Consider the following 72,089-nt stretch of genomic DNA (forward strand, 5'->3'; position numbering starts at 1 on the left):
GCAAATCTTGTCGGTCGGTTTACTTCACATGCATCCCTAACTATACCTTCTTCCACTATTGAAGGTAAGGGGACTCATACTTTATTTCCTAGCCCAGTGTTGAGATTGAAATAGGAGTCTTCTATAAAGAACCTCCTTTCCTAAATTAAAAGACAAAGCCCACTTAGTGTCCAGATCTTGGTTTCTAATGCCATTCCAGTAAAAGAGAAAAGGGCTCCCAGGAGAAATGGCTTATTCTAGGATTGGAGTACAAAGAATACAAGATGGGCATGAAGAACCTTGTGCCAAAAAGTAGGGAAGTGCTCAAAACAACAATGGGGGTGTATCAAAGGGACACAGGAGTGAACTGAAGAAGCTCCCAGCAGCCAAAGCTAAAACAATTTAGGCAAAAAAAAAAAAAAAAAAAAAATGCACAAGGTAACATTGGATTATAACCCAAGGCATAAGAGAAATGTCAATAAGTGTATATGAACATAAACAAAAGGTTGGTTAAATAAATGAATGGGAGAGGAGAGGCAAATCTCTGGTGCAGAAACTAAATAATGCCATTGTGCCTTCAGCGGTAGGCTTTCATTCCGTAAGTATTTATGTATTATTATTCATGACAATAATTGTGCAATGTGAAGATTGATTGGTCCCTGTCTCAGCCCAGTTCTTACGTTGAATCTGCTTGTGCCCACCAAGCACAGTTGCAGACATTATTTCTTTCTATACATCCACCATCCATCAATGACCAGGGCTCACCCTTTCTCATGCATGAAGGAGAACTCAAGGACAGTGAGGGTAATTGTTCAGTCAAGAACCAAGCAAAGGGTAAGGCAGACATGGGTATCTGTCCATAGGCAGTCCTGGACGTGCTTTGGACACTAATGACAGCATCATGAGTGTAGCCCCTCAGGTGGACAGAACAGTGCTCACTCAAGAGAAACTGAGCCTTCCCTAAATTCTTTTCTTTTTTTATGTTTGTTTTTGAGAGAGAGAGAGAGACAGAGTGTGAGCAGGTGAGGGGCAGAGAGAGAGGGAGACACAGAATCGAAGCAGGCTCTAGGCTCCGAGCTGTCAGCACAGAGCCCGATGTGGGGCTCGAACCCACAAACTGTGAGATCATGACCTGAGCTGGAGTCGGACACCCAACCGACTGAGCCACCCACGCGCCCGAGCCTTCCCTAAATTCTGAGTCTACTCCTCCTATACAGTCCTTCCAGTTCTGAGGCCCTCATCTGGGGCCACACATTCCGTCCCCCTTTGCACATTGTGCACCCTTCCCTTTGACAAAGCCTGGAGAAATTATTTTCTCATGTCACAGATGTAAGCCTTGCTCCTCTCTTCATATATTCCAGAGTTACTGTGCCCACCTTGAGTAGTTTCTACCGATCACATTTTAGGATTTTGAATCTCAAAACCGTCTTTCTGCTGCCACATCCTTTATTCAAGGCACTCAATGAACGGCCTAGTTTAAAGAGAACCAAATGATGACAGAGCTGGAAACAAAATTAGCTATTTCAAAAGCATTCCACTTCAATCTGTCTTTCCTCCTTCTCTCCCTCCAGTTCTTGAAACATCCACATATTCCCATGATCATAGTGCAAAGCAGGAAGTCTCCAGAGCCTTACCGCAGGCACAGATGAAATGCGGATGCAGACGAAGGAGAGAACACTGTCAGCTTCCGAAGAAACCTTGAATGATTGGGAGTTGGACACGACCCAGGAAAGGGCACTCCTGGTGGAAAGAGCAGCTTGGAGCCAGGCAGGGAGCAGAGAAGCACACATCCACAGCAACTATAGCTATATGTGGTCAGTGTGTTTGGGCACAGGTCAGAAATTTAGATTTTTCTGACAGTGTGACGAATGAGGACCTGCTGAAGGTGTCAGACAGGGGTGTGGGGGGGCAGTGATAGAATGGTACTTGCAGAAATGAACTACTATGTATCTGAAGGACAGACAGATGAGAAATGAACATGGAAACAGCAAGACTGGTCCAAAAACTGTGCCACCACATGAGAGGTGACAAAGGGCCTAAACCAGGGCTGTCGCCCTGGAAATGGAGAATAGTGTGGTCAACCTGAGGCTACGTAACAGTTGGAACCCCTTACCTGCTCACTCTGTGCCAGATACGGTCTTCCAATTTTACCTGGATTATTTTGTTTAATCCTCATTAGAAGCCAACGGGAGTTACATTATTATTACCGTATTCTACAGATAAGGAGATTGAGGTTGGATGACAATCACTGGAAAAACCCTGGGCTCTCTCTCTTTTCCTAGCGTAGTCATGGAGATAGCTTCTCTCCAAGAGGGCCACCCACTGTCATTCATTTCCCCCGACCCTAATTGTCATTTCCCCATCAAAAGGTAGAGTCTCTTCAGCCCTTTCACTCCAGGCTGTGCTACGACTCCTTCGGTCACAGAATGTTGTGTGTACCATACTGCCTTTGCAGTCATCCTCAGCCAAAAAACAGGAAAGCCTACCAGTGAGAACCACCTTGCCAAGCTCGCTCAACACGAGAATCATGAGAGATGGTGACTATGCCTGCTGTAAGCCACTGGGTTTTAAGGTTGTCTCTGCAGTAACTGATAACAAAAACATTAATGAGACTTCTTTTGTCTCTCAGAAGTGTTCTGCTGTGGACAAGGCATTGCATGGTTAACCTGCGTTTAGGAAGTATAAACAACCGGGACAACCCGAACTCAAACCCAGGTGTATCTGTGCTCTGAACCGTAAGTTCACTATGTAAGAGAGTAAATGGTGTGTGCATTTAAATTCCCTGGGGAAAATGAGATGTTTTATTAATCTCTTCACACATCAGATTACCAGGCACTCTGTAAGTACTGAATTAAAAAGTGTTTGTTAAGTGAATAATTAAATACATGGATGGGTTAAAGAACGGATGAGAATCTGTGGCCCTTAGTTGGTAAAACAGTTGGGGAGACCATGCACTTTTTTTTTTGCAGAAAAATAAGCCAGTGGATACATTTATCAGCTCACCACATGCTCCCACCTCCCATTCTTCAGCCTAAGCTTTAACCATTGTGGAGATGAAAGGGTGCAAAAAAAATCTAGAATAAAACCTAATATGAGGTTTCAGTAAACTCTAGGGTAGACCTTTTTTAAAAGAATGATCTGATTTTTTTTTTCTAAAACAGAAATTATGCCTAGCTTTTATAATGGCTCAGGCCTTCCTCAAGCACTTTTCTCATAAATTTTAACATTAGCATCCTTGGTGCTGCTTAACTGCAGGTAATGTGTTTTTTCAGCCATATTCTTCTCCTAGAGCTCATTAAAAGCTCTCACTCCCGTAATGATTTCTGGGCCTCCAGTCAGACTTATTAGTGCAAAAGGAGCGATAGATGCCTAAATGTCAGGTCTATTTACCGGCTGAAAGGGCTGTTACTGGAGAGGCATTTGTCTTCTGTGGGGACATGCTGACTGTGGCTAGTTAATTCCAGTCTTCCTGATGGGAAACGGTCCTCCTGAATCCAAAACTATTTAGTCCAACCAGGCTCCAGCTTGGCGCACGGCAGTCCGGGTCATGCAACTTCCCAGTGTGTTTTCAACAGAAGGAGTGATTACTGAAGTGGCCTCAGAAACTGCCCGGCAGGCCAGAAATGCCTCCTGGGCAGTCACTAAACGTGCATTTAGCATTTATCCCCCAAACATAAATAAGTGTGGAAAAAGACAAAATAAGGCACAAGAGGTCTGAACGTAGCACCAAGAAGCAACGTGGTTCTTTGTGAGACTGGGGTCACGCAGCAGATGCCGCTGCAAAACAAAAGCCTAACGAACCATTTCAGACGTAGGGAAAGGTGCAGAAAAACAGAACAAAAATCTGTGCACCCAGCACCCACTTTTAGAAGTAAATAATTACATACACCTAAAATAGATGTTTTTAAGGTTCAAAAGAGTCTATGCATTCGAAACGTTGCCTGGCTGTTAAAAATCTAATTAAAAAGCACAGCACAAGGCTTAGCACGATGAATGTCTACTCCTTCTCTTCCCCTCCTTGCAAAATGTGTAAATAAGCTCTCTGGCAGTGAGACTTCCAGACCAAAAGATACGTGTTTGCGGGTAAGTTTGGGACGGTGGAATTGTTATAAGCGAATAAAGCAATTATTACTGTTGTACTTTCCAAATGAAGTAATGTATTCTTACAGGAGATTTATTTTCTCTTTTTTAAGTAAAGATTTTGTACTGAAATGCTTTGGAAAGCTCCCAGGGATAATTCCACTATTCAAGTACAGTCTCACAGATTCTGAGGGTGGAGAATGAATGATAATTAACTCCACTCATTGTGGAGGTTTTTGTAATCTCCTGTTTTAGTTCGAGCATGGGGGGGGGGGGCGGAATATGTCCTTGCGAATCTGTAGAGAAATTAGCCAAGTATGTAAAATCAACTGAATCAGACAAGGTAAATAACAAGAACGTAAAAGGGCATAACAATAATGAGCCACGTTCACTGACCAGCTTTGAGGTGAGAGTCATTGTGCTAAGTACTTCATGGGTATCGATTTGGTTAGCCTTTGTAAGGACTTGGGGGTGTTAGGTACTGCGATCCTTTTTTTTTTTCTTTCAGCCAAGGAAATCCATCATAAGACAGGTTGATATGTCTGGTGTCAGAGACGTGGGAAGTGGTAGTGCTGGGTTCAAATCCATGTTTTTAACCACTGTGCCATACCTTGTACCACTCGGAGGATATTGGCAAAGATGGGGATCCCTAGTCACCTAGGAGCAGCTAAGAGATTGCACTAGTCCAACCTCTTCATTTCACAGGTGAGCAAACAGGCTAAATGGGGTAGCACCTCTGCAAGATTACAGGGCTGAGGCTTCGGTTCGGATCCCTGAATCGGACTCATTTCTTCTTTTTCATATGTCCGAAATAGAGTGGATCGTTTTTCTTCTGAAACCTATTTATCTCACCATATTCCAGACCCATGAGATCCCAGTGTTCTCAACCCTGGCTGCCCTGTGGAGTCATCTGGAGAAGATTTAAAACAAAACACAACGAAAGCTCAACCAGATCAAGAGATTTTTACCGAATTTACAGGTTCACAGCGGCTCTCATTTCTATCTCCTCGACCTTGGATCCAAACCTTCGGCATCTCAGTAAATGGCACAACCAAATTGCTCAGGCCAGAAACTGACCAGTTTGAATACTCAGGCCAGTATTTATCCTCGATTCCTCTTTTCCTTCCATCTACAACCAAACCACCGACTTGTGTCAGGCACTGGGTAAATGTTTGTTCAATGAAATCAGACATTTATGGTGTGGGTCTTCATTTGGAAGGGCATAATTTTTTAGGTTATATATGTTTGTGTTGTGTACACACACACCCTGTCTGGACTCCTTCTTCTATCCCTACATGTCTCCTCTCTGAGAGGATCAAATTCAGACTCTAAAGAGAGACCCGGTACTCCGAGTGACATCCTGACCCCATGACGAGAGGGCTTGGGTCGCTTTTGAGCTCTTACATTTCTGTTTTATTCTTCCCACCCATCACTCCTGCCTTTTACATCATTGGCATATCCACAGGTAATTTGTGTGGCCCTGAGAATTCTCTGCTCTGCAAAGAACTGATAGAGAAATGTCCTTTAAAGCAATAATCCCAGCCGTGTTTTAGTCAAGCAAGCAATAAAGGGCTGCCAAGATTGATTAAACAGAGAAGCCAAGCCGCGGCCTCTCCTCAGTCATGAGAGCTGTCTGTCTAGATGACACTGCCCCAGACAAACAGACCCCTCTGACCTTCTACTCCATAGCTTCTGTTTGGTGTTGGGAATAGACCTCGCCGACCCCGGGCTGTGACCACCCACATTAGGGAGAGTCAATGACGGCTAACAACTTAAAAAGTCAGAGAGCCGGAGAAGGACATTTTTCTCTTTTGATGTTCATGAGGTCACATGGCAGGTACGGTTTTTCAAAGTTCATGCTTTGTATTTTTGCCTAAGGAATAAAAAGATCCCAGGGCAGTGCTGTCAACTACAAGCAAATAAGAGCAATATATGGAATTTTAATTTTTCTGGCAACCGTATTAAAAATAGTAAGGAAGGTGAGATTAGTTTTAATCATAAATTTTATTTGGCCTAATATGTTAAAAAGTATCGTTTTCTCAGGGGATAAATATAAAGATTATTAATGCAATATTTTACATTCTTTCCTTATACTAAATCCTCTTTCCACATGTCCAAAACATAATGGATCTTTTTTGCTTCTTTTTTTTTTTTTAATTTTTTTTTCAACGTTTATTTATTTTTGGGACAGAGAGAGACAGAGCATGAATGGGCGAGGGGCAGAGAGAGAGGGAGACACAGAATCGGAAACAGGTTCCAGGCTCTGAGCCATCAGCCCAGAGCCCGACGCGGGGCTCGAACTCACGGACCGCGAGATCGTGACCTGGCTGAAGTCGGACGCTTAACCGACTGCGCCACCCAGGCGCCCCTCTTTTTTGCTTCTAAAATCTGTTTGTCTAGCCATATTCCAGGTTCAATGTGTATCTTATGCTTATTGCACATATCAACTTGGATGCTAAATTTTCAAGATGTTAAGTGAAATGCAGTCACACTGAAACAATGGTTATATTTAATGGAAAAATATTTTAATTGTTAAAATTATATAAAATTGGAAATTTAGTTCCTTGGTTATACTATCCACAGTTCAAGTGCTTAAAGCCACAGGTAACTTATAGCCATTGTCCTAGACATCACATCTCTGGAGACTAGAATGTGGTTTGTACTCTTTTATGGTATTCTCAGGACCTTTTAAAGTACTCAGACTTATTGAATGGCATTGACTAGCTATTAACTAAAAAAGATAAGACAAATCACTGAAAGAAAGAAGGAAAGAAAGAAAGAAAGAAAGAAGAAAGAAGAGATGGAGGGTGGGAGGGAAAAGAGGAAGGAAGGAAGGAAGGGAAGGAAGGAGGGGAAGGAAGGAAGGGAGAGAGGGAGGGAGGAGGTGAAGGAAGGAAGGAGGAAGGAAGGGAGGGAGGGAGGGAGAAAGAAAACAGAATAAGAAAGAAGAGCAAGTTTGTTTTACATCTCATAAACTCATTTTCCTCATCTGTGAAATAAGTGCCTTGGCAGCTTCCACGCTTCATCTGTGGACAAATGATTCTGGAGCAAGCAAGGTGGGGAAATGCTGCATAGCACATACTAACCCATCTCACTGGAGATCCACAAAGCAGAACAGCATTATCATTTTCCTTCATGGATCAGAGATATACAGAACAATCCCTGTTTCACACTATGCTTACACCTTTGGTCTACAACTATTTCTCTTTGCTTTCTCTTTTTGTAGCAATATAATAAGCACATATGAGTCTACTACCCAGTCACAAGTCCAAAACTTTTATCATAGTTTACATCCCTCATCTAAGACAGTCATCATCCCAAACTCTGTGCTCATCATTCCCTTCCTTTCACTTGATATAGTTTTACAACACATATTATGTATTACTAGAGATGTCATATATAATTTATTACATATACATATAGTCATGGTATAGTGAGTTGTCATGCTATATAAAATCTTGACACTTGCCTAACACTGAGTCAGATTTAAAAATCCATAAGCCATCTCCTCATTCAATCTCTCTTCGAGCCCTTGTCATCTCCGGTGGACAACTGCCTTATTTTTCTAAATACACTGTGCCTAACTTCTGTCTTTCCTCTCTTCATCTTCCACACGGCTTTCAGAGTCATCTCTCTAAAACACAAACTGATCATATAATTCTCTGTTACTAGTATATTTTAGAGATGCTGCAAGCAATAAAGTCCAAAATCCTTGTAAGGACTGCAGAAATTGTTTAACGTCCCTAACCCTTCCTATCTCAGTAAGACAAAGATATGTTGCAGAGCGGCTTTCCCTTTGCCCGCCGTCTGGTTGTGGAATCTGTTTCTCCATCCTCTTGAATCTAGACCAGTATAACTTGCTTTGGCCAATGGAAAATGGCGGAAATGACATAATGCAACTTCCGGGGTTGAGCTTTAAAAGGCTTTGCATCTTCTGCTTCGGTTCTCTCGGAAAACTTCCCTTAGCCAGGGAAGGCAGCTGAACTAGCCTACTGGCAGATGAGAGGTCATATGGAGAAAAAACTGAAGAATCTCAGCCAAAGGCCAGAACCAAGGGTCAAACGTGTGAGGTCATTTTGCACCTTCCAGTCCAGCCAAATCTCTAGCTGAAACAACACATGTGTGAGGGCAGGCAGAATCGGCTTGGGAATCTCCAGGCTGACCCACAAAACGATCAGACATATTAAAAATCATGATTGTGTTAATTCACTAGGTTTTGGTATGGTTTGTTGTATAGCAGTAACTGTAACACCTTTGTTAAGATCTTTAAATACTGAAAGTGGTGCTCTCAGGAAGACAAAAGCCCTGGCCCTCTGCATTCACTTAGGCAGTCAGAATTAGAAGATCTGACTCAAAAATAATTATGGACGCAGTTTCGTGGCATAGAGTGAACTTCTCAACTTCGTAAAAACCCACAGAATTAAGAGAATCGTATTAGTGAAAATGCTGGCACTGTGAATCACAAGGGACAAAGGTAGTTCAAACTGGGCTCCCAACTTCCTGTATTCAGGAAACAGGCTACTGAACATCTGCAAACACGGGCCATTTGTCTTCTTGTGTCTTAACAGCTCTCTTGAGACATAATTCACATACCATAAAATTCACTCATTTAAAAGGTACAATTATTTTTATTTACAGATTTGAAGCCATCCTTACAATCAATTTTAGAATATTTTTGTCATCTCAATTTAAGAAAAGAACATCGGATTTAGCTATCCCTTCCCCACCCACCATCCTTTCCAGCCCTAAGCAACCATTATCTTATTTTCTATCTTTTTACATTTTCTTATTCTGGACATTTCATATAAACGGATAATGCAATATGCGGTCTTTTGTCACTGGCATCTTTTACTTAGTTTAATGTGCTCAAGATTTGTCCGTGTTATAGCATATGTCAGTCATTCTTTCCTTTTCATGGCCAAATAATATTTCATTGTATGGATGTATCATATTTTGTTTATCCAAATATCCACTTGGACACTGGGTTGATTCTACCTTTTGGCTATTATGAATATTGTTGCTGTAAACATTTGTGTACAACTTTTTGTGTAGACATAGGTTTTTTTTTTTCCCTTTGGCCGTATCTCTAGGAGTGTAATGTCTGGATCATAGGGTAAATCATTTGAAGAAACTGTCAGATTGTTTTCTGTAGTAGTGACATTGCCTTTCCACCAGCAATCTAGAGGGGTTTCAGTTTCTCCACATCCTTGCCAACACTTATTATTGACCTACCTTTTGATTCTAGGCTAGTGGGCTTGAAGTAATATCTCATTGTGGTTTTGATCTGCACTTACTTGATGACTAATGATCTATGGCATATTTTCATATGCTTATCAGCCATTTGTATGTCATCTTTGGAGAAATGTCCATTCAAATCCTTTGACTTTTTAAACTAGGTTATTTGTCATTTTTATTACTGAATTTTAAGAATTCTTTATATATTCTAGATACAGGTTCCTTATCAGATATACAATTTTCAAATATAGCTATAGTCCTTAGGTTGTCCTTTCACTTTCTTGATAGTATCTTTTGAAGCACAAAAGTTTTAATATATTTTTATTTTTTAATGTTTTTTATTCTTTTTTGAGAGACAGAGTGTGAGCAGGGGAGGGGCAGAGACAGGTGGAGAAGAATCTGAAGCAGGCTCCAGGCTCTAAGCTATCAGCACAGAGCCCGCCATGGCGCTCCAACCCACGAAATGTGAGATCATGACCTCAGCTGAAATCTGATCCTTAACCAACTGAGCCATCAGGCATCCCACAAATTTTTCAATTTTAATGAAGCTCAATTTATCTGTTTTTTTGTCTTGTTGCTTGTGTTTGGAGTCATATCTCAAATTCCACTGCCACATCTGATGTCATGAACATTTACCTCTATGTTTTCTTCTAAGAATCTCACAGTTTTAGCTCATAGACTTGGATTTTTGATTCACTTTGAGTTATTTTTTATATAGTGGTGAGGTAAAGATCCAACTTCATTCTCCTGTGTGTGACTGTATCCAGTTGTCCCAGAATCATTTGTTGAAAGCACTATGCTTTTGCCTTTGAATGGTGCTGGCATCTTTGCCAAAAATCAGTTTTCCATAGACACCTTGACACACAACTCTTATTGGAGTCACGAGAAAAAATGGATGAGGAGTCTTCCATAAATGGTATGCAGAAGGGTGGTGGCTCTTTTCAGTAAGAAACTGAACACAAAAGATGGGGGATTTATTAACCATCAATGTTTTCCAGGAATACAGAGCTCAGATAAATACAGAGCTGACACTGTCAAACCCTCCTTTTGTTCAATAAGAATGAATATAACAAACTAACCTAAACAAGTAAAAGACCAGCATAAACCTCCTGAGTGAGACAAAGCAGGATCCGTCTAGGACTTTTGTTGGTGTTGTTCCTGTAAAATAAGCTGAACCATCTGTTGAGAGGTTATAGCAAAGGTCAATTGTTTTAGAATCTTGAAGTCCAGACATCTTAAACAGGGTTATCTGAAATGAAAAATAAAAAAATATCAATATAAAAGATGGAATTGGAGCACCTGGATAGCTCAGTTGGTTAAGTGTCTGACTCTTGATTTTGGCTCAGGTCATGATCTCTTGGTTTGTGAGTTTGAGCCCCAACTCAGGCTCTATGTTGCCAGTGCGGAGCCTGCTTAGGATTCTCTCTCTCCCTCTCTCTCTTCCCCTCCTCCCCTCCCCCTATCTCTCAAAATAAATAAACATTTTTAAAAAATGGGGTGGCTCAGTCGGTCTGACTCTCAATTTTGGCCCAGGTCATGATCTCACAGTTCATGAGTTCAAGCCCTGCATCAGGCTCCACACTTATGCTGTGGAAACTGCTAGTGATTCTCTCTTTGCCCCTTCAGCACATGCTCTCTCTCTCTCTCAAAATAAATAAATCAACTTTTTTTTGTAAAGATGGAATTAAAGCAAAGAACTAGGAGTCAACCTTGTGAGTCACAGGTTTAGTGGATTCCAAAAGGCTGGTGGAAGAAAATCTTTTGGTTAAGCAGTACTTCTGTGGAAATAAATGAAGGCCACCCAAATGAGAACAGGCAAAGACTATTCAGAACTTGCGACCGTACGGAAGTCAGCCACCATCACTTATACTTGGCAGAGACTCAAGGCACAACTTAGTGGACCAGCTGTATAGTGAAATAAAAGGGAAGAAAGACTAGGTACGCCCTGATAGGATGCTGTTGGCATGAAGAAATTAGAATGAGACTAACTCGAGTTAGGGCATGCTATTAGTTCCCCTAACTAATTAGGGGAACATTTTTTACTTTTTTTGGAAATGAGGGACAAAACTTGGGGAATCAGGCGGTTATTAACCAAGACCTGACCGTTTGGGGCAGTTGCTGCAGAAACGGTGAGTTGGCCTGCCAGGCTGATTGCTACTGAGGCTGTGGATCAGAATTCTGTTTTTATAGTCTGAGAGTCTGGCCATTGCCTGTATGTATAGTCAGTCTCCCAGTTCCTCATTTCAATCATTAACTCACTTGCAAGAAGTTGGCCAATTCAGAGAAAGCTAGTGATCCAAATCTGCGCTGCTCAGAGATTGTTAGTCACCTCCATAGTCAACTGTATGCGAGATCTTCCTGACCTTTCAGTTGTTTTGTCATCATTGGGATCATCTGATGAGAGAACAGCTGTGTGAGAACATTTAAGACTCTGGATAGAATACAACAGTTCAGCATAATGATCGCATGACCAAAACCAAAAACAATTAATAGTCCCTATAAAATGCTTCAAAACAAATCCCAGTGGCCCAACCCAAGCCAAGAGAACAAATATCATAGGCCATGAGGACTAACTTTAGATAGCCAAATAGCATTCTCCTTAAGCAATGTATGGCCTGTTCCACCCTATTTTGTTAATCCAAGTACAGTAAGAACTATTAGCAATAGCACAAGTGCCACTATGACTAGCTTAAAAGAAATTTACAGCAATGCAATTGGCCACCAATGAGTAGACATGTCACTCATGCCAATGAGTTGAAAGCGATCTGTATTCCGTCTAAGCGAGAGATGGTATCATTAGTAAGTTATGCAAATTAGCGAGGTTTCTTACACTTTTTTCTACTTGTATGATTCCCACTGATGGGAATAGTATCATGAACAATGAATCAGTAATTCCTACAGGTAGTGTCCTGAATGATCAAGAGTGGCTTTATTTTTGAACCTATGCCTGAGTTGGAATTTCTAGCCATGGTGATTTATAGAATTAAGGTTTCGGTTCACAGACAAGCATTGGATTACTATTCTTAAAGGTGTTAGTCTGAAACAAACAGAATCAGGAATCCTGGTTACAAAGAAAGTAGTACTTGGTAGGGACACGTGAGATCTAGGAAATAATGAGTTATATGTATCATGAGGTCAAAACTAACGCCTTCTATCAGTTGGGGTACATATTTGGGTTCCTGTTAATTTCTTCCAGATGGCAAGCATTTGGTCCATTGCCCTTAGAAAGTTGTGGGAAATAAAGTTTAAAATTATATAGGGTCTGGCTGATTGTAATAATTGGTTCTTTTGCATACATGGACACTGATAAAGTCACAGGCTTATTTGTTTAAGGTCATTTTTCCATGTAAGTGCAAATGGAAACATCATTCCTTATAGTCTCATTAGACCATTCCTTATAGTCTCATTTGGTGAGAGGTTTTATAATGGGATACAGTGATAGATGGCATATCCAGCTGTCAGTAAGACCAAAGGCAGTAGCTACTGTTTGAGATAGTCTAATGATGGCATTAGAATGAGTATGTTCTGGCCTAACAATTATATAAGGATGGAAAAAGGAGAGAAAGAGCCTTTATGTGTGAATAGCAACCAAGGATCTATAGAAAATAAGGATAATTATTAGTAGTAGATAGATAAAACAGGAATCAGACAGAGGTCTTGGTCCAACACCCTGGGTAGAAGCTATTCATTGTCTGAAGCCATCTGCTTGTTCCAAAGAGATTAGGTGAGCTGTTTCCTTCCAAAGATTATTTGTGTCTACAAGATCTCAGAGTATCCTCAATTTAAATTCCCCTATTAAAGTAGCCTTGTAATTGTGCAGAATTCTGAATTGCTTCCTTAATTGTTAAGCATGAAACCAAGCATTGGCTCCCTGGCATTTCACTGTTGTATTTGTTGCTAACAGTACCTGATAAAGTTCCTTCCATTGAGATCAAAGGCAGCAGATTTCCTCTGTTGTTTCTTCCAACAGACAAAATATCCTAGCGGAAGATCATGAAGAGGTGATTCAGAAAAATGTTTTGGGGAGGTACCCTTAACCACTGGTGATAGAACTGGGTGTAATACAAGAGCCCCCTTGTAAATTTTTTGCCATGTCACCATGCAGTAGGGTGGAGTCTAATATCAGAGATGAAATTCCCAAATGCATGGATCTTGCAGTTACCAATTCACAGGGGGACAACTGATGTGTCCCAGAGGGAGTGAACTGTAGAGCTATAAGACCTAGTGAGAGTGTCTTTGACGAAGAGAACTCAAGGATTTCTGAAAGTTTGGTTAATTTAAATTCAAGGATTTCCATCAGTCTTTTCAACCTTTTCAGAAGATTGTGGGTGATAAGAACAGTATAGTTTATAAGTAAGGGTAACATCTTACAGAATTTTCTCACAAGAGTGTCTGGTAAATGCACATCCTGATCACTTGATATAAAAGTTGAGATGCCTCAGGCTGAAAACACAAAATCAAGCAGCTTTTTAGTGACCATAAGACCTGTAGCTTTTCAGCAAAGAAATGCTGCAGCCCATCCTGAATATAGATGTACAGTAACTAAAAATATTCAAATATCATAGAAGTTGATGCCAGTTAAAATCCATCTCAAGGTGTTTGAAGTCCCACTGAGGTCCTGGCTGTGTCTCCCCTTTACAGATTTTCCAGGATTAGGTTGTTGACAGGTGACACATGACCTGAAAATAACCTCAGCTATCGTTTTAAAATTTTCTCACCTATGTTAAGATGATCGATTTGTCTGTAATGAGTAGTTTCATGAAGAAATGTAGTTAATATCCACTTGAATTTATCTGGTTTAACCACGCTGCCATCTTGAGCACTCCAGAGATTATCTGAGTGAAAGATACAACCAGATCCTTCCTTTTCAAAATCGGACGCCATATGTTGATATTTTTAATGGCCTCTTTGAATCCTTCCAGAGATATATCCTTTGAGGGTTTCGGTAGGCTTATAACTTTGGTTAAGGAGAGTTTTTAGCATAATGATCTCCTACAGCATTTTCTTTAGCTTCTGTATTATCTCTTTTTACATGGGCCTCAATCTTTATAGTAGCCATCCCTCTATGAAGTAGGAGTACATCTAAAAATTCCATAACTTGTTGTCCATTTTTAGGAGGATACCAGCAGAACTGAGAACCCCCTTTGTTATGAAGAAGGCATCCCACAGTCTTGTACTACTCCAAAAGCAGATCTGCTATTCATATATATACACATATGTATTCTCTGATCATTAGCTAGTTGAAAAGCTCTAGGAAGGGCAGTTAAGTTTTGCCATCTGGGCTGATTTTACTTCAGGTAGAGGACTATATTCTAAAGAAGCATCTTCTTAAATTACTGATAGCATTTCCTGCTTGATAATCTCCAGTTTCAGTTGAGGTACGCTCCCTCAGCAAATAATATTAGGTCAGATTTCTCAGTGGGATCTTTAATACATTGTGCATCTGTGAGGTACAGATAGCTCCCTAACTGAAGTAAGACAATCAAGCTGTTGCAATTCTTTTAGGAGCAGGAGAGTGGCAGGATTCAGGTTGTTTCAAGGGTGAAGAGTAAAGAGGAGAGAGTTAACAGAATCTCTTCAGAGGTTAATCAGTTGGCTGAAAAGTGTTGTGTGTTCTCAGTCAATAGTAATGTCTGTGTCGCATGAGGAACCATGAGAGTAAGTGGAGAGCCTAGAACTAGTTCAGCAGAAGCACTGGTGACTTTTGTGATGGCACTGATTACCTTAAGTCAAGAGGGAAAAAGCCTTTACAATAGGGTCAAGGGTGAGACAATAGTAAGCAACTGGCTTTTGATGATTCCCATGAAATTGAATTGAAACCCGAAGGGCTTCTTCAAATTGTTCATGCACAATTTAATGAAATGGCTTTCTAGTTAGGAATACCTGAAGAAGGAGGCTATTGAAGGGCCTTCTTTAGGTACACAAGGCCTCTTTATATCTGGGCTCCCAGATCTGAGTCTCTTACCAAAGACTTAGACAATTCATAAAGAAGTGTTGCAATCACAGAAAAATTTGGTACCCATTGCCTGCAATTTCCAATTAAACCTAGAAATCCTCCCAGTTGTCAGCTTGAAAGAGGTCTAGGATAAATTTGGATAGTCTTTAATCTATCAGGAGAATATTTCCCTTTCTTACATAGGTCATTTCCTAAATAATGGACTGTATTGCGGAACATTTGTAATTTATCTTTTGAAGCATCATGTTCCTTTTCTGCTAAGGCTGAGAGTAAGTAAATGATTCTTTTCACAAGCTTCCTTGTCCTCTGAACAAAGTAAGAGATTATTATGTTTATTATATTATATCAGAACTAAATCACAAGGGAAATTTGGATCTTATAAATCTTGATTAAAGACCTGGGGAAAAGTGGTAGATGGCTTCAGTGCACCCCTGAGGCATGACTGCCCAGGGATATTGTGGTCCTCCTCAGTGGAAGGCATGGTCTAGAGGCATGCTGAAAAAGGCAAAGCAAAGATCCTTTCAAATGAACAATGAAGCCAGAGGCGGTAGGCAGATCAGATGGTATTTGAATTGCATACTACACGGAAACAAAAGATAACAATTTTGTTGATGGTCTTGAAGTCTTGAACAATTTATATCTTCATCCATTTGGTTTCTTTCTCGGCAGGATGAGAGTGTAGCAAGGGCTACTGCAGACTATGAAAAGATCTTTGAGAATAAGGTTTTTAAAGCTAGGTTTGAGCTCTTCCTTTGTGTGTCTGGCCTCAAAGGATATTGGGAAAGTTAGGGTAATGGTTTGGTATGATCTATCTGAATTTTAATAGATTCACCTCCAATTCCATTCCAATTCTGATGTTGGCATTTTTAGTCCATAAGGTGTCAGTTATGATGTCAAGATTTTTATCAGAGGTATGTATTAAATATTACGGAGAAGGCAAAGGTATATCCAGAGCAGATGCAATTTGATTATGAATAGAGGAGTCCTCTGGAATTTCAATATATAGCTCCTCTCGTGCGCATTTGCCAAGTAAATATCCCCTTATTAACTTTGCAAGGGTGGCATCACAGAACAAAAAAGAATGTTTTTCAGTTAAGGACACAGGGTTACAGCTAATGGCTGCAGATTATTTGAGATACCTGCTCCTGTGTGTGCTATGTTTTCTCTGAGGAATGTGTTGAGCAAGAGGTAGGATTTAACATAAAGCAGTACCCATATCTACCAAGAATTAATGAGGTTGACCATCTATATTTATAATTCACTTTGTTTAAAAGTAGTCCAGACTATTGAACGCATTTTCCTTCCTTATTAATCTGAGTTGAGGGATTTTTTTCATTTTGGTTTTTCTTTTGTTAAGATGAGACATTTTTTTTTCCAGTGCCCCTCCTTTTTTTCTACAATATCTACAAATGTCCTTATCAATAGGTAGTGGTCTACTTAGCTGTTTGATCTTCAGGGCCCAAGGTTATTTTAAGTCTTGTCTTATTCTTATTTTAAAGCCATTTCAAAATGTTAGGTCAGGTGTTTTAGTTCAGATAAAGGGGCTATTTCCCATTCTAATTTCTTTCTTTGAATTAGGTGCCCAATCTCAGGTTCAGCAACATTGACAAAATGAGATGAAAGGGCTGCTGTTCAATCAGCATCTCTCACTCCCACACATTTTTGGAAGATATTTTCTAGTCTATCCTAAAAAATATCCCATTGTTTCGTCTTTACTTTTATCACATGGAATTATGGTCCAATGACCGTTTATTAAAAATGTTTTATGTATGGTGTTCAGGAGACTTTACCTAGCTTGCTTTTTGAGCTCCTTTTTGAGCCTCAAGCTTAATGTGAAAAGGGGGTTCTTATAGGTCCCTTATTGGGTAGGTCCAATCAGCATTTGCCATACGGAAGTAAGCATCTGAGTTTCCAACCAACATGTGTACAAGTTGAATTCTAAAAAATTTTTATGTGGGTGATGGGTATTGAGTAGGGCACCTTTTGGGATGAGCACTGGGTGTTGAATGGAAACCAATTTGTCAATAAATTTCATATATAAAAAAAATAAATAAATAAAAATAAAAATAAAAAATTTTTATGGGTATTTGCTGGTCTTATCTAAGTTTAGAGAAATCTTTAGAATTCTAAGAATTAGAGCTTGAGTGCAAGGTTTAGATTCTATAGTTCCCTGCATACCTAGCACATGAGAAGGATGGATTTTTAGAGGCAACTGGTTTTGGTAGTTTTAAGAGTTGGAGAAAGGGTCTGGACAAGCAGATGGAGGTGTCGACAGAAGAAAGAGATTGCAATGATAAGAGGGAAAAAGGAGAGTAGGATATAGGGAAGCAGCTGAAGGACAAGAAAGAGGATTTACTAGAGAAAGTACTTTGTTGTTACTTAAGTTTGTCAAATTCCTCATAGCCTTGGCCAAAGAAACTTTTGGTGAAGTAATTTTTTATTTAAACTTTGTTTGGAGGTCTCTGTGTACCAATCAAAAAATGCTGCCCATACGTACTGAGAAATCGTATTCCTTTCTTTTCTAAGGAACCTTTCAAATGAACAATGTTTTGAAGTCAAATGCCCCCAAGTGCCCACTAAAGGCTTAATTCATACTTGGGAAAATTACAACATTTGGAAAGATAAGTACAAGGACTGTCATGAGAGTGGATATGTGAAACAAGAGTTTTCCCAGAAGAGGAGATGATTTAGATTTAAATGATCCCATGAGAGCTGCCAATGCTGGTAGAAATGAAATGTGTGTGCAACGCATATCTCAAAACCCAAACTCATGATTGGTCACCTTCAAACACAGACTCGACAATGTGTGCCCTCTGGCATGTGGAATATCAGAGAGACTGCTCTCTCTGAATCAAAAAGGGGGGAAAAAGCCCGAAGGACAAAATCTTGAGATGGAAAGAACCTCATCCAGTTTTATTGGGTGACTTACAACAAAGTTTGTCCAAATGGGCAGTTCTTGTAAGAATGGCAAACTCATTGGGGGCGCCTGGGTGGCGCAGTCGGTTAAGCGTCCGACTTCAGCCAGGTCACGATCTTGCGGTCCGTGAGTTCGAGCCCCGCGTCAGGCTCTGGGCTGATGGCTCAGAGCCTGGAGCCTGTTTCCGATTCTGTGTCTCCCTCTTTCTCTGCCCCTCCCCCGTTCATGCTCTGTCTCTCTCTGTCCCAAAAATAAATAAACGTTGAAAAAAAAAAATTTTAAAAGGACGGCAAACTCATTGGTGTGTGAGGCTGCCATGAAAAATATGCTCAGAAGGCATATGCCTGTGTTCTACCATATGATTCTCCTTGTGACCTATAGCACTTTTAGACAGCAACCCACGGAGCAGTAACACAAATGCAAACAAAAAGGGATGAAAAGAATGGCTTGATTCCACCAATGATACAAACAAATGGGCACCAATAACAAAACCTGGCTACAAAAACTCAGAAGAAAGACCAAGGCACTCAACACGAAGTGTAGAGTTCAGGCCTGTGCTGACTTACCACATCGTTGTGGACTTGACGAGCAGTGAGCAGTGAGGCACAACAGGTTCTGGGTGCCTGGTCTAAGACTGGAGGCCACGGTGATGGTCAGTGCCAACTGTATTTTGGTGGAACTTCCCAGAAAACTATGGTAAGAAATGAAGATCACTCAAATGAAAACAAACAAATGCGGTTCATTCAGAACTTGCTATAGCAAGAGAATTACCACCATCACCTGAGATGGGCAGAAACTCAAATGCAGGTAGAGTTGTGGAAACTCTGGAGTGGAAAACAGGACGACTTTAGGTGAATGCTAATTAGAGGCAGTCGGCTTTCAGAAGCTAGAGAACTAACTAGAAGTGGACCATCTTATATGATTGATTAGAATATATTTTTTAGATATATAAGTTAGAAGTGAGGGCAAAAATTAGGGAAGATGGCAATTATTGACCAGGTCCTGATTTGGGACTGATATTGAATAGGTTATATTTGGCTTCTTAGACTAATTGCTCTAGAAGCTGTGGGTCAGAGCTCTATTTCTGTACCTGGTCTGGTGATTGTTTGTATATTCAGTCTCTTACCACTCACTGAGTTTTTTGAAGCTGAGATGTCAATTGTATTGGTGGTGATGTCCACAGCACTGGTTCTTCTCCAATAAGGATGGATGGCTCGAGTATTTCGCCACACTTGCTTGGTAGTGCAAGCAGTGGCCTATGCATGGAAAGAGCTGGACCATGAATGATCAGGTGGGATGATGAGTCCTTCCAATCTTATAAAAATTCCTTAGGCTTCAGCTTGCAGTGACTCTTCAGATTTTGGAGGCAAAGACCAGCAAAGGCAATTTCAGAGTCCCAATAAAAACCTGGCAATCGGTTTGTAGTTCTCATGACTTCAAGTCAAGAAGGAGGCAGAAAAATTGGAAAGTTTATTTTGAGGCTAAGATTAGTTTATAGCCAAATATTGAAGGAAACTGTAAGAACTGAAAATCTGGTTAAGGGTTGACAAGTTGTGCAAGGTGAGAAAACACAGTGCAATTTAGAAGTAAACATCAAACTGGTTTTTGCACAAGGAAACAGAAAGCTTAGCTACCAGACAAAACAAAGTTTCCAGATAGATCTGCAATTTACAGAGGTGCAAAATAGCTCAAAGGCAATGAATAGGGTCAGAATCCGGTAATCCAAAAGAGCATGCTATAGTTTCCCATTGAAACACCAAAGGCTCTCTACAGTCCCTTTCCCCTCTTGATCAAAGACAATCTCAAAGAAAGATTACTCTTGGTCACAAAATAAGGCTGGTCTCACTGGAGGTGGCCTGGTTATTTACATAGATGCAGCAAGAACGACGTGGTACCACGTAGGTCTTATACTGGCTTCTCTGGACGCTTTCAGAAAGAATCTCAGATTGGACTTTTCAGAGCCTCTCGAGGCTAGGAAGCCAAGCCAAAACTTCACCATCATTTTCCACCTGCAGTACCTAGTGATTTGGTGGGCATTCCTCTCTTCCTGAGGTCCTCAAAATAGCCTAGGATTCCTGAGCCTGCCAGGAAGTGACCTTCCTTGCTCACCTATAAGGCTGGGAACCCTATCAAGCCGGTTGCCAGGCCAGTTTTCCCAAGAGGGACTTTGTAAGCATTGGCCCATCATGTCAACCTTAATTGCTGAAAAGGGTCTGGTCACATCTGATGAAACGAGCATCGTTCTCAACTGTGACATTATAGGCAGAGCCAGCCTTGATTAACCAATGCTTCCAATTATGTCCTATTAACAAGGTGGACAGGCTCTTACTGAATCTATGCAAATAACTACAGTGCCACGAAAACAGGAATACTCCACGAGACTTCCCAGAATTTGGAAGGGTGAGGCAGGGCAGAGAAGAGGAATGTTTCCTTTCTGTTTCACAAGGGCACAGTCTACTAAATTGTTGTGAGTGCTAGATAGCTTGAGAGAAGAGAGAAAGTGCATCCTTACATCCAGAAAATAGAACATGAGAGCATCAGCACTGTTCCAAACAAAGCCCATAATCGTGAATGATCAGTTCATTCAGTCCTATGTGATAATTCTTGTTCCACTTGATCCAGGGTTAGTAGTCTCAGGAACACATCTACTTCTTGATTGGATGTCTGGAACTCCTGACTCAGTCCACTGGTATGATCTCATAGTTAAACAATGCCATCAGAAGCCTGCACCCAAGAGTATCTGGCAGAGTCTCCAGGCTCTTAAGACAATCCTTTGTTAAAAATGGAACACTCTGCCTTCCAGCTGATTCCAGGTATTTTCATGGAAGCATCAGGAGTAAAACAAAGCATACAAACTGTCTGTAGATGACAAAAGACTAGAAGGTCTATTATTTACTTCCTACTGATATTTTCAAAAGAGAATGATCTGAAGAGAGTTCATTACAATAATCATGCAATCGACAAGCATATCTGGTTGTGTCCATGGCACAGAGAACAAAATAAAGTCAATCCAAAAAAGTTTTTGACAAAGCATGTTTAAACACAAAGATTCATGCCTATTTTCAAAGAAGAGATTGCATTTAATTTATGAAAACACATAAACATAATCTTCACAGAGAAAACATTTTCAGGTATAACATAAAAATCCTGAAATGTTAGGTATAAACCTAGTACAAAGTTAGAATATATCAAGAATATGTCAAGACTATCAAGTAAATAGATTTAATACATCTAAAGTAGGCTTTTAAACATCAGTAGTAGATTAATAAAACTTTATAGATAAATGATGTGAATCCCCAGTAGAAAACTAGCCAGGAAATACACTGAATTCACATTAAAGATGTAAAGTTGCAACCAACTTAATGTTTTTAAAAATAACAAAAATTATGACTGCTAATATAATACTGCTTTTGTTTTACAGGCAAAGCAACACTAAAACTCTGATACACAGAAACGTATCATGGTCAGCAAAAACACTGATCATTGTCTAGAACCTTCCCATACAGGATACAATTGTTTAAATATTTACACTAATAATGTTTTACCCAAACAAATTTAACTTAGGGAGGTCTAAGCATTTCTTCTGATTTGAGAGTATTTCCCACGTAACACATCATTAGTAACCTATCAATAACCCTAATTATTCCCAACATTTCTTTTTTTACAAGGTGAAAAAACAAATCTTAGTGGGAACCCTTTGCAAAATCTCAAAAACAATTTTAAGTGCTGACGAGGTTAATCAAACTTTGAGCTTGACACAACTTCGGGACCACAAAGCCCTCAATCCCATGTAAATTTTCTGCACTTGAATTTGTTTGCTCCTCTTAAGAGCAACCCCTGCCCCATGTGCTTAACCACAAACCAACACTTCCTGCCTTAACTTCCCTGTTAGTACAATATTTGATGAAGGTTAAGTTTCAAGAACCCCCTCCCCTACCAGTTTTCAGCTCCCCACCTCCTACCCTCCACAGCCACCTATCCCAGGCGTCTCTGCATTTAAAAGCTCCGCCCACCCATCCCTCCCCAGATACATTTCTGACTTAGAGCGTCTTCCTATTATGATACTCCTCTCCTCCTATTGCAATAACCCCCTTCATATGAACACAGTAAAATCCTTCATAGTAACATCCATCGCATTTTTTTCTTTCACAGGGATGACGCTGTAACTCTGACAGAATGTCAGATGCCCCCAGGACCTTGCTTTCTTCACCCAGGCGTCAATGCCATCTGATCAGATGCTGGCTCCTTTCCTGGCCGGGGAAGTTGGGATCCACAGTGGTGAGTCTAAATCCTGGTCCAGTGCTTCACACATGTGTCTACTGTAGCATGGTAAAGACTTGGCTTTATTCTTCATTTTTGTCTTTTTTCCTTCTATTTCTCTGCCTTCTTCCAGCTTTTCTGAGTATAGTTAAAGCCCCTGACTCTTGGATTACATTGACTTATTCTGAGCAGGGCTCTTGAATCGCATGACTCCCAGATTTCATCCAAACGGTGCACTGCTTTTATTGTTTGGTACAAAGAAACAGAACAAAGTCTCTTCCACAAACATTTTCAGAGACCACTGCTTCCTTCCAAGGCCATTTCTCTTCCTCGGTGTTTTCTAAGACCTATCCCTTCCCATCATCCTCCTCTAACTCTGCCTCCCTTTTTCCACCTTCAGCTTTCCCTTCAGCTCCCTAGAATCCTTCGTTCTCCCCCCTTCAACACCTCTACCTCCTCTGTCATCCACCCTGCTAGGCCTTTCCTTTCTCACTCAGGCTCCTCGTCCTGTAGATACCTGATATTTAAGCCCCTTACCACTGTCGGGGCTGTGAGGAGGCCAGCGACTCCAGGAGCAAAAGCCTGCAGCTGAAAAAGCTAATTAGAAATAAGCTTCAAGTTTTCTTTACTCAGATGGGCTTTGGAGACACCGATGGCCACTTGGTCTCTCCTCTGTCACTCTCCCAAAATGTAGCTACAGCCTCCATTGGATATATATCGGGGCCAAGTACATCTTGAGGGTCTCCTCCACAAATACTGGGGAGACTGCTTCAGCTCTTACATTGAGCAGGTTACTTCAATTTGCCCCATCTGCCAGAAACACAATCCTTGTAAAAAGGTAAAAGTGAGGCAGGGATTAGAGTCAGCTCTTTTACATGAACCAGTGAGTTTTGAGTCTTTGCGTTTATATCTGAACCAGCTCTAACATTTTTTAATTAAAATTTAAAGCTACAAGCTCTTTATTTGTGTCCATCTGTATGTGCGTATATGTATGTTGTATTATACACGTGTACTATTTTCCTACCTCCAAATGGTATGACCACATTAAATTCTGAAGTCCCTTAAAGGAGCTCCTTCTGGATTGGATAAGAGATAAATAGGAGTTTATAGAATTTTAAATATTTCCGAAATTCCCAGAAACCGAGACAATTAAATCTCCAATATGTTTAATGTGGGGGAAAAAAGTATTCTTATAAAAGTTTACCAATGTGTTTTTAAAATTCAGGCTCACGAGGTAAATCTTTGGCAAACGAGGCTAGTTTAAATGTTGTTGGTTTAATAAATACAGTTATGCCTTTTGAGTTATCAGCCTTGTAAGAATACATTTTTATTTTACTCAAGTATGTTCTTCCTAAACTCATTCAGGTTAAGTTTACTTATTGCTTGATTATCTGGATATACCATTGCTATATTTTAACAATATGCTTGATATATGTTCATGGTATATCATGTCTCAGAACCATGATATCGTATCTGTCATGTTTTCCTCTAAAAATTATACTCATCCATTTTCATAAACGACATATAATATCCAGTCTTCTTTGAAAACAGGATTAATGATGCTAATTAAACATTAGCATGTTTTGCCTAAAACTGATAGAACTGACTTTTTCAGTGTCCCATAAAAATCAAATTTCTTTATCAATTGTATTATTTTTATAGTGAACTCTGCTCAGATCTTTCACCTTTGAAAATTATCAAAAATGAACTAACCATGGCTATTTTAAGTTTTCTGTCCTTCACAGGTGGTTTTATGTTCCTCTGATGCTTCCCAAAGAGCCCTTGCAAATCAGCTACCGACTGAGTGCTCTGCCTTCAACAAAAAAGGATTATCTTAGAGACCCGTGGAAGCAGACTATGCCAGCCAGGTACTCTTGGGTAAGGCTTCTGATGGCACTGCTTAAATAACTTTGGGACCACCCTGGTAGACTAAGTCAGGATTTCTAGAACTCTAGGGGAGAATATAGATTTATGGACGGTTAATCCAAGATCAAATGGAACAAGAATTATTACATAGGACTGAATGAACTGGTAATTCATGATTATGGGCTTTGTTTGGAACAGTGCTGATGCTCTCATGTTCTATTTTCTGGATGTAAGGATGCACTTTCTCTCTTCTCTCAAGCTATCTAGCACTCACAACAATTTAGTAGACTGTGCCCTTGTGAAACAGAAAGGAAACATTCCTCTTCTCTGCCCTGCCTCACCCTTCCAAATTCTGGGAAGTCTCGTGGAGTATTCCTGTTTTCGTGGCACTGTAGTTATTTGCATAGATTCAGTAAGAGCCTGTCCACCTTGTTAATAGGACATAATTGGAAGCATTGGTTAATCAAGGCTGGCTCTGCCTATAATGTCACAGTTGAGAACGATGCTCGTTTCATCAGATGTGACCAGACCCTTTTCAGCAATTAAGGTTGACATGATGGGCCAATGCTTACAAAGTCCCTCTTGGGAAAACTGGCCTGGCAACCGGCTTGATAGGGTTCCCAGCCTTATAGGTGAGCAAGGAAGGTCACTTCCTGGCAGGCTCAGGAATCCTAGGCTATTTTGAGGACCTCAGGAAGAGAGGAATGCCCACCAAATCACTAGGTACTGCAGGTGGAAAATGATGGTGAAGTTTTGGCTTGGCTTCCTAGCCTCGAGAGGCTCTGAAAAGTCCAATCTGAGATTCTTTCTGAAAGCGTCCAGAGAAGCCAGTATAAGACCTACGTGGTACCACGTCGTTCTTGCTGCATCTATGTAAATAACCAGGCCACCTCCAGTGAGACCAGCCTTATTTTGTGACCAAGAGTAATCTTTCTTTGAGATTGTCTTTGATCAAGAGGGGAAAGGGACTGTAGAGAGCCTTTGGTGTTTCAATGGGAAACTATAGCATGCTCTTTTGGATTACCGGATTCTGACCCTATTCATTGTCTTTGAGCTATTTTGCACCTCTGTAAACTGCAGGTAGCTGATTGATATGCAAACTCTATCTCATCTTATAGACACTTAGCTTCTTTTCCCACTGTAGATAAACTAGTGGTGATACCTACTTATAAATCAGATTTGAATCTTTTACTTTAGAGAGATTGTCAGCCCTTACCAAATTTTCAATTCTTGCAGATTCCTTCAATACCTGGCTATAACTTTTCAAACTAACCTGTACAACTTTTCTCCCTTTTTCCTGACTTCAAGTCACTGAGAACCAAAACACGATTTCCCATATCCTTATTCGGACTCTAGGTTGCTTTGTCACTGGCCTTTTCCCCCAGGATCTGAATAAATACTGCAGCAGTCCATGCGTGAACCTGGTTGCCCTCTGGCCAAGCTGCTGTCTGGGTCACTAAGAAAGTCTGGTGAAATGCTCAGGTCATGTATCCCCTGATAAGGGAGATAACCCGAGCTCTGAGTAACATAATTAAGATCACGATACGACTCAGGGAGCAGTGCTGCACAATGAAACGATTTCATCCACTGACCTCCTGAATTTCACTAGATTGGATACTCTTAGGGTTTGACTTCTGGCTCTTTAATACATTCCTTTATGCTAACATTTATCTTTTTTTTAATTTTAGGCATCCCATTTAAGAACACTGAAACAACTGACCTCTGCCTGCACTCCAAACAGATGATTCAATTGGTCTTCTAGGGTCATCACTGAGAATATGGTGGCCCTGAGGTCTATCTCACTCAGCCATCTGCTGTTTGAGTTATTCCTTATCCTTGAATTGTCCATGAAGAGTGTCTCTGAGCCCACCTTGAACAAAGAGAGGGACTGACAAGGCTGAGGCAACTTTATGCTTCATATAAGTTTAGGCTGCTTTGCTGAGAACCACTAGGTCCCAACTCTGCAAACTTTCTGCATTTTTGTTTGTTTACTTCAACTGAGACCAGAATCCCAAGTCGTTGTGCCTGAGGACACAACTTTCCTGCCTCAACTTTTCTACTAGTACAACACTGGATGCAGTTCATTATGTTTCAAGGCACCTTCCGCACACCAGCTGTTAGCATGGCATCCTTCTGCTTTGCACAGGCACCTATCCCCGGGTCTCTGCTTACAGAAACTTTGCTTGTCCCCCCGCTCCCCCCCCCCCCCCCACCTGCCTGACACTGCTCTGGCTCAGGCTTCGAGCACCTCTCTGCAATAGTCTCATTCAATAATACCTTTCCTTACTCGGGTCCAGACTTAACTTTTTTTTTTTTTTCTTGACAATTTCTTCAGCAAAAGATAACATTTAGGATTTGATTTTTGGAAATTAAAATACAAAAAGTAGTCAGGAAATTTGAACACTTGATTAAATAGGATCGTGGATTACTGAGAAATAATAGTTGGTTACCTAATTAGCCAAAATGAAGATATAAATTTAAAAGTAGGCATAGAAGGGACGTGACTATAAAGAACTCCAGTTCTTTTTAAGTGAAAAGACTTTGTTCTCTCGAGTAATTAAAGATATGATAAAGTCAACCCAAAGTATAGGAAATGAGTCTAATAGATCCCGAATAGTTGTTTTCTAGGCAGATTATAAAGGTAAAGAAAAATATTTTTTACAAGCACTTATTAAGAAAACACCAGTAATCCAAGAAAAAAAATGTCATTTTAATAGAAAGAAAACCAAATGCTAGTTTTGAAACAGCATATTTGGTACTAACACTCTTATTAAAAATCTTCTATTTAAATTAAAAAAAGAAATGGAAAAAAGATTCATAAAAACAATCTTATAAATAAGCCCATCAGCCTTAGCCAGCTGTGACTCTAAGAAATACAATTCCTTTTCCATGCACCATCTACAACTTTCTCTATCCAGACAAGTTTGTCATACACTTGTCTCTCATTTTAGACAAGTTATTTAGTTATTTTACTTTGGAACAAACCTACTCTTGTTTTTCTTAACAAAATACCCCCTGCACGCTTCATGTGCAAAGTTGCTCCTCTCTGCTACTATCACTCCTGTTAGAGTCTCATTCACATATACTGATTCTAAGTTTTCACTACAGCCACTTCTACTGCATATAGAAAACCAGGAGACAGTGTAAGAGTTATTCCCAGGGAATGTGTTAAAGCTGCGAGGCAGATCTTATTAGAACTACTGCAGTAGAGGAGAGAGACTTTGGTATTCCATTCCCATGCAGCACAGACAGCTGGAGATCTCAGCCAAGGAGCCAGTGAGGGGGTGAGTGTATAGGAAATTACTGAGAGGAACTTGGTTAGATACCAAAGTAGGGGGACTCTTGCTAAACTGGCTTCACAGGATTCTTACTAAAAGCAGGTGCCAAGGACTTAGATATCCAGGGCAGGGTATGAGGAGCTTGATCAGATATCAAGGATGATCCCATATGAAGGGGGGCAAGTGTCAATTAACTAGCTTAGGATTCATTGCTAAAGTGGGGGCTCAGCAGGCCAAGGTCGAGCCTAGTCTAGAAGAAGGCTCGCCGGAGCCTAACTAAAGTTTGGTCAAGGAAGGAGTATCTGATAGTAAATAACTGTAAACTGTCTTTCATATACTAGTATTTTCTAGCAGACTAGCAAAGTTTATAAATATACATCTCAACATCTCATAATTTTTATAATCATAAGCGTTCCTTATAGGTACAGCTTCTCAATGTGGCAAAAATGAACATGTGCATTAACAGACCCAAATAGATAGCCTCTCTGTATTATAGAAAAGTAAAAGTCCAAAAGTATATAAAATGAAATTGTATTCAGCAATTAATGCTTCAATTTTTTCTCTTACTTAGATAGGATTTAGGTGTCTAATGAATATTCACAAATTAAGTCAATTTAGCATCAGTCCAAGGTTTTAAGCTACCAATTCATTTTGGACACTGTCTTTAAGCTGACATACTGCAAAATATAATTACTTTGAAATAAAGTTTGTCCAAATAATGACTTAATTTGACTAATACAAATGTACATTTTTATAATCTTAAAATATAGGAACTGAAATGATAGTATATTAAATCAGCCAAACTTTATAAATTGAGGAAAAACATGCTTGCATAAAATAAAAATATATGTTTCTATTACATTTAATGCTGACAACTCAGAAGATATAGCTGTTTTTATTAAACCAATAATATTAAATTAGTCTCATTTGCTAGAGTTACCTAAATTATGTAAACTTGAATTCTTAGAACATTTGAATTACTGCCTATAAGAATGTATTTTGAGCACATTGAAAGTATTAGAAATCTAATTTTTTCAATATCTGGGAATTTTTAGGAATAGTCCTTTATTTGTATATGCCTTTAGCTAACTCTAAGTCAATTAGAATAAAACTCTTTAAAAATTTTCTTATAATCTAATTTAGTAATACCATCTGGAAGTAGGAAAATATTACATATCTATAGACACATAAGCATACATAAAAACCTAGAAAACTTATAGCTTCTATTCCAAAATTTTAGCCCATACATCAGGGATAAACCCAAAAATACAAAACTCATTTTTCATATAAAAAGAGCTCTTCTCTAATGGGTACAAATTCTTAGTTGATTTGAGTTCAAAATTGGGGAAAAATGAACAAACAAACAGAAAAGAGTAACAAACATGATTTTCTGTCATCTTTCATTCAAAAGAGAAAAATATCTATAAACCATTTAATTCACTTACAGAGAGAGCCAAATTATCTAACTACAAAACCAAAAAAAAAAAAAAAAAAAAAAATCCATCACCAGAAATCAACTAAAGACTCAAAAAAAAAAAAAAAATCAAAATCAAATTCTTACCATGCTTCCAACAGACAAGAGTCTGGACATAGGACCAGGATCAAGACTCACCTTTGGACCCCTGGGTTGCCAGCCAGGAATGGAGCACGAAAGGCTCCAGATGGCCTTATTACCTGGCTGGAGCAGATGGGCATCTGGAGGCAAGGTGCCATCCTGAGGCAAACTGTCGAAGACAAAAACCAGACAAGTTAGGAGACCAAAATGAGGGAGACTATCACAATAGCAGTATCAACCCCAGTCTAAGTATCTTCGGAGCACCTCTACTCTTATAGACGTTTGCAAATGAGGTGGTTTTACACCCTGGCTTTGCAAGCTGCAGAAATAAGCCTTATTTATCAAAACAGGAAATGGTTTTTCCCAAATATGGCTAGCTTGCTACCTTCGGAGAGCAGAGAGTTTTAATCTCCGTTAATCAACCATGAGCTAAAGAACAGGATGTGAAAGTGTCTTGTTTTGCCTTGTCAGCACATTCAGACCAAAGGGGAAAATGCGTGGGGTTTTGTCACACGTGATCAAAGATCTTGGAGCCAAGAGCTTCGAGCGGAAGTAACAGCACGTGATCAAAGATCTTAGAGCCAAGAGCTTCAAGCGGAAATAAAACACAGGAAATGAGACTTCTAGCCCCCCCCCCCGAAGCGAGGCTAAATCCTTCCTCAGCCCAGTGGGCTCTTCTACATGGAATACACTTACTTTCCATGCCCCCCACCCCGCCACGCACACGCACCTCCTTACATGTAGCCTCTCTTCCCCTCTTAACACTTCTATCCACATCTCTCCATTTCCAGATGCCAGCCCGCTCTATCACCCGATCCCTTCAAGGCTACTGCAATACCACCTAAATGGTTTCCTGCCTTCCTGACTTTTCTCCCACAATTCTGTTTCCAAGAAGCAGTCAAAGCGAAACGAGGTGAAAACTGATTTTTTACTACCCTGTTCAAAAGTTTTCAGTCTCTCCCTGTTACCTTTCCAAAATGGTCTACACTGCATAGCAGAATGTGCAAGCCTTTCACATTCTGGCTCACCTCTTCTTTTGCCAGCCCTGAGCAGACTCTACTCTCCAGCTCTGTTGAACACTTGCAGTTCCCAAACAGCCCATGCTCTTCTCCACGTCTAGACCCTTGTTTGTGTTTTCCTTTCTGCCTCCAATGCCCTCTCTCCACCCGGCTACGTCCTTAAGGACATGCGGGCTAAGTCCTGCATGTATACATGAGGTTTAGATGACACATACTCCGGGCTCGCCCCTGGCCCCACCTGTTCTCTCAGCCTTCCCAAATCTGAATGGGCTGCAACTTCTCCATTCCATACTCTCTTCTTTCATAGTACTTACTGTACCATTTGGAAAAGTGCTCTTTGCCTGTCTCTGCAAATAAATGAGAAACTCCCTGAAAGTCAAGACTATGTGTTCTTTATTGATTTTTCATGGCAAGAGCAATGGGGCGGGGGGGCGGGGGGAAGGGTTGCGGTAGTGAGTGGGCATCATTCCCAGAAGTCAGTGCCTGATGTATCACAAACATGCAACGAACCCTTGTGATATTATTAAGTGGGTGAACTTACCGTGCGCCGTGACAATTGGACGAGATGGTGGGATGATACAACATATCGCACAACCGTGTTGGGGAAACAAAACAAGCTTCTGTGAAGCAATTAGAAAAAGCTGAGGACTACATGGGGTAGAATATGAGATTGATTTATTTTTTTAAAAAATGTGTCACATTTTCACAAGACCTAATGAACGTGTGCACGCACCAACCAGCCGCCTTAGGGGTCTGGATGTGCGCTTATTTGGGAGTCGCCTCTCTTCACTCAAAAATGGGAAGGAATTCCTCTCTAGATCCTGGTTCCAGAAACAGTATCTGAGCAAGCTGCATTCTGAAATCCATTTCGCTCCTTTTTAGCTAAGCACCACGAATATCCTCCCGGCTTTCATGACTAGGGAATGCACTCCCCAGAATCAAATTTACAATTACAACGATCCTGGCACCACACAGTGCCCTGTGCATACACAAGACTTGATAACTTCTTGCTGAATCAGTGACCTGCAGAAGAGTTTCCCGACCACCTCGGGAATGATTGTGATTTTCTTAATTTCCCTGATTTTCTTCTGCTGAAACATTCCGCTTGCAATACCGCTCATGATTATTCAGACCATAGTCAAAAGGAAAAAAAAAATCTTTACCCTGAGTAACCATATTCATAAACATGAGTTACGGAGTCTGAAACATTTTCCAAAGGAGCGTGCTCTGAACCTGCAGAGCGGCACCACAGGTAAACTGCCTTTTAAAGAAACTGCATCTCAGCAGAAGATATTCATGAGAATACGGAAGTCCTGAGGTTGAACCTGTCTTAATTTGGGCTCCCCCAGAAGCAGATCCTGACACAGGGTTTATTGCGAATAGACGTGGAATAAGATCCCAGGAAATATCAGTAAGGGGATGGAGAATGGGGACAGGCAAGAAGCAGCCGCCGAGAGAATATCCTTGTGGGAGACCGGGTCTCAGCCTCCAGGAGGCACGGTGGCACACTTCTCAGAGATCGTGGGAGGACTGAGAAATCTGGGATATGTCACGCACTAATTCCCATTGGACGAGAACGGCTCTGGGGATATTAATGCCGCAGCATCTCCAGCCCGTCTGACATCAGGCCAAGCATGCTAGCTTACCAGAGGAAGCCCTTAGAACACCACCGGTCCTTGTAGCCTGAGGCAGTTTCCCCAACCACCGAGTCCTCAGGAGACATGGGCCAGGAACACGGGCAGTGTCCGTAACCTACACTTTGTATAGTCAGGTTCTGAACCGCAAGATGCATTCGCAGAACTTAGACTCAGTCGCACGTCAGTTGAACGCAGCCAACTGCACCTGTAATGGGCTGTCTCAGCTCATACCCAGCAAAAAAGAATTAGGAATTTCTTTAGCTTCGTTACATTTCTGCAAGGTGCCATGCAGTAACTGGAATTCTAAACTCTTCTCCAAATTTTTCTGCCCTCCTTTTGTGCCTAAGGGAGTCTAGTTCCCTCAAGCAAATTAAGCATGCTTATCCTCTCCCTGGAACCTTGATCCAACCCACCCTTTCAGAAGCGGATCCTATAGTGAGCAGTCCAGTGCGGGGGAATGTGTTAAGGAAGTACTCCCACAAGAAACCAGGAGGGGAGGAAAGGAAGCAGAGGACGGAAGAGGAGGAATCCAAATCAGGCTGTGATTTCCATAAAGCCCCAGTCTGTAGCCTGATCTCGCAGAGAGCTCTGGAGTGTAAGCTGCACTCCGGTGGTGGTCGTGTCTTAAGACGACAGAGGAGGGCCCTTGCATTCCTACAGTCACCCAGGATTAGCAACAGCCTGCCCTGAAGGAGTGTGAGGCCCCAGTGCCCAGGCACAGTCCTCTCCAGCAAACAGGAAGAGGCTAAGAGCCAGTAAAAGGGATCTGAGGGCACAGTAAGTTCACTCCTCTGTCAGAGTCTTGCATTTTCTGGACAGTCACAATTTCTGGGGGAAAGAGAGTGGAATAAGCTAATCTCCTGTGGCTGCTTTGGTCCTAAGACCACAGGTGGTACCGACCCTCTCCTTTCTCAATCCCTCTTGTAGATTGCCCTTAAGCTTTGGTGTATACTTCTCACATTCATCTCTGAGGAGCCTGGGCCCCCAGTTGCCATGTTTTATGAGACCATAGCACAGGAGTACCAAGAGATGCCCCAGTGGGCTTCCTGAGTGCCAAACGCTCACTGCCTGATCCCCTTATACAGCAGCAACCCCTGCTTATGCCCCAGTAACTTCCCTCTTTCACCCTCTCCTGATGCTACAGTCCTGCTGAGTTTCAGCCCAAGATCCCACCTCTTCCATGAAGCCTTCCAGATGCTTGCAGACCTCAGAGCTTTCTTCTTCCCATGACTCGCAGAACTTACCTTAGGGCTCTCGTTTGGCCTGAATCACATTTCACACCGTGATTCCTCATTACAGGGTCTTTATTGACTTGGGACAGTATCATTTGGTCGACTTCTGAGGGTAGGTCTTGTCTTTCCAGTGGGAACCTGAACAGTATTTACCGGCTACCTCCAGGGCCCAGCACGGACTGTGTGCATCCCGGGGCTTAGTGAGCACATGCTGAGTTCGCAGCTGAACAGCTCACAGTATAGCACCTCAGCACCCTCGGACTGGACCCTGATTTTCTCATCAGCAGTCTTGCTTCCCAGAGTCCCCTGATTTATGGCTTTCAATGACACTCTCACTCAGTCCACACTCATCTTTCAAACAAGAACAAAGAAAGACAGTTTTGATAAATGTAACTCTTTCACATTTTGAGGCATATATTTTTAGATATTTTATTACAAATGACTCACAGATCGAGCCATAAATTCCCCCCTCGCGCCCCCCCCTCCCCGAGAGAAATCTTCTCTTTTGTGGTACTGTTTCGACCTTGGTGTTGACAAACGTAGTTTGTTTGAGGATAGTGAGTATCTGTGAAGAAGGCGTAGAAGACATTTTCAATAATCACATAAAAAAATCCATTTAACTTACACTCAACACCTCTTTGGTGCCAGGAATTGCCCTAGGTATTTCATACAGACTGGATTGTCTAGAAATCTTTATTTTTTTTCCCCCTTCTTTCTGTTGCAGTGTTTTGAAGCGTGGCATAGCCTCTTGTGGAAGCTTAAAGAGAGAGGGAAAACACAAGTCACATCGTTTTGCAATTAATTGCTTCTTCTGGGAAGGCTCTTCCTTGTAAATTGTGGTATTTATCTCTCTGTATTTATTATTCCTGATTGTTTCTGTCTTGTATACTGTACGCAGAAACAGAAAATGTATACAAAAATAGAACTAATCTTGACTATGTGACTCCAAGTATGTCACCTACTCCCCACAAGCAGTACTGGAATGAAATCAAGTATTTATATGGCTAGTAATAAAAGGTAAGGTACATCTGCTTGCTGTGGGCCAGGCACTCTGTACAGTACTTTATACACATCATCTCAGTCAATACTCATAGCAAGTTCCAGAGACAGGTGCTATTAGCTCTGTTTTATGGATACAGATATTAAGGCTCAGAGAGGCTGAGTCACTTCCCAAAGCTCACACAGCTAGTAAGTATAGGGGCTGAAATAACACTGCAGAGGGCAAAGAGCCCTGGTTCTCTACTTGGAGAGGACTTACTGAGGCGTATTCTCAGCCCTGGTCTTGCCAGCCAAGGGACCAAAAGTAAATCACAAACACTTTAGGCTTCCGTTTCTTCACTTGCCGACTATAACCCCGGACTGTTATTCACACCTGTCCACCCATCCATTTGTCTGTCTTCAAATGTTTAACTTTCACTGCTTTTTATTTTGTTTATGAGTCACTGGAAGCTCTCCAAGAGCAGGAAGTAAGTCATGCTCATATTCATGCATATAGCTCCTAGGCCACTGTTTCATATACTTAAATTGACTCGTTTAATCCTTAAAATACCATAATGAAGGTTTTATTTTTATCTGCACTTATTTCACACTTAAGAAGGTTACTAGACCCCAAAGACGATTATATTAAAGATGTCAGATGAGGGGCGCCTGGGTGGCTCGGTCGGTTAAGCGTCCGACTTCGGCTCAGGTCATGATCTCACGGTCTGTGAGTTCGAGCCCCGCGTCGGGCTCTGTGCTGACAGCTCCGAGCCTGGAGCCTGTTTCAGATTCTATGTCTCCCTCTCTCTCTGCCCCTCCCCTGTTCTTGCTCTGTCTCTCTCTGTCTCAAAAATAAATAAACGTTAAAAAAATTAAAAAAAAAAAGATGTCAGATGAAATGATGTCAGATGAATCATCTGGCTTAGAATCCACGTTCTTAAAATTACTATGGCATACAAGAAAGTAGTTTACTTCTTTTTAAATCCACGTCTAGTTCAGAGTAGGTTTTTAAATGGCTTTCGTCTCCCCTTTCATTGGACTCTTTTGTTTCTACTCTGTGATCTGTTTTTAGTTTTGTGTAATCCGAGATGTGATTTTCATTGCACTCGATTTGAAAAATCCCAGATGTTGGGGCACCTGGGTGGCTCATTGGTTAAACGCCCAACTCCCGGTTTCGGCTCAGGTCCTAATCTCATGTTTTGTGGGTTCAAGCCCCACACCGGGCTCCACGCTGATGGTGTGGATGGAACCTGTCTGGGATTCTCTCTCTCTGCCCCTCTCCTGCCCACGCTCTCTGTCTCTGTCTCTCTTTCTCTCTCTCTCAAAATAGATAAACTTAAAATTTTTTTTAATTAAAAAAATAAAAATCACAGATATTAAATCTCATATATATATTAATACTAATTTCTCGTTGATCTTTTTCTTAGGAGCAACATTGAAAGAAAAATGGCTTCCTCTAATTTTCAAGCTTTAAAGTCTTAACTGTGAAGGGTTAACATTTGGCCACCCCAAAATATGCCACTTCAGCATATGGATTATTTCAGACTGAAGGCAATTAAGAAGGACCAGACCTCCCTCCCCCGAAAAGAAGAAGAAAAAAAGCTCTCTGCTTGCCTCCTATTTGCCTAAAAGCAAGACATAAAATTATAAAAGTGTCTCCTTTACCCTCTGTACCAGAAAGGACAAAAGTTAATCACCATAGACCATTTTAGTCCCTTCTCAGCCTGGAGGTGGCATGAGAGAAAACCACATGCCAGACTGTGGTGACTAGCCTTTTTCTGCCATTAGTTTCCCTTAGAGTTGTTCTCACACAATTTGCTGGCCTGGAGACCCACAGTCCTTTTCCTTTATCTCGTCTCTTCCCTAAAAATACCTTTCCTTGCTAAGACCAGGTTCTAACCAAAACTATGAGTCACTCATCTCCAGTTTCTCCTACGTATACATAACATAAACACGTTAATAAAACTTCTCTTTGTTTCTCTCCTGTTGATCTGCCTTTTGTTACAGAGCCCTGGTGTGGGGTGGAGAGCCACCAGTCAAGAAAGAATTCTTGAGCCATTTTTGTTGCAAAAAGGCCCCGTGAGCAGAAAGAGCGCACTGGGAGTGTGAGGAATAACTGATTAGGTACTTTTTAGTTAGTGGGGGGTAGGAATAGCGTTAAGTCTCTAAGGAATTTGGAAGCAAGGTTTCCAGGACCCTGAGGGGCTAGCTGCTGTTAAGATAAGGTTATTTACTCCTATCTAGTAAAACATTAGTCATGAGACCCTTCCAATGTGTATCAGTGGGCCGTATGTTTGAAGGACGATTGCTAACATGTATGGGGTGGAGGGGATATATACGGTAATCAGAGGGAAGGAACTCTGACCAGAGCAAAGCTCTGGTGGTGAAACATTAAAGGAAGTCCTCGAGGTAGCTGTAGGAGTGTTACAACCTGTGTGCTTCAAGAATCCTGCCTGGAGACTATGAGCCGCAGTGAAGTCCAGCCTTTTTCCCTTTTTCTCCCATCAAGCCCTCGCTGAAAACCTAGAAGGGTGAAAACATAAATATGTGTTTCCTCCCCTACAAATGCAAGGTCATAATCTCACACAGGTCCAGGATGAATGTAAGTAACAGATACAAGAATCTGAATGACTATAGATCTTGCCTCTTAGACTATGAGAAATCCAGGGTTTAGATGAAAATTAACGCACATCTGAGAGACACAAAACAAACACCATGAGCATTAGGTCCCAGATATGCTAATTTGGCCCTAGCAGGACACAGAAAACATAAAATACATAGGGACTGAAAAAGATTGCTAATTCCCTAAAAAGAAAAGCAAGAAATGGTTCAAGAATAAACCTAAGTGAAGTACCATTTTAAAAAATAAGCTCTCTTAATTTTTTTTTTAAAGGAAGCAGTAAAGTATCTGAAGAAAACTAGCCAAGTAGGCATCTCATTGTGAAAATCTGAAGGTATAATCAAAGAATCTCCAAAACAATTTCTGACAATCAAGACACCCACCCCAAAGATTTAGATCAAGAAACAAATGAGTCCAAACCTAACATAGAAACAGATTCACTTTTTAAGGTGACTTTTATCATTTACTTAAAAATCTGCATCAGGAAATATAAAATGGATATTCACCAGTCGCCAAATGACTACTTCCCCACAAGTTCTGAACCCACTGCAGCTCATTGTTACAGTCATTACCAAAACCATATACACATACCTTCTTCCCAGCCTTCCAGCCATTGTTTTGGGATTCACTAGGAAGATATGCCCTTGTGGCCACAAGTTAAACAAATTCAGAAGGGAATGGAATGGAGTGAATGCAGTGCAGAATAGAATAGAATAGAATAGGACACAACAGAACCGAATGGAATGGAATGGAATGGAATGGAATGGAATGGAATGGAATGGAATAGAAATGAAACAAAATTCAAGCATACAATTTGAAACTATTGGAATAATATGCAAGGTAAAGATAGATGGTAGATAGACAATTGATAGATGATAAATAGGTAGATAGATGATAGATAGATAGATAGATAGATAGATAGATAAAGAAATACAGAGGGGCACCTGGGTGGCTCAGTCAGTTAAGCTTCCGACTTCGGCTCAGGTCATGATCTCACGGTTCGTGGGTTCAAGCCCTGCGTCGGGCTCTGTGCTGACAGTTCTGAGCCTGGAGCCTGTTTTGGATTCTGTGTCTCCCTCTGTCTGCCCCTTCCTTCTCCACTTACACTCTGCCTCTCTCTCTCAAAAACAAACATTAAAAATTTTAAAACAATAAATAGATGTGGAGAGATTTCAATAAATTTATGTTTAAAAAGGTTGGTCACGGTATTCTCTCAGAATGCTTAACTTTGGAAATTGATACTCCTAGGCTGTCCACAAACCAGAGCAAGTCTGCAAACTGTCCATCACCCCCCTCTGAGGAGTACTGATATTGAGAGTAAGTCTTCAGAAACTTACAACAGTCTAGCAGAGAAAGCTCATGGCTGTTGAATCTAATTATGCCTTTTAATTTTTGCAGTGATTCATTTTTACGGTTTTTTATAAAAGAACCAGACTGTGATGGATTAGAAATGTAAACAATAAGACTGCCCCTTTTCCACAGGTAGCCTGAGATGTGTGTAATAAAGTTAGATTTGGTCAGGGGATGCCATGGATGCCTCGCCTCTCTGTGGCTGTACAAATCCCTGCTTTCACGTTTCCAGGAACTGTAATTGTTCCCTCGCACTGTAAGAGAGGTGAGAGGAGCTGAGTAGGCTGTGGGAAAAGGGAAAGTGGCCTTCCTGCCTAGCAGCTACCAGCTAGAACTGTAAACGAGGTGAACCCTCAGAATTCTGCAGGGGGCACGAGGCCCCCAGCTTGCCCATTGATACCAATTGTCCTAAAGTTATTGTTCTTGCCTCTGCACACGGTTCTTCAAAATTTTGTCCTAGACTTCATTCAGTCACCCACAGACACCACAAGATAACCTCTCCTTTGAACTCCTAGGCTAATGGGCAGTGGATACACGGGCCCCTTTCTGGCTTTGGGGAGTTAAGACAGAACCCACGATTCGCTCCCTTGTTTTGGTGGCATTTATTATATGGATGTGGTTTGCGGTCTGTGTAGGGCTGAGCGGATTCCCAGTGGCCTCTGCGTGCACTGGAAGAGCTCAAAAGTGTACAGAGCTAAGATCTTTCTGCAAAAACAGAAGCTGTAAGCCTCAAGGTTACACCCCCCCATACAGGCTGCTTAACTCCAAACCACAAAAAAGTGCAAAAGGTACTTTTTCAGATTTGTTTACTTTTATGTCAGATTTTTTGAGAAGAGCTGAGGGTTAACTCCCCAGATTCACTTCTCGGAAAATTAATAACAATTCATTGGCCTTCGAGAGCATCTGCCTGGCACCCCCCGTCCCATATTCCTACTGCTTGGTCCACTTGTCTCAGGGCCCATAAGACCTATAACACATCAAATCTCTGCTAATTGCCAGATGGCACAGCCATTTCCCTTCTAGATTGACTCTCCTCCTGGCAGCAAATAAAGCCTCTTCTTTTCTCACCTCTACATCCTTCAACAAGAGATTTGTGTCAGAATACAGTCCCTCGTGTTGCCAGCCAGTGTTTTCTGCAGAATTCCTTTGTGTCCATGCTGTTTGTGAGCTGGGATGTACGCCCTAATATTGAGTTCAGTGCTGCAGATGATGCTGATGTCGAAAAGGACCTCGGGATAGAAGTCAGAGTGTGTCCCCCAGGTGTTAGAACAACTAGAAGAGTTTAAAAGCTCACTGGCTGAGCCCCACCTTCCAGTGATCTGTAGCCCCCGCGTCCATCCCATCCCGACAGTTGGAAGTCCCCAAGGACACCTGTAGCTAGTTGTGTTAAAATTGACACTGTTGACTAACAGAGGTTTAGGCCAGAAGGCTGCCTCAGAGAGTAGAGGAGTAGTCTGATTTAAAGATGGAAAAAAATATGAGGGAAAACAGAGTTCTAAAAACTCGCGTTAATATTTTAAAATAGAAGGAAAATTAGGTGAGCGCCAGTTATCTTCCAAATGAGTTTCAAAGAGAAAGCGTTTCTTTTTTTTGAATGTTTATTTATTTTTGAGAGAGAGAGAGAGAGAGAGAGAGAGAGAGCGAGTGTGAGCGCACGGGGGAGGGGCAGAGAGAGGGAGACACAGAATCCGAAGCAGGCTCCAGGCTCTGAGCTGTCAGCACAGAGCCCAACGTGGGGCTCGAACTCACAAACCGTGAGATCATGACCTGAGCCAAACTCGGATGCTCAACCAACGGAGCCACCCAGGAGCCCTGAGAAAGAAAGAATTTAAATGCATAAGTTGCACATAATATAAATACATGAAAAGAAAACTCTGGGAACAGGAACAGTCAACCTGTAGGGTAAAAGAGGAAATCCAAAATGTGTCCAATGTACCTTTTAAGGTGAACAACCTGGCAGTTTCTATTAAAAAGAGCCTCTTCTAAATTTCAAAATAAAATACACTTAATTATAGCCTTTGTAGAGAAGAAAAATTCCTTCCTCTGTCCTTCAAGGTCTTCCAGCCGGACTAAAAATTAAATTGACATGAGACAGATTAACAGGAGAAAAAAACCCCAACATTTTATTATGTGCCCATGGAGACCCATTACTGAAATTGAGACCTAAAGAAATAACCAGAGAGGGCAGTTTTCATACTTTTTAGGAAAACAGGCAAGAAATCTGTAAGGAATTGACGGGACAAAGAAAACAACTTTGTGAGCTTCAGTTAGTGAGGAATTGTAAACAGCAGGTGGGCTGGGGTAGTAACTTAATAAAAAGTAACAAAAGTTGTTCATACAGCCTTCTCTGCTCTAAATGCCCCATCTCTGGTGACAAGGGTGTCCCTTTACCTCCTGGTACAGGAGGACAGCTTTCACAAGGGAGATATATCTCCTGCTTTTGGGGGGAACAGCATGGGGGGCAGAGTATCCTTCCTGCACAGGCTGTCTCTTAAGTAACTTTTATGTAAAATAATCAATATTCCAAAATGGCACATTTTGGGGTGGACTGCCCTTGGCTCCTACACCTACAAAGATGTGTTTAATATAACAAAATGAAAACATGCATTCAAAGTATAGGAAATAGTGCCAAAGAGTAATTAACCGGCAAGAATCTGGTAAGTCATGTTATTACTATCACTAACTAGCACAAAACCTACCCTCAAATATGTATTAAACAAATAAATATTTAAAAGCCATAAAAAGGGAGAAGGAATATGACAACACAAAATCATGAATAAAACAATGAAAAGATAAAATAAGATTTGTATGAGACTATGATAGCAATATTAATAATGCTTTGGGAAAAAATCAGAGTGTATATGTTGGAATTTAACCACTGTTTAAAAAACTGGAAAGTATAACAATTAATAAAATTTGGAATAAGAAATGAGAAATCTAGTCATTTACCTGTACCTATATAATATCTATTATTTTATTGTGTCTACAGTGATTCAGTTCAGTGTCTGACTCCCTAATAGGTTGAGACTTTCATGGGGATACTTGGTGGGTTGTGCTCAGACTCTGGTTTCCCACATAACAAATGCCTGGTAAATGCTTCTAAATGAATAAAAATGGGGGAAAAAAGAGATTTTGAAGACACAGGACAAGATCAAGAGATTTAAATCAACATAAAAGGTTAATAGTAACTTTAAAAGCGCTTGAGTCTGACAAATTTACTGGACAATGTTTCCACACATCTGAAAAAAAGAAAAAGAAAAAAGAAGGATAAGAATGAACAAGCGATTATTCTGGAGGAGATAATATATGCCAGGCACCAGGCTCAGACTTTACATTTTTAAAAAGGGAGGTGTGAGAATCAAAACAGAAGACACTGAAATATCAATGTTTGTGGGTGATACGATTGCATAACTAGAAAACAAGAGAAAAGTAAACCCAAAAGACAAATTAAGCTCTTTTTGCTGTAGGATGGAAGGAAACACCAAGCATTGCAATTAAATTCTTAGACACTAGTGGTAGCTAGAATATGAAATAAATGAAACCCATTCCTGGCAGCAAAAAACTGAGTACTTAGGAAGAAATGCATTAAGAAACAGATGTTCATCCAACACACACACACACACACACACACACACACACACACACACACACCACCCTAAATGCACAAGAACACACACATCGATGAAGAGATAAAGTCTCCACAACATTGAAAAGACTTTAAAATATCTGTATTATTCTAAGTGCCGGTCCATTTCAGTGATATCATTTCTGAGTCCTACCATCCCTACACTCCATCCTAACTTTCACCACCAGATCCATGATCCTAAAATAGAAATTTATGATGCACCCACTGGGCCAAAACTTCCTCATCCACCAGACCCCGATCCTGCCATAGCACAGAAAAAGGTCAAAATCCAAAGTCGTGAACAGGTATCCCCACTTACTTCTTTCAATTTATAATTGGTTTTTGAGATTTTTTAAACGGTAGAACGCTCAGAATGAGATTTACCCTTTTAACAAATTTTTAAGTGTATGATTCAGTAGGGTTAACGGCAGGCACAATGTTGTAACAGCAAATGTCTATCTAGAACTCAACTCATCTCGTGTAATGGAAACTCGATGCCGGTTAAATAGCAAATCCCCATTCTGCCCCTTCCCCCAGCCTCTGGCAGCCACCATTTTCTAGGAGTTTGACTATTTTAGATTCCTCCTGTAAGTGGAATCACACGCGATTTGTCCTTTTGTGACTGGCTTATTCCACTTAGAATAATGTCCTCCAGGTTCACCCATGCTGTCACACTTAGTTTCTACATTCATTTTCTGACTTCTCCATAGTTGCCTATTAACTGACCTCCAATGACCACACCACATGCTCCCCACCCACACATTTTTCCATTTGTTTCTTCTCACGAAGCTTTCCCAGATTTTTCCAACTTGCGCGACCTATCCTTTCATCATACAATATGCCACTTACTGAAATCTTACACTTCCTTGTGACATTTCTTGTGGGCTTTACCGGCACTGCAGTATATCAGTCTGTGTGTTTCTGTCTGTATTTCCAATTAGGCTAAACACGTATCCCATACAACATTTATATCCTTCATAGTATTTAGTACAGTGTCTTTACACATAGTAATTATGCAGTAAATATTGTTTAATCGATTGGATGGTTGGAAACCCCTCAAGGGAACACTTAACTTACCTTAATGTCCCCAAGGCCTAGGAAGTACTTGACATATAGTAAATGCTCAATAACTATCGTATTGTGTATGGGGAGAAACAGAGAGACTGAGATCATTTGCTGAGACCACACACAGAGGTCAATTCTCAGTTCTCTCCTTATTTGACTTAGCAGAGGCATTGACCCAGCTTCTGGCTCCTTCCTACTGAAAACATCTCCTTCACCAGACTTTAGGACATCCACTTTCTCAGCTTTCTTCCTTTGTCACGAGCTGCTCCTTCTCAGTCTTGCTTTCTGTCCCTTTGTCTTCTCCCAGCCTCTTCCACCTTGCAATGGCTCAGGACTCAGTTCCTGGTCCCTTCTTTCTTCCCCGCTCCTCTCCTCTCCTCCCCTCCTCTTTTCTCCTCTCTTCTCTTCCTTTTTCTAACACTCACTCCATAGGTGACCTCATTCATTCATGCCTTCAAAACACCCATATTCTGAGAACTGCTGTATTTAAAACTCCAGCCCTGACACCTTCACTAACTCCAAACCTATAACATCCTGATCCCTACCTGATATTCCCACCTGGACGTCTAACCATGTTCCAGATGGAACACATCCTGAGCTGAGCCCTCAGTCTCCCTCCTTGCACCTGGTCCTCCAGCAGCATTCCTCATCTCAGTTCAGAATGGGAACATCGTTCTCCCAGGACCACAGGCATTCTTGACTACCTCATTCTCTCACATCTCAATCCATCAGGAAACACTTCGGGGCTCTACCACCAAAACGCATACAGATGCCAACAACTTCTCACCTCCCGTCCGTCCATCAGTGTGATCTGAGCTGCTATCATCGCTCACCGGGGTTGTTACAACAGTGGCTGCATTTGATTCCCCACACAGCAGCCAGGGAGACCCTTTCAGAATGTAACTCAGATCGTGTCACTGTGCTTTTGTGACCCTGTACCGGCCCTCCACTTCACTCAGGGCAAAACTCGAAAGTTTTTAGGAGGCAATACCCAACTGGACTTCCCATGTACTTTTCCGACTTCATGTCCCTGGAGACTAATTTCCCCGTGGCCCGCTCCCCTCGCCCCACAGTTTCCTCCTTGCTATTTATCCCAGTCATCTCTTCGTTCATAACAAACTTCCCCCAAATTAAGTGGCCTAATACACTTTGTTATCCCTTGGTGGCTCTGTAGGTTGGTTGACTTTGGCTGGGCATTCTTGCTTAAGGTTTCTTGTGGGGTTGTAGACCACTGTCAGCCAGATCTGCAATCACCTGCTGGCTCAGAAAGGCGGGCGTCCAAGATGACTCATTCCCATGACTCACGGTCGATGCTTGGGTCTGAGCTGAGGCTGCAGGCCAGAGCGCCTCCATGTGGCCTCTCTACGCGCCTGGGCTTCTCACAGAGGGGAGTCGGTGTTCGAAGACACTGTCCCAAGAACAACTGCTCCAGGAACCGGGAAGCCAAAGTTTTCTGCCAGGTAAGTAAGGGCCACACGTACAACCGGCACGGCAACACTTCTGCCATGTGCTATGGGTGCCGGCAGTCCCAGAGCCTGGCAGGGCTTAAGGACTTGGAGAAACAAAGTCTCCCTGTCCATGGGAAGGTGGCAAGATGGCATTGCAAGAAATGCATGTGGGATGGGAGATATTACCGAGGCAATCTTCAGAAAACAGAATTTGCCACACACAACAGCGACACTCCCACCGCAACGCCTCATGCTAGCCTTCCCTCTAGCCGCGATGCTTCTCTCTCAGTATCAGCTTTTTGTTCTCCTGTTGCTCTGAAGTCTTTGCTTATTCACTTACTTCAGCTCTGACAATATGCCAGTGAGCCCCCCCCCCTTGACCACTGCATTTAACGTTGTACATAAATGCTCCTCCCTAGGACCAAGTGCGCGCAATCTCTCTCGACATACGCATTAAATGCTGCTTGACCAAACTTTAGGCAGGCTCCTCTCCTCCACATGGGCCCCTAAATATTGGCTTGTCCTCAAGTTTAGACAAGCACTAAACCACTAGGGTGCAAAACATCCGCCCCTAACACACCTCATTCTGAGAATCTGCTAACCATAAAGAAAAACATTTCACTGCAAAAACACCCCAAAGATGCCACCTGCCCACCCCACCCACTTGCCCTCCTCCCCCACAGACTTCCTGCTAGCTCTTCCCACCCCACCCTGTAAAAGAAAAGCCCTTTATTTCTTTTTTGATGGATTTTTTAAGTTTTTATTTATTTGAAGTGAGAGAAAGAGAAAGAGAGGATGAGTGGGGGAGGGGCAGAGAGGGGGATGGGGAGAGAGGATCCAAAGCAGGCACCACACTGACAGCAGAGGGCTTGAGACAAGGCTCGAATTCAGGAACCATGACCTTAGCCGAAGTCGGACACCTAACAAATTGAGCCACCCAGGCCCCCCAAAAGCCTTTTATTTCTGTTTAATTTTGAGATATTTGCAGATTTCTAGGATCAGAGGATTCTGCCTATCGAAACAGTCTTTTAAATGAAGTCTCTCTTTATCTAAGTCCGTATTTAATTTGACTTGACACTTAGCACTCCCAATCCTTTTTACCCTGAACCACTTTTTCTTACCACTTATTCCCTTCGCACACACTATGTATTTATCTATTTATTATGTTTATGTCCTCTCCTCCTCCATTAGAACACAAACCGGATGACAGCAGTTTGTTTTTCTATTTTGGCCACTCAATTTCCATCAGCCAGGACAAACGTTGCAGGTGCTCAAAAAGTATTTGTCAATTTAGGGGATAAAGTCTCACATGTGATGTGATGAACGCATATCCATCTAACGCACAAAGATACAGGATAAAGAAACATTCGCTACTGATCTTCTAGGATCTTATTTTCTACCCCAGATAATTGCATCTCTGACATGTTGCTTGAGCTAGCTTCTCGTCTCCATCATGTGGTTTCTGTAAAACTCTTGTTAGCGCAGTCCTATTTTTCTTAGTCTTTCCTGACTTCTTTCCCTCTCTGTTCTTGAACTTAGCTCAGAAACTGGAGCCTGGTTACTGGTGAACAGTTTTCTCTGGTGCTGCTAGCCACTGGACTTCCAATCATTTTCTCGTAGCATACCCCTGTCCTGCTACCTTACGTTACCATGTTCTATGACACGTTCGCAGATACTGTATTGTTATTTGATTTGATCTTGGTGTTTCCTCTTGTCCAGCTGATCTGGCCACCCGAGCTTGTCTGGCCTCCCCGGGCAGGCACGTGGCTGTTTCTGACACCTCCTAGTCTTCCACATCCTACCCGGGTGACTTAAGTCCCTCACAGACACATCCCGAGGCAAAAGAAAAAGAAACATCTCTCCCTCGTGATCATGCATAGGTAACATTAATGGAGTGAGCTTTTGTCAAAAAGATCTCTGGACACAACGATTTCACGTTCCCAGTTATTCCTCCACTCCTAGGTTCTAGACAGAGAGAGAAAGAGGGAGAAAAAAAATGATCCTCCGATCATAAGGAGTTTCAGCTCGCGAGCACATCAGTCATCTTGTTATTACACACCGCTCCTCCTTTCAATAAAGTACCAGAGCCCGATTACAATGAATGAGATATCAATGCCTCAGAATTTCATCCAAGCGTTGCTAAGGAGTTGGTTTGCCTTATCTAATATATAAAACACATTATTGGGCCGAAACAGTAATTCCCAACCGTGGGCAATTTTGGCTCCCAGAGGATATTTGTTAATGTCTTTGAGCCAGTTTTCTTTGCTGCAGTTGAGTTGGGGTGGGGACACGGAGAGCTACTGGCGTCAGGTAGGGCAAAGCCTAGGGTGCTGCTGAACATCCCACAGTGCACAGGACCTCACTCCACGACAGAGTCATCTGGCCCAATAGGCCAATAGTGCTGAGGTTAAGAAATTGAACTTAAAGTATCCAAACCGTTGTGCAGGTATGAGGAATAATGGACAGATAATGGGAGAGACTGGAAAGTCCATGTACAGCCTTGACTCTACCTAAAAGCATTACATATAATAAAAACGTCTCTCTCATCTGGTCAAGTATTCAATAAATGTGAGTGGACCATCTGACTAATGGATTGCAAGGGATCCATTTGTATTTTATACAAAAAAAGATTCAATTTTTTATAAACAGAAGTAAAAGAAAAAACATAAGGTGAATAGTTATTTAACATTAAGATAGACAAGATATTTCTTTTGTTTAATGTTTATTTTTGAGAGAGAGAGAGAGACAGAGCACGAGCAGGGGAAAGACAGAGAGAGAGAGAGAGGGAGACACAGAATCCGAAGCAGGCTCCAGGCTCTGAGATGTCAGCACAGAGCCCGACACGGGACTCGAACTCGAGAACCATGAGATCATGACCCCGTGAGATCATGACCTGAGCCAAAATTGGACGCTTAACCGACTGAGCCACCCAGGTGCCCCGACAAGCTCTTTCTGAAAGTAACATTAATTCTATCCACCGTTCAGGGTCCAGTTCAAGTTCTTGAACCACGTTCCTGGGAAGTGGCAAGAAGAATGGAATAAATTTCTATCGCCCAACAAACAGAGTAAGTTGCAGCTCTAGGGAGGCTGGCTTATGCCTGCAGATAAGCAAAAGGCCTGATTAAATAGGATTTTGTCAAAGGAGCTTAAGTTTCACTTCTAAGTCCATGCTTTCAAACAAGGATAAAGAGTGTTCCCAAAGAGATATGGATGCTGAAGAATCAAGTCCCAGCTCCAGTGTTCAGCTTCTGTCTAGAGAACACGGCCAGCCAGCGATGCACATGCATCTTTCCCTACTTGTGGTTACATCATTACATTTTAGTCCTTGTGCCTGGTTTATTCACCCCCTTGCAAACCACATGGGTTGGCTCACCTTGATTGATGAAAACAAAATCAATTGCTACAGTGTCATTTTCGAAGAGAAAGGGGGATATATTATATATAAGACACCAAAATGATGCAATTTAGAACCGATACCTACAGCCACAGACAAGAACATCTTTTCTTCAATATGGCTACAAGTCTTCGTCCGATGTTTTTTTCTTTAAATTCTCCATATAACTGTCCCTGCAGGCTTGGGGGGTGGGGGGAAAGATGCTCTGGTCTCGTCTCAAGCCAGCAACATGCACAACTGTATCTGTAGCTGTTCTCTTCCAAGAGTCCATGTATAACCCAACGGCAGTTCTGGGTGTGTTTGGAGATGCTCTTCCCAGTCCCTTGCTCCTCGTTCACTTCCAGGCTGGGCAGAGAAGTCCATACTGGCCTATAACCTTGTTCAGAATCAGAACGGGGAGCCAGTCCCATTACCGCTGGCATCCCAAGTGAGGAGGCAAGAACGCAAGTGGAGGACCAGGGTTCCAGAAAGCAGATGAGGCTCTTTACAGAGAAAAAGAGAGCAGAGCACAAGGAAGGTGAGTTACATTTTAAGTAAGGAGACTGAGCATCAAATTAGACAGCACAGCCTATTGTACTTCAAAGAACAAAATACTTTCTAAACCTCTGCATATAGGGGCACCTCGGTGGCTCAGTCGGTTAAGCATCCAACTTTGGCTCAGGTCACGATCTCACAGTCTGTGAGTTCAAGCCCCGCATGAGGCTCTGTGCCGACAGCCTAGAGCCTGCTTTGGATTCTGTCTCCCTCTTTCTCTGCCCCACTCTTGCTTGCATTCTGCCTCTCTATCTCTCGAAAATGAACAAGCGTTAAAAAAACTTAATAAATAAATAAACCTCTGCAGACAAACATGCGGCTTAAGTGTGGAGATTTTCTTAGGCTACAGTAACTGGACATTGGACAAACTTTCCTTAACTATACCACACTCCTGGAAAAGATTTCTCAGTCCATTCCGGTCCTCGGTTTGTCCATATTACCTGCCCAATCATTTGTTTTTCATACAACTTCCTGTATTTTTTGCATTTCCAAAATCTTGATTTGTCACTTAATTTTGCATGTAACTGTACCTGGGCTTTCCATCTATGCTTGGAGTAACTTGAGGACGGGGAGTTTGCTTATTTTGTGTTCTCCAGAGTAGAAAGCATAATTCTTTTCCCCAAACTAGTGGTATTTGTGATTTTAAACTGTAACTGCTTAATGAATCCACACAAATGAGTGGAGGACAGAATAATATCTCATCTACCCAGAACTCACTGCCCCAGTAGTCTTATCTTTTTGAAGCATGTGAAAGAGTCATAAGAAAAAGAAAAGCTTTCAAACATCCAAAATGGGTGTTATTAAGTTCATTTGTACCATCCTAAATGAGCGTGAAATAACTAAAGGGAAAATCCTGAGATTGTTAAAGCTAGGAATTATTTTAACAATGTGATACAGGAATTAGAATAGGGTAAATAAGTTTTGACGCAGATATTTCTTCAGATGGCATGACATTGGAGTTTTTGTTTTCTTTTCATCAAAAGCCAAGCAGGCTAAATCTCTCTCCTTGCTATACAGAGGAGACACTGTTCCTGGATGACAAGGAGTTTTAGCACCGCAATTTTGCCAAATGTACTTGGGACGAAAAAACCCAACAAAACAAAACCCCAAACCTTATTTTTCATCATTTTCATGGATATGTGCAATAGGCAACAGGAACAAGAATGGCTAAAAGAAATGCAATAAATGATGATTCTGTTCATAATGGGTTACTACAGGGAATTACAGATAAAGCATTTAAATTCTCTGGAGCTAGACTTTCTTTATTTTTAACTTTGTTAATTTTTTTTAACATTTATTTACTATCGAGAGACAGAGAGAGACAGAGCATGAGCATCAGAGGGGCAGAGGGAGAGGGAGACACAGAATCTGAAGGAGGCTCCGGGCTCTGAGCTGTCAGCACAGAGCCCGACGAGGGGCTCGAACTCACAAACCGCGAGATCATGACCTGAGCCAAAAAGTCAGACGTTTAACCATCTGAGCCACGCAGGCGCCCCTGGAGCTAGACTTTCAATCCAGGTACAAAGTAATGATTTTTATGAAACAGAATAATTTGGCAAATCTGGCATAGACAAGTATGAAACGCAGAAGAGAATCAGCAAAACAGACAGAATCCGACATGAATCAGTATGAGCACCCAGGCCGGAGCATGAGAGCAGTGCGGCTTAACGTGTGACTAAAGGACTCGCCATCACCTGAGGCAGGGGACTGTGGTGTCAGCCAGTTATGTTATCACTGGATCAGGATTGTCTCTGTGCTCTGTGACCGTAACACTGTGCTTAAGTGAACCGCCGCTGATCTTACGTATTAAAGTAGTCACTCCTGATTCGCTCTTTGTGTTACCTTTAAAAAGCATCAAGTAAAAAGCACTGTTTAGGTATTGTTAGAAACCGGTTTCATGCAACAGTTACAGGTTCCATTTAGTTACTCAAAGTGACGGAACCTTGGAGATCGAGAAGAAAACGACTCAATAATTTTTCTCTTCGAAGCTCATAAACAGAAATTGCTATTAGAAATAAAACAAAGATTAAGTTAAAACTGCTGATAAAAATAAGTACATTGTTGGGGCGCCTGGGTGGCGCAGTCGGTTGAGCGTCCGACTTCAGCCAGGTCACAATCTCGTGGTCCGGGAGTTCGAGCCCCACATCAGGCTCTGGGCTGATGGCTCAGAGCCTGGAGCCTGCTTCCGATTCTGTGTCTCCCTCTCTCTCTGCCCCTCCCCCGTTCATGCTCTGTCTCTCTCTGTCCCAAAAATAAATAAACGTTGAAAAAAAAATTAAAAAAAAAAAAATAAGTACATTGTTGGGGCGCCTGGGTGGCTCAGTCGGTTAAGCGTCCGACTTTGGCTCAGGTCACGATTTTGCGGTCCGTGAGTTCAAGCCCCGCGTCAGGCTCTGGGCTGACGGCTCAGAGCCTGGAGCCTGTTTCGGATTCTGTGTCTCTCTCTCTCTCTCTGTCCCTCCCCTGCTCATGCTCTGTCTCTCTCTGTCTCAAAAATAAATAAATGTTAAAAAAAAATTAAAAAAAAATAAGTACATTGTGGGGGCACCTGTGAGGCTCAGTCGGTTAAGCATCCGACTCTCATTCTTGGCTCAGGTGATGATCTCACGGTTCATGAGATTGAGCCCTGTGTTGGGCTCTGCACTGACAGCATGGAGCCTGCTTGGGATTTTCTCTCTCTCTCTCTCTCTCTCAAAATAAATTTTAAAAAATTAAAAATAATAAGTAAATTGTGTTAAATTTTAAAAGCATGCATTTTAGAACCTAAATTTCCAAAGCCACTTTCTTCTGTTTACTGTGAGTAACTTAGATAAGATTCAATTAAAAAGGAGTACTGTGGGTGTGGCCATGACAGACTACGGGTTCTAGACCGCTCCCATCCCCACTACTGTAAACAACTATAAAAGTGGACAAAATAAGCGAAGCATTTCTGATGAAGAAATGGGAGAGGAAAGGGGTGATGTCAGCACACAGCTTCGTGCTAGCAAAAAACCAGACACATGTGGCAAGCTCAGTATTTTCTCAACTTTCTGCTTTGGGGACCTTCAAGGTTCCCATATGTAACCAGGAAAAGAGCCCAAGGAGAGAACGGCACTCTTGCTAAGCTGATGAGGCAGCAATCAGAGTCAAGGACTTCTAGAGCCACTGGAATTTGCAGGACCGTGACCTAAAGAAAAGAGCACTGCGCAGACAGGAGGTTCCAGAATGCTGCGTGGGGAAACAGATTCCTGGCCAGGGCTGGATAGTACATATGTAGGGAGAGCTTCTTCTAGAGCAAGAGGAAATACCGCAGTGCTTCTAGACTCTGCTTCTGAGTACAAAGGAAATAAATCAGCGATTCAATAAACTAAAACACAAAAGAAAAATATGCAAACATTTGGAAGTTGCACAACACCCTTCTCAATGCTACAGTCAAAAAAGAAGTCACAAAGGACATGGATAACTATTTCAAGCAATCATAATGGAAAGGCACCGTGTCAATAATTTTAGGAAGCATCGAAGGCTGTGCTAGAGGAAAACTTCCAACTCTGAATATTTATATGCAGACCGAGAAAAAAAAGAGCTAAAAACGAGTGATTCATGTTTCCACTATAAAAGGATAGAAGAACAGCAAAATAAACCCAAAGCAAATAGAGGGATGGAGTTAGTAAATATGAAATCTAAATCAATGAAATAGTAAACAAACATCACAGAGAGTAAGAAAGCTGAAAGGTGGATCTTTAGAAAGAGAACCAAAAATTGCCAGAGTGAATGTTACGTGCCACCCCAGATGCTCTATGTTAATTAAAACAACGCGGTCCATCGCGTTCCGGCTCCTGAGTTCACCATTTTTGAGGTTTCCTAGATGGATCTGATGGACGGTTCAGCCATAAAACATCTAAAAGTTCATCTAGTCCAGCAGGGTCTGAAATGCCAGAAGACCTCAATAAATATTTATTGAATAGATGATTGAAGTGTTTCCTTTATCAGAGGAGGAGGCCGAGAGGCAGGAAGGGACTTGCCTAAGGTCACCAAAGCCGTAAGTGGTAGAACCTGGGTTCAAGTCATATCTCTGGACTCTGGGGTTTGTCCTCCCCACAGACCATGTTTTCTGCCTTAGCCAGATCAGATTTTAGAGTTTCAACTCTCTAGAACTCTGGTGAACCTTAATAACTAGTTCTGTATAGAGGAAAATTTTAAAAACATTGTCATAATCAACCAGGCTCAGGCAATGGCCAGAATTTAGCAACTCTAGTCAGAAGGGAGGAAGAGGTAGGAAAGAAGTGATTAGAGGGGCTGGCATCTGAGGAGGCATAACATGATCTACCTCCTCCTAAACACATAAAACAACAGCAAACAGATACATAGCATGTACTTTAAGTCAGGTGCTTCCCTAAAAACTTCACAAAACTAACGTGAAAGTACTCAGTCCTCACGACAACCCCACAACATAAGAACTATTATCATCCCCATTTTACAGGCGGCAAAACTGAGTCAAAGGCAGGTTAAGTACCTCACTTAAATTCATGGAGCTAATATGTGGTGGAGTCAGGCTTTAGATGCAGGCAGTCTGGTTCCAAAGTCTATGTCACCCACATTATACAAAGAATCGCTTTTACTATGGACCCTAGCTCCTAGTTAGATAGGCAGACCAGACCTCAAATTCTCCTCCAGAGGTTGAAACCCCATAAAATAATGACAGGTCCCCACTGATGTTGCAAGCCTTGCACACAGCTAAGTCGATGGCGAGTACCACGATACCCGTTCCTTCCTTCCCCCACTCATTCGTTATTAATCACATGACACATTAAGAAACGTATAGATGTGAACTGAGTTAGTGTTCTGAAGGAATGGAAGACAGTGTTTTCAGAGCGAACCACAAATATTATTTCACACCTAGCATACACTAGCTTCACAGATCGGAGACTGGCCGGGACTAGAGAATATTTACAGTAGTGGTCCGTGATTAGAAACGTCTGTGCCAGCCATGTTAGACTGCCCCTGCTCTTATGGGGCTTGCAGGATAGAAGGAAAGACAAATACCAGTAAGTTGATCCATTAGAGAATGCATAGCTGCAGAGTGAGTGAGGTGCTCTAAAGGAAAGGAAGACAGGGCTGTATTAGTGATTCACAAAGGACGCTGAGCTGGCCCCAGGGCAGCACAATAGCCAGCCTTGAGAAAAAGATGCCTGGCTGAGAGCTGAAGGATGAAAAGGTGACACAGATCCACAGGGAGAGAGTTCCAGGCAGGAGAAGCAGCACTTGAAAAGGCCAGAGGGAGCTGCTGGTGTGAAAGCCCAAGGGACCAGGGTCTAGGTGAGCCGAGGCTACCGCAGGAGGCAGAGACAGGCCAGGCGGTGTCTCAGAGCATCATGATCTTTGTGCAAAGGGCATTAACAAAGCAGTGGCATGAAACCAGGAGCACCCGATACACCTGAAAAGAGACTACACAAATAATGACACTCAGATCCTTTGTCCTCTTCCTCCCAACCTCCAGCCTCACTTGAGTTCACGCCCGCCCGCAAAATTCAGCCAGCAGGGGTCCTCACCAAGCCACCAGATCACAGAACCTTGGTGTCAGCAGGGAGTTAGACAGCATCTATCTAGTCCCACCACCTGCTGGGTAAGCCCTATCTTGTCCCCTCTGAGGCCCAGGAGGTCTCTAATCTCCGCAAAACTAGCCATCTGAAACCAGCATAGGCTTAATAGCTAGGCAGCCTCCAGCAAGTGAAATCATCTCTACGAGCTCCATTTCTTCGAATGCACAGAAGGCGACTGTGATGTCAACTGATTATTAAGATGACGTAGGTAGAAATGTTTCCAGCACCATGCTCAGCCTTTGTCTCACAAGTGACAATTTAATCTGAATTCAGCCTTTTGTTTGGAGCTACATCTTTCTCCCATTTGATCCTCACAATACGGGTTGGCTATCGTCCTCCCCTCAACCCCCGCCAAGCAATTTTGCAGATGACGGAAAAACCAAAGCTCAGACTACGGAAGTTGCCTGCCGATTGCCGGCCGGCAGTAGCTCCCTTCATTCTGCTCGTAAACCGAGTGACCGGCCAGACTCTCGTCTCACATTTAGTCAGAAGAGGCTCCAAGAATCCTTTGTGCCTACTGGAGACTCACAGACCCCGAGGAAGCCTAGGCAGGTAAGGGTAAATGTTTTAAAAAGGAGATGGTGAGAGGAAACCTTGTGTCTCCCAGCAGCAGGGACAGTAAGGGGCAAGGATGCACGCCTGAGCTGGTCCTGCTCTGGAAAGAAGCCTCATGGTGCCTATTGTGTCTCCATGAGCTCACATCACCTTGAAACTGGTGTCTGTAGGTGCACAGGCTGGTGATTGTGCCAGTCAACCCTCGAAGGGGCTTACTCTTCCAGAGACGGCCACTTACACATTCACAGCTTCTGGGGTTGAGGACATTTCAAGGCTGGAGTAAATGCTCCGTTGTTTCCCTAATGCCTCTTCCTCCTTCCCTCCCACTTGCAGCCTACACCTCGGAGTGGGGGATGATGCAACAGACTGAGGCTTTGGAGACTATTCTCTGTCTGTTTGTAGTCCCTAGGCCGCCATGTCTGCAGAATCCTTTCACGGCATTGGAGTCCAGGACCAACACAACCTGACACCAACCCCATCAGCTCCATTGACCTCCATGTCCCTAGGGAGTACATCATAGATGTGCCATAAATAATTCCTAAAATAATAGGGAGTGTAATGAATGAAACTCAAAAAGTGTATATTAGGTTTGACTTCATGGAGTTTCATTTATAAGCAGTAAGACCTGACTCAGAATCTTCTCGATACGGAATGTGTTGTAATGGCCTTCTACTTCTCCTCTAAAGTCCTGAATGATGCCAAACACGCAGAGGAATCAGCTAGGTTCCTGCTTGTTCTGAAACATCTCTCTGTCTCTCTCTTTGACACACACACACACACACACACACAGTACCTTTTGATCTCCTTATGAGTTTTAACAAGCAACAGAGTGTTGAATAGGTTAGCAAGCTATTGAGTGACTTCTCATTTGCTGTCAAAGTAGGCAGACACACGGTCCTAGGGAATGTGCATGGGTGTTGGTGGCACATTATGGACCCTACCATCTCCTAGTATGTCATTTGGGCAGTTACTTAGCTCTGAAACTCTATCTCCAGCAGAGAAGTGGAAATGATAATAGTCATTGAGTGGCAGGGGAAAGAATCATGAGGCAGTCATATGGGAAAAGACATCCTGAGCTCAAACCCATTTCACTGCGGTGGATGCTGGAGTGCTCCACGCAGAGTCCTCCTTCCCATGACTCAGAAACCCATTCTTGCAGCTGCTGGGATTGTGGGGTGCTGACAGCTCACAGCTGAGTTCCTCCCAGGAGCTGCTCTCCCCTGGCCTTGCCCAAAGTCACATCCCTCTTCCAGGGACAACATGCAAGCATTTGGAAGTGTAGGCCTCTTTTTCAATTCAGGGAAGCTCTGAGGCCAGAAGGCCTCCAATCCCCCAGCTCCAGAAATGCCCAGAAGATCAGCTTCAGGTTTGCTGCAGTCACCTTTACCCAGTCCTGCTTCTCTTCCTCCCTGACAGGTGTTTTTACAGAGAAGTCTCACTAGGTAAGTTTCCACAAGAAAGCCTCCCTTTCAGAGTCCATTTTTTGGATAGTGCCTGTGAATTTTGCTCTTATAGCAATTCTCCAGAGTCTCAAGTGTCACACAGATAACTACACACGGTGGGGTTGGAATTCTTATGAGAATCCTGAGATTTCAAGTCCAGCCCTCCTCTTGACCTCTGTCCTTCTGTCCCTACACATGAAATGCGGGTGGAAGAAACCACACACAAACAGCCCCATATAGTTCAGCCCATTGGTGGTCACCAGATTCTGGTCTTAGTGATAATTTTTGTCAAGAAGTTGGATGCTTCCTCATTACCAGGGTTTGGTCCAGTTTTGTGACCGCAGAGGGATGGACAGTCTAGGCTCCAGTCAGACACACTAAACATTCTAAAAAAGTCTTCCTGAGATTCATTTTTATTTAAAAAATAATCTTATTGAACTAAGTCCAAGCTTGAGTGATCAGAATTTGGGGGAGTTAATCCTACAGATGAGTAATGAATAGTCTCTGCCATTCATCCACTTATTTATATATTTTTAGCCACCTATCCACCCATCCATCTGCCCATCCATCCATCCATCCATCCAACTGCTATATATTGTGTGCATTCTATGTGCCATGAAATATTCTAAGTTTTCCACACATGCTCTCCACTCATCTTCCATCAATAACATGAAGCTTAGGAGGTGTTAGAACTTGTTCAAGATGACTTCGGTAGGAAGAGGCAGAGTGAGAAATATAATGCCCCAAGGCCCATGCTCTCCTAACCATTGTATCGCATTGCTCTCCCCATCAGAACACAGCTAAAATGAAAGTCAGATTATGAGAAATGATAGGAATTACTATCAGACACAGGAAAGAAGATACATTTAGGTGAGCAATCTAAGCCTTCCTGGAGAAGGAACAAGTTGGCCTTTGGAGTGACCAAGGCTCCCTTCCAAACAGCAAGCTCAGCAATTTTGCTTCAGAGAAAGAGCAGAAGGGGTCCAGGCTTCAGAGTCCTTCAGAGTCCTGTCCTCATCTGTTATTAGCCGTGTGACCCTGGACACCTTTCTTAACTTCCCTGAGCCTTCATTTTGTCAACATGAGAGACCTCATTGACTTTTTGTAAAGCTTAATGAAAGTATGAAACACATCTAGTCCAATACCTGAAACCACAGTGGACATTAACAAATGATGCTTGATTTGAGCCAACACAAATCTCTAGGTTATAGTTAAAAAATGGAGAAAAGTTCATTAGTCCGTTTCTCTAGTTTGTGCCTTAAAGAAGACTAAGCCAAAGGGGGACTTTGCTCCTGTCCGCAGATCTCACATTACTGATCATGAAAACCATACATTGGCACATACACACTTGCAAACACACACACGAGCACACACACATATGGCACACGTGCACACACATGCACGGACACTTAGGCATGAGCCACGGGCCCACAGGGAAGAAGCACATAGTGCGTTCTGGCACCATAATAAACCTTCACATGAAGTTCAATGTGCAGTGTTCTTAATTAAAATCTCTCAAGAACTCTTGTTGTTGGCAACATCAGCACCCAAAGCCATATTTACGTTGTTAATTATTCAAGTTACAGTGAATAAGAAACAACGCCCAGGCTTCCCATAAAATTGCCAAAAATTAAACCCGGGAAATAGGCAATAAATGTCATTTGAAATGGTACTGATGCCAGTTAATTGCAAGACAACTGTAAAATAATGGGGCAAGAGGTGCTTCAACAATGCCTAATTAGTAACTACATGGACATTTTCTTGGAAAAAATGGCAATTACACGGTGCGAACACTTAGCAGTCATCATCAAAGGCCCTTTACCAATATTAGCTAATTAATCTTCCCCACAACGCCCGGCAGGAGGCAGAACATGTCTTTGTGGAGGGAGAAGAAAAAGGCCCAGAGATGCGAATGGCTAATCCTCTTTCCTGCTTTGCTTGTCCAAAGTACAATTCGACACTTGCTTTCAAAGCACACAGGAGGGATCCCCAGGCAAGGGGAGAAGGATTTCCTGCTCAAGGAGTGACTTGCCCAGGTGCTGTGTAAGGTGAATGTGATGAAGTCTTGGCTTCCTCCTGATGAATTCATGCCTCTCAGCCTGGCTGTCCCTGGGAGCCCCCCCACACGGAGCTGCTGTCCCAGGTACACGCATGCTCTTGAACGTATCTTCAGCCTCTGCCCTTTTTCTCAGCAAGAAGGCTTTTGATCTCAAACATACCGACCCAAAGAAGGGGGGCGAGACACTTGTTTTCTTAGAACACGGTTCGCAACTTTGGGTTCAACCCAGCTGTAAGGTTTAGCATTATTTCTGGAGTGTAGTTGATTTTGATTAGGTGAAAATATGAAAAAGCAATGGATGATATCTTGTATGTAGTAATTTAATCCACATCAAAAGTTTATGAGCAATGAGAAAATGGAGAAGAAGACAGGAGAGAATGGAGAGGTACAGAAAGAGGAAGAAGGGAGGGAAAAGAAGGAAGATAAGAAGGCAAGGAAAGGGAAGGAAATTCGGTGCCTTCAGTTTTTATAGCAGCTCTATGAAGGGGGTATAGTTACCATTCCCATTTTATAGATGCTGAAACTCAGGTATGGAGACGTTACATGGCCTGCAAGTTCCTGTAGTCAGGAAATTGGCGAACCAGGCCCTAAGCCCATCTCTATTTGATCTTAAATTCTTAGTTTTTCCCACAACACTGCTTTTACGATGAGTTTCCTGGCCACCTTCCATCCTGCCTCTAAATGCTTAGTTAAGAGATGGCCAGTGGGCAAACGTAAAGCACTCTAGAATTTGACTACCCTAACAAAGTACTTGATAAGCTGAGTTCTAGGCCCAGGTCAAATCCAAACAATTTTCTTAGAGCAGCACAAGATTCATTATGTGCCTCTTCAGGATCACAAAAGAAGGAAGGCCACATAATACTGGAAGGATTAGCCTCAGGATCCGGAAAACTTGAAAATCCTGGATCATGTTTCTTACCTATAAAACGAGCAGAGCGACACCTGGCTGGCTCAGGTTGAGCGTCCAACTTTGACTCAGATCATGCTCTCACGGTTCATGGGTTCAAGCCCCACATCGGGGTTTGTGCTGACAGCATGGAGCCTGCTCTAGAGTCTCTGTCTCCTTCTCTCTCTGCTCCTCCCCCACTTGCACTCTCTCTTCTCTCTCTCTCAAAAATAAGTAAACATTTAAAAAAATTTAATGAGCAACGTAATAGCACCTACATTATGAAGCTTCCCTGAGGATTAAGTGAGCAAAACCTTAGGGCCTGGCACGTAGAAAGCATCCAATAACCGTTAGCTATGTTTTAAGCATATACTGCCCTACTCATGATTGCTAATGATCACTCCTTCACTCAAGATATGGTGCACAGATGAATTTTGCGGCTGTGGAGTCAGCCACAAATTTAACTAGCTAAATTTCAACCCTGCATCATCTAATTACTCTCTATGTGACCATGGGAGAACTATTCAGCCTCTGTGTGCCTCAGTTTCCTCATCATTAAAAAGAGTGTGATTATAACATCTGCGTGTCTTTTTAACACGGTTGTTTGTGGGGTTTGAATGAGACAATGTATGTAAGGCATTAAGCCTGGCACCTGGCCAATATCAAGGGGTTGATAAATGTTAGCCATTGGTATCCATTCCAAGGAGGCGTATCTGGCACACAAAAAGGACTCAGTCCACGTTTGAATCCTAGATACAAAAAAATTAACTCGATACTTCATCAACAAACTTTTATTGCACACCCACTCAATAATAGGCAGTGTCCTATGGGCTGTCCTATTTATTCAGACCTAAATAATCACATAGTTCATGCCCTTAGCTGAGAGAATTGTCTTCCGGTATAGACAATGGGGTAAGGATCTCTAGACACGAGGGCAGACTGAGAAGACTCTTCGGTCCCAGGGCATCCAGGAGTGTTGAAGAAATAAAGTATGTTGCAGTTCACGAAGTCTCAGGAAAAGACATTTTATCCACCTTCCTCCCCAAGGTAAGAGTTCGTTTAATCTGAAGGGTCACTTCAGGAATGAACAAACGAGGTCTCTCTTTCCACCCAAGTGACACCCTGTCTTTTAACCTCCCTACAGACAGGACGCTTTGTAAAACAGTAGTTTCCACTGCCTGACAGACAGCTCCGAAGTTCATCTACCTACTGCTTACACTGAAACCCGGTCCCCTTGAAATGTCCACCCCTGGTCATCGTCCCTCCTCTGGAGCTGGGCAGAATCGGTGTGACCCCTCCCCGCCCCACAGACCTTCTCACACGTCCACCCCACGTCCAACTCTCTGGTCGTCTTTGTTTCTTTAAGCTGCATTTGCAGATGTGTTGTGATGAAAGCCCAGTAGACACGAGCATCTTCTCCCAGTGGTGAGCTGCCAGGTGCGGGGGCACCCCCCGCGAGACTGCGCCCTGGGGGCTTGGCACCACGGCTCTGGCCTCAGGGTCCGGGTCAACCCCACCTACACCTGTGAACTGGGTTGATCTGCCACAGTCCCCTCTCCTTAGTCTTTACTGGTGGTCTAACCTGTGCTCGAGTGTCAAGCCTCTGCATAAAGGAGCTGCCACCAAATCTGCCTTTGGGGACTTCAAAGATTTACTAGCCAAAAAAGTGACCAAGGCAGAGATTTCTGGGCCCAAAACGGGGCCACTGGGGCTCCTCAACGCATTCCCTGCCAGCTAAGGCCAAAGCAGTCTGGTCTAAAATCACGGGTCCTCTTCCAAAGGAGAATTGCCCCGGTCACCTGTACCTCCTCCCCAGTGACTGCTCACCGCTGCTGTAGACGGGGTTCGTGGGCTGGCATTGACCAATGACTGTCCTTGGTATCAGTTCTCTCCTGCCCAGAGAGAAAAGCATGGTGATGCCCTAACCCCACAGCGTTCCCTTCAAGGCTCCCTGAGCTTGGTTCCTCCTTATCTGCCCAGCCTTATTTCCCACCACATCCCCCCTCCCGCTCCCCAAGTCCCAGCTGATCAGTAGCCTTGTGAATGCCATTTCTCTTTGCAACACTCTTCCGGGGCAACTTGTGGCACGAAGGCCTGCTCAGAGCCTAGCACCCCCAGGAGGCTCTCCGACATCTCCCCTGCCTCAAATGAATTCACCTCACTATCATCTTTATGGTTAGTTGTTTGGGGATCTCTTCTGGCATTCGGTTATTCACTCCAAAAGTTCTGTAAGCTCTTATTAGAAGGCAGGGTCTGCTAAGGGTACAGCAAGTATTTAATCTTCCCTAAAATCCTATGAGGCAGGTATACTAGTTTACAATCTTTGGATAGAGAGATAGATGATAGAGATAGATAGATAGACAGATGAGGAAGCTAAGGCTGGGCGCCAGGGCATCCCGGCATGATCACGTGGGCTGTGAATGGTAGAATCTTTTTTTTTTTTTAAATTTTTTTTTTCAACGTTTATTTATTTTTGGGACAGAGAGAGACAGAGCATGAACGGGGGAGGGTCAGAGAGAGAGGGAGACACAGAATCGGAAACAGGCTCCAGGCTCTGAGCCATCAGCCCAGAGCCTGATGCGGGGCTTGAACTCACGGACCGCGAGATCGTGACCTGGCTGAAGTCGGACGCTTAACCGACTGCGCCACCCAGGGGCCCCAGGTAGAATCTTTTCTATCTGCCACCAGGGTCTGTGTAATCAGGCCCCAGGCTCTGCTCTTCACTGACGCTCCTGAAGCGCAGGAGGCCCAGAACCAAAAGACACTGAGGACGAGTTCCTGGAAGCCAAGCTCCTTGGACAGAGCAGGAGGAGCCACGCAGACAGGCGCTGTATGGAGGCCATGGAGAGAGGACAGGAGGCTACAGGCAGGACAAGCACAAGGTGGACCAGCGCTGAGCTGACGCCCCCTGGTGGCACACAGGGGAGTGACGCGAGTCAGGTCCAAAGGGCTCTCAGGAAGGAGGGGGCACTTTGAAATGGAAAGGTAAGGCTCATTTGCAACCACTGGGATGGAGCTGGAGAGTATTATCCTAAGCAAGATAAGTCAGTCCGAGAAAGACAAATACCATAGGATTTCACTTATATGTGGAATTTAAGAAACAAAACAAATGATCGTAGGAGAACGAGAGAGAGGCAAACCATGATACAGCCTTTTTCTAATATTCATTTATTTTTGGTAGAGAGAGCGTGAGCAGGAAAGGGGCAGAAAGAGAGGGGAACAGAGGATCTGCACTGGGCTCTGCACTGACAGCAGCCAGTGCTATGCGGGGCTCAAACTCACAAACCGTGAGGGTATGACCTGAGCCGAAGTCGAACACTCAGCCGACTGAGCCACCCAGATGCCCCAAGAAACAGACTCTTAACTACAGAGAATGAACTGGTAACTGATGGTTACCCGAGGGGATGTGGGTGGGGGATCAAACAGACGATGGGGATTAAGGAGGGCACTTTTCAGCACAAGCACTGGGTGTTGCATGGAAGGGTTGAATCCCTAAATTGTATACCTGAAACTAACATTACACTGTATGTGAACTAACTGGAAGTTAAACAAAAACTTAAGAAAGAATAAGAAAAGAGAGGTAGGGCCCTGTGTGGAGGCAGTGAGAGCAGGGGGCATGGGAATCCACCCACACAAAGGCCTGAATATCGAAGTGCTGTTTAAAAAGAAACAAGGTCTTCAAAGACAAGCGATACCCTTCCTGCCTGATGACTCCTCAGACTGCAAAGGACAGGGTTTTAGAGGCACCTACAGGGGCGCTGAGTAGCGTGTTTCCAGCCTATCCTCCAGGCGGGCAGAGGTCACGGTGCCCACCCCACCCCCCATTCAAAGACAGTGATGCCCTGTGTCGCTGTCAGACAGGTCCACTGAGACTGGACCGTGAAGGAGTTTGGGAGCTCCCCTCTGCCTTTCCGACCTTCTCCCAGCCAATCCCCCACCCCCAGTTCATCTATAGCAAGGAGCTTTTTGTGAAGACCAATATCAAGCACTGCATGGTAGTGAGAATTTTTTAAAAATCTAAAAGTGACAGCAATTCCCTCGATGGTGACCGCTGCCTCGTACAAAAAGCAATTTCATGAACTATTTCAATACAACACAGCAAGTGTCATGAGTGAGGCATGCCCCAAATTGGGACTGGCAGGCAGGTTTCATCTGGATCATCCGCTCTGGTTCATTAGTAGTGGCTTCCTGGAATGACTTAAAAAGGATTCTGAAGTGGAATCCAGGCTCAGCCAAGAAAGTGTGCCATCACTAATTAGTAATGTGTGCCAGGAACGTAAGGGAGAGGAGTACAATGTAGGAGGTACTACGGGAGGAGAGTAGGGGCTATGAACACAGCCCTCGGAGTTAGGGAAGACTTCCTATGGAGAGTGACGTCTGAGATGACCCTGAAGAAGCAAGAGCAGATGGTCAGGTAAGGCAGGTAAAGGTGCCAGTGGAGGAATAGAAGGGAATACTTCCCAGACATAGAATGGCTTGAGCAGAAGCAAAAGAAGTGTGTGTTCAGAAGTTGAGTCTGACTCCAATGAAAAGAGTGAGAGGTCAGGGGCCAGATGAGGTTGACGGACAGACTAGAATCAGGTTGTATGGGACAACTTGCCCCTCTCGTACACAGGTGATGTGACATTAGAAAAATCATTGTATTGGGGCACCTGGGTGGCTCAGTCAGTTAAGCGTCTGACTCTTGGTTTCAGCTCAGGTGATGATCTCATGGCTCATGAGTTTGAGCCCCATGTTGGGCTCTGCGCTGGCAGCATGGAGCCTGCTTGAGATTCTCTCTCTCTCTCTCTCTCTCTCTCTCTCTCTCTCTCTCCGTCTCTCTTCTCTCCCTCTGTTTCTACCCCTCCCCTGCTCATGCTCTTTCTCTCTCTCAAAATAAATAAGCATCAAAAAATCAGAAAAATCATTATACATATGCTCATTTAACAAGGAGTCCTGAAGTTTTCTATACACCTAGAAGTGTGGGTAATGGATTGCCTGTCCACTTCACATTCATGGTCAATTTTTAGCGTCCATCAAGCGTCTTACCCCACCTGAAAGAGTAAAGTTCAGTGCACAATGTGATAAGCATAGAGACATGAGAATCTAATCTTGTTGAGGATATAGCCAGACCTGTTGAATATTTCCAGGAAAAAGTTCATTAAAACCATCTACTTACCCAGTTGAGGAGTCCCTACTTCCACACTCCCACTGCAGTGTTCTTGAACATCTCTGCATAAAAGGGAGTTATGAAGCAACCCCTTTTATTGCTGAATAATTCTAGTGTTCTTCCACATCAGGGTAAGTTGTCACTACCACCCCTGGTCATTGTCCTTCTCTCTGAATCCAGATAGAATGAACCCAACCTCACTTCCACAAACAGATATTTGCATATTTGAACATTTCTCATGTTTCCATTCACATTTCTGGATCTCTGCTTCCTCAGCCTAAAATCTTATACTTCCTCAGTTGCAGCTCTTTAGAAGGATGTTCAGGTTCCTCATCATATGAATGTCTCCTCCTGGATATACTCCAGTTTTTTAGTGTTTCCATTAGGCTATGGCACCTAAATCTGGACAATCTTAAATGATCGCCAAGCCGTTAAGGAAGGGATAGATAATTCCACGGTCCCCAGTGAGGTTTTCAGCAGCAAAGTCTTCTGTGCAATAGAAATTTCAGGGCCCTCTGGGAATCAATCGCTTACTGGATTCTCTGCTATTACGGGGAAATAAAATAGTGACCCAGGAATCTCTACCTACATTGACCGACCCTGAGGGATATTAATATCACGTTGATTCTGCACATGAGGAAGGTTTTCACCCACACCTCACTCTCTTAAGAGCTAACTTTCCAAATCAGCCATGAGGTTAATTCTGAAAACATGTTCATCATCGACTATCTTATGTGCCAGTCCCAATCCAGATGGCATTTGACTTAACACTTCATTAGCTAACAGAATGGCGACCTCTAAAAATGAGACTTGTCTGGCTTCTTCTTTGTATACATTTGGACTAATTTTCAATCCCCTAATTAAACCTTTCTCTGATTGACAGAAGCTCATGACAAGCAGATATGCTGACGGAACTAAATATTTTCAGTTTTCTCTTTAAGACAGTAGACATCCAGAACATTGGAGAGAAGAGAAATTTGGTGAAAGTGAGAAATCATACACAAAGGATAGGAGCATAAGGATAGCATCAGAAGAGGCCTTTGACTGGACGGAGGAAGGATCTCAGGAAATGTGTGTGGACAGGAATGGTCCTCTATTCACTCTCCAGGAAGTCAAGCTCCTAAGACGAATACACAAATACACCCTCGGATGGTTACCTTCGCTCAGGCAGTCAAAAGCAACCCCTCTTTCCTGAGCCCCACAGCATAGCACGTAATGAGACAGGGAGCACTGACCACAGAGTCCGTAGACATGGGTGTGAGGACCGACTCACTCTTTCTTGGCAAAGCATGTTGGTCTCCTCTCTGAACCTCAGATAATGACAGCCAGCTGCTTACATCTCAAGAATTACTGAGCTTCAAGTTATATAGGTTGGGGAACAATCTTTGTGTTACTGTGAAGGGTTATAGAATGGTAAGACATTAATAATACCAAATCCTGCCTCATAGAATTATTTATACATACCACCCACTAGAAAATAAATGCTAGACAGCAGGACTTGCTGTCATCTCAGCCCCCTCTGTATCTAGCACAGTCCCTGTCACGCATAAGAACTTGATAAATGTTTGCCAAATTGACATCCATTGAACTGAATCACTGAGACGGTGCCCTGCACCGTCTTTGGGGGCAATTGTAGAATCTCATTTTACATCATCACCATCACCTTGCTCTGAGCTGACATGAGGAAGTGTGCAATAAATGATGAGTGAATGAATGAATAAATTGCGAGGAGTTGAAAAGATGGTTCTCAACTCAGAATGCACTTTAGAGTCGCCTGGGGTGCTTTTAAAAATCAATCTCTGGGACCCTGCCCCAGAGATTGATTTTTAAAAGTTCCCCGGGATAGTCTAATATACCATCAAGGTTGAGAACCAATCACTTCAAACAATGGGAAAATGTAAGGAAGAGCCCTCCCCCACACTTCTTTTTCTAACCACTCTAGGTTTTAGATTCTTGAGGGAAATAAAGCATTCTGAAAGCTATCGCACTCTAAAATGGAAGAGTGATGTGGGTACTGCTTTTTAGAAAACACTGTCAAGAAGTGCTTTCCATCCGTGCTGGCTGATGGACCTCTTGGCAGCTATCACCCTGGCACACACTTGACCTGGATATGGCTGAGCTGGGAAGGCGAGATCAGCCACCAGGGCCATCGCTCGGGACTTCTGTGAGCCCAGATGTTCTGAGAGGTTGCCACCTTGTGGTCACTCTTCAGTGAAAGCTGTACGGTTTTTAGCACCTTCCTTAAAACAAGTTTATCTCAGGCGGCTGTTGGCTTTTCTCTTTCTCAAATCATATGCAAAGCCTGCTGGCATGTATTCTGATATTTCTGGAAAGAGGAAACAAGGAAGAGAGGGTTCTCGGCTCTCCGTGGTGAAAAGAAGGCTTCAAATATTAACACCAGGCAGGACATAGCGGTTATATGAGTGGGTGATTTATTTACCACTGTTGAATAGTGAGTGATAGAGGTCGAGAGAGGATAATGTACTCAAAATAATCCAGGCTTCATTTCTAGGGGGAAGGTATGGGTTACGTCAAACCCATTTATAAATCTTTACTTTCATGAGAAAAAAGTAGAAGAGTAACAGAGCCATCATTCTCATTTGACAGAGAGAACAAGGCCCCAGGTGTTAATTGTGTTTGTCAGAGTTGCATGAACTCAGGCTGGGAACCAACCTTTTGTTTTATTTTTAATTTTTTTGAACATTTATTTATTTTTGAGAGGCAGAGAGAGACAGAGCATGAGTGGGGGAGGGGCAGAGAGCGGGAGACACATAATCCAAAGCAGGCTCCAGGCTCCGAGCTGTCAGCACAGAGCCCGACGCGGGGCTCGAACTCACAGACCACGAGATCATGACCTGAGCCGCAGTCAGATGCTTAACCGACTGAGCCTCCCAGGCGCCCCACCAACCAACCTTTTAAACCAATGCCTTCAGAAAATGAGATTCCTTTTTATACTAAAAGGAAAAATTTACACTAAAAGGAAAAATTCAGTCTTGACATTTGAGTTTCTACACAAATTCAAATGTGAAGACTGGATGTAAATGTGTGTATGTAGGAAACAATATACACACATACGCATATACACAGACCCATGTGTATATTTTTGTTAAGCTTATTTATTTATTTTGAGAGAGAGAGAGAGAGAGGGAGGGAGAGAATGAGTGGGGGAGGGCACAGAGGAAGGGGGAGAGAGAATCCCAAGCTGACAGCACAGAGCCCAAGGCGGGGCTCCATTTCACTAACCACGAGATCATGATCTGAGCCGAAATCAAGAGTCGGACACTTACCTGGCTGAGCCACCCAGGTGCCCCAACCCACATATTTTTTAAAAAACATTCATAATGAGGACTAATTGAATGATAGAAAATTTCACTTCATGAAAAATTTTACTTTACAATATTGTTTAAGAAATATTTTTTTCAAAGACACAAACTAGTATCTGTATTTTCAAGTTTTGTCAGACCTGCTGTAATGGATACGTGAGATTCACCAAAAGGGCACCGGAAACTAATATGAGGTATGAATTTTATTCTTCACACCAGATTACTTTTCAAGTAGATTAAATATATGAAGGTGCGGAGAGCTGTCCCTGGGTCCACACTGACCTGGGTTTGTGTGTCAACCCAACAATGAGCTACAAAACCCTGCAGAATTTGCTTGAACTTCTGGGGCATCAGTTTCCTCACCGACAAGTAATAATAGTAAGGACAACTTGTCAATAATTCTTATGGTTGTTAAATAAAAGAAATAACTCCAACCAGAGATCCTAAGACAGAAAGTACCCAAACAGTAAATGAATCGTGAATAGTTTTATCTTCACTACGATTTTCTTTGAACGTTTGTCTAGTTGATCTCATTGATAATCAATGGGGTGCTACACCACTCTAGATGCCAAGGACTTTAGCAGGGTGCAGGAAACAAACCATTCACATCATCAGAAAAAAATATGAAAAGGAGGTTTCAGACAGCTAAGAGAAGTTGGGGAAATTGCTGAATAGATTCACATGGGTTAAATTGAAATTTGAGTGCAGTTTTAGGAAGTAATTTTATTGGAACAATAGCTTTATCAGTCAATGGACATTTGACTGTATTCAGCCTACCCACCTTTTGATTCCCACCTGACTGTGTCATGAGCCAGCTGGTGTCCAGAAAGCAAATCTTGAAGAAACAGGCTGTAAGCTTCAGAAACCATAGGCCACGTGCTCAGAAATTACTGTTAAATGATGTGACTTCAGAAGCTTAGAGACAAAGACTTCCCAAAACAAAATCTCTAGGCCACACACTAGACACTAGAGGTGGAAGAGGGGAATTTCTACTGAAACTAGGAAACCTTCCTCAGGGCTACCTGTGAAATACTTGGTCCTCTACTTTAGAATACAAAGGCCTGTATTCATCCTGTTTCTTTTTTGTTTCCCTCCAGCACTCGTAGAATGAGGGAAGCATGGTGGTTGTGCAATGAATGAACACACAAAATTAAAAAAAAAAAAGATTGTGACATGGGTAGTATCTATCCTTACACAACACATGGGGATGGAGGGCCTAGAGATAGATGAGCAAAGCCTTTAAAAATGAAATCATTGGGTGGCTCAGTCAGTTAAATGTCCGACTTCACCTCAGGTCATTATCTCATGGCTCATGAGTTCAAGCCCCACATCGGGCTCTGTGCTGACAGCTCAGAGCCTGGAGCCTGCTTCGGATTCTGTGTCTCCCTCTCTCTCTGCCCCCCCCCCCCCCCGCTCATGCTCTGTCTCTCTAACATGAATAAATGTTTAAAAAAATATCTTTAAATGAAATCATTGCTCAACATCACTCATCATCAGGGCAATACAAATCAAAAACAGGATGAGATACCATACCACCTCACACCTGTCAGAATAACTAAAATTAACAACACAGGAAACCACAGATGTTGGTGTGGATGTGGGCAAAGGGGAACCGTCTTAACACCATTGATGGGAATGCAAACTGGTGCAGCCACTCTGGAAGACAGCATGGAGCTTCCTCAAAAAGGTAAAGATAGAACTACCTTATGACACAGCAATTGAACTACTAGGTATTTACCCAAAGGATACAAAAATACTGATTCAAAGGTGTGTGTGTGTGTGTGTGTGTGTGTGTGTGTGTATGAATTTTAGTCTTCACACTGGATTACTTTTCAAGTAGATTAAGTGAATGTGTATATATATATACACACATATATATATCAAAATAAATCAGTCAGAAAAAGACAAATACCATATGATTTCATTCATATGTGGAATTTAAGAAACAAAACAGATGCACATATAGGAAGGAAAAAAAAAGAGAGAGGGAAGCAAACCACACGACAGTCTTAACTACAGAGAACAAATTGAGGGTTGATGAAGGGTGGTGGGTGGGGGATGGGCAAAATAGGTGATGGGTATTCAAAAGGGCACTTGTCATGGTGAGGGTGTTGTATATAAGTGACAAACCACTAAATTCTACTCCTGAAGCCAATATCACACTATATGTTAACTAAGTGGAATTTAAATAAAAATGTGAAACAAAAATAAAACAAAATTTAAAAAATAAAATCACTGAATGGATAAAGATGTGGTATATATATACACACACACACACACACACACACACACACACACACACACAATGGAGTATTACTCAGCATTCAAAAAGAACGAAATCTTGCCATTTGCAACTACGTGCATGGAACTAGAAGGTATTATGCTAAGTGAAATTAGTCAGTCAGAGACAGACAAATATCACATGACTTCACTTATATGAAGACTTTAGGATACAAAACAGATGAACATAAGGAAAGGGAAGCAAAAATAATATAAAAACAGGGAGGGGGACAAAACATAAGAGACTCTTAAATATGGAGAACAAACAGAGGGTTACTGGAGGGGTTGTGGGAGGGGGAATGGGGTAAATGGGTAAGGGGCTTTAAGGAATCTACTCCTGAAATCATTGTTGCGCCATGTGCTAACTAACTTGGATGTAAATTTTTAAAACATTAAATAATAATAAAAAATAATAATGATAAAAAATAAAATCATGAAATCACTACCTGTTTTAAGAATGAAGTCTAGACTTAATGACTTAAATCACTAAAAGCTATTGGCAATAAGATCTACATCAGGTTATTTAACGGGGATAAGACATTACTACAACAGATCAAGAAATGTCAATGTCAGTAACATAGGAGATGCTCAACGCGGTTGGTGTTCTAAACTGACAGAGCAGATACTTACCTATAAAGTGTGGGTTGAAGGGCACAGGATGATCACAGACCTCCTTCGCCTCAAAGGACTTACTTATCAGGATTCTACAGAGCCTGATATTCTGATTTTCTCCCAGTTTAAGGACTGTCTCAAAAAAGATTCCAGTAGGGGCGCCTGGATGGCGCAGTCGGTTAAGCGTCCGACTTCAGCCAGGTCACGATCTCGCGGTCCGGGAGTTCGGGCCCCGCGTCGGGCTCTGGGCTGACGGCTCAGAGCCTGGAGCCTGTTTCCGATTCTGTGTCTCCCTCTCTCTGCCCCTCCCCCGTTCATGCTCTGTCTCTCTCTGTCCCAAAAATAAATAAACGTTGAAAAAAAATTAAAAAAAAAAAAAGATTCCAGTAAAAAGAAAAATATGTTTCCTTGGAAGAAGCCCCATTTGGCCTGGGTTACTTTATCATGTATAGAGGGAAAAACCTGATGTAGAGAGAGTTGGGAAAGCAGGAAGAAAGGGAAGAAAGAAAAGGAAGAGTAATGTCCCTCCATCCAACCTCTAGACCTGCACTGTCCTATATGGTAGCCTCTATTCACACGTGGATATTTTAGTTTAAATTAACCAAAATTAGGTAAAATAAAAAAATTGAGCTCACCCATCATATTAGTCCTTTTTCAAGTGCTCAATAGCCCCGTGAGGCTAGTGGCTACCATTTTTGTCAAACAGAACATTTCTATCACTGCAGAAATTTCTATCAGACAGTACTGCCCTAGTGAGTGAGTCCTACAGGGGAACCATATCATATTCTTGAGAAGCAATGGGTTTTAAAAACAGCTGAACAAGTGGATTCTACTAGAGAAAAACTATCTTGTAGCCCTTCTTAGCTTTTCTGTATTAAGATAAAAAAACCAAGAAGCGGATATTTTGTTGCAGACTAACTCGCACGGGGAAAGGACAGGATGGGTCACAGGGAAAAAGATGTAGCCATACCAAGCTAGGGGTCTCTTCCTAAGCAGCCCCAAATGAGGACAGTTCACCCGTGGACACTAAATGGAGACTGATACTGAAACACGTTTTCCTGTAGAGCTAAAGACTCTAACTATGTGTTGTGTGCAATATGAAGTTCTCATGGCTTGGTGGGATCCTTTGTCATCCTTATAATTTCAAGGTTATAGAACCTCCCCCGCCCCGCCCCAAGCCTGGCCACGTATTTTATAGATAGGGTAGCTGCTACCTGACCATAAGGATTATACAAGAATCAACATTAAAGAGGCTAGCTTCTTTTTTTTAAGTAAGTTATTTGAATTTGAACCCAGGTGTACCCAGGTGTATGTGACTCATAACTCTAAACTATTAAATCATATCATGCTGTTCCTATGAGGAGGAAAAAAATATCATGAAAGGGTATCTTAATTTGGACAGAAATAAGTAAAGGGAAGGCCACGATGGAAGAATCCTCTATATTGCTTTGGCAATGTTGGGGAACCTATGGCCTGATCATAGTTGCGAGAGACACAATATTTATGGCTTCTCTGGGTCTCAGTACCCTCTTCTGCAAAGTAAAGAGGTTGGACCAAAAGATCTTAAGCTCCTTTCAATCCTACATAATTGTTTAATACCCTATATTTCTATAAAGCATTCAATGTGAAGCCTTTTAAGTGAGGATTACTTTATTATCTAGTAAAAATGGTTTTATTGGCACATATATTTTTAGTGCTAAGAACGGACATTAGTGCACATTAGCTAGCCACAAAATTGATAGTTAACAAATTAACTCAGTAGCTGATTTCTCCAGTGCATGTGAACCCTAAAAGGATATTTTAATTAAAAATAAATTATTTTTTAAAAATAGGACTACTGTCCATTTTTGCCAGATTCATTACCTGGAAAATGTTTGCATATATATGGGATCTTCATATGCATGTGTGTTAGTTTCTGCCCCTCCTGTTCCCCCAAGCGAAACATGTTTATGCTTGAAGCTGTTTTGTGAATCCCAAGAAAGCATTTGAAGAAAATTAAAAATCTCTGCCAAAAACTATAACCATCACCAAGCTTGGTCATAAACTTTAATTGGAAAACTGATATTATGTATCTTTATTACACTTTGAAAACATGAATAATATATGTAACCGTCCGAGGGCTGAGCTATGAACATTGCTTTATTGTTCAAACATAAATAAAAGTGTACTATATTAT

At 42.3% G+C, this 72,089-nt stretch overlaps 2 long non-coding RNA genes across 3 annotated transcripts; one reads left to right on the forward strand and one right to left on the reverse strand.

The window, feature by feature from the left end:
* Positions 1 to 9,795: 9,795 nt before the first annotated feature.
* LOC115505998 lies at positions 9,796 to 19,467 on the reverse strand. Of its 2 annotated transcripts, none has more exons than XR_003966197.1 (5): positions 19,301 to 19,467; positions 18,734 to 18,858; positions 13,202 to 13,274; positions 11,554 to 11,688; positions 9,796 to 10,543 (listed from the first exon to the last, which is right to left on the reverse strand). It is a non-coding gene; the product is annotated as an uncharacterized LOC115505998 (long non-coding RNA). The 2 variants fall into 2 exon arrangements; XR_003966196.1 differs by having other exon boundaries at positions 19,294 to 19,467.
* Positions 19,468 to 22,181: 2,714 nt separating this feature from the next.
* On the forward strand, positions 22,182 to 30,525 carry LOC115505997. Its single transcript, XR_003966195.1, has 3 exons — positions 22,182 to 22,445; positions 24,173 to 24,305; positions 25,982 to 30,525. It is a non-coding gene; the product is annotated as an uncharacterized LOC115505997 (long non-coding RNA).
* Positions 30,526 to 72,089: the final 41,564 nt, after the last annotated feature.

The sequence above is a fragment of the Lynx canadensis genome, chromosome F2 (assembly GCF_007474595.2).
Source record: "Lynx canadensis isolate LIC74 chromosome F2, mLynCan4.pri.v2, whole genome shotgun sequence".
Taxonomy (NCBI): domain Eukaryota; kingdom Metazoa; phylum Chordata; class Mammalia; order Carnivora; family Felidae; genus Lynx; species Lynx canadensis.